Source organism: Cygnus olor, chromosome 3 (genome assembly GCF_009769625.2).
Source record: "Cygnus olor isolate bCygOlo1 chromosome 3, bCygOlo1.pri.v2, whole genome shotgun sequence".
NCBI lineage: Eukaryota > Metazoa > Chordata > Aves > Anseriformes > Anatidae > Cygnus > Cygnus olor.
In genome coordinates, this window is record NC_049171.1 from 40,188,562 (window position 1) to 40,239,861 (window position 51,300).

General features: G+C 38.6%; 1 long non-coding RNA gene across 1 annotated transcript; it reads right to left on the bottom strand.

Annotated features, from left to right (window-relative positions):
- Nucleotides 1-456: 456 nt before the first annotated feature.
- Nucleotides 457-25,592, bottom strand: LOC121067942. The gene is made up of 4 exons (XR_005818520.1): nucleotides 25,508-25,592; nucleotides 17,909-18,048; nucleotides 16,041-16,158; nucleotides 457-604 (listed from the first exon to the last, which is right to left on the bottom strand). It is a non-coding gene; the product is annotated as an uncharacterized LOC121067942 (long non-coding RNA).
- Nucleotides 25,593-51,300: the final 25,708 nt, after the last annotated feature.

Below are 51,300 nucleotides of genomic sequence, written 5' to 3' on the forward strand. Positions count from 1 at the left end.
AGATGACATACAAACTAAAACTACTCTGTATCTTTTCTTTTGGTTCTGTTTTGATGGGAAAAGGCTTTTCTTAGGCATTTGAACAAAAAGGAAATCAGTATGTCTATGTTCTGGCTCTCTATTCAATTATCTAATGCCATTCAAATATCCTGTAGTTGACAAAGACACATAAAGGCTTGTGTATCTTGAAGCTGTTCATACCAATTCTTCTGCATCGTGTCTTTAATCTGATCTAAGCAGGAGTTCTTTCTTCTCCCTCCAAGAAGAGCTACCAGCATGTACAGGTGGTACACAGCAACAGTAACTGTTGGCATTAACTCTGAGGATTCAAAAGACATAACTTTGCTGATGAGTAAACTCAAAGAGAAAGCTACAGTGGCTCCAGCTTGCCTGTGGACAGCACAGGCAATGGAATGAACCCCACTGATTCCTCTGAGATTTTTTTTTTCCGTTTTATTCCATAATTTGCAGCAAACACTTAAAAGTAGATTTTTTTTTAAACATATTTGTATCATTGATGATACGGAAATAGATTTCAGCAGATGTTTTACATCCTCTTCAATGATCTTCCACTAAATCTGTGACCCATTTTTATCCAGAAATCCTAGAAATGATAAAGATAAAAATGGTATAAAATTATTCCTTTACAAACAATCCCCTGGCAGTTAGAAGACCTCCTTCCTTCCTCCCCTCCCTTCTGTATTTCTCCCCCTCAACCATTGTAATGTAATTTTTTAAAATTAGATCATCTACAGGTCACCTACTTACATGTTGACTGTAGCAGTTTTTTGTTGTAGACATTCACTTACCTTTGTTATGCCTGGGCATTCAAGAGTTTTTTCTGGTTTTGCTTTTGTTGTTGGTCTTTCCCTCCCCTTTACTTTGTATAGTATTAATTACACTATTATTATTATTATTATTATTATTATTATTATTATTATTATTATTATTTTAAAGCATGCAAGAAAAATGACATTATGTTAGAGTGACTTTTCTCAATTAAATCAAAGGTATCAGATAAGATTAAGGAAAATGCTTGCAAAGCTCTGGTCCAATAGAATTAGCCTCTTCATGTTAAATAAGCTTTAAGAAAAAAAAATCCAAATGATCTCACTTGTAATATTTGTTGAATACAAACACAGATTATATTTGAACAAGCAAATAACAACATGATCCTGATTTTCCCCTAAATAAACAGAAAGAGATGATATTTTTTCATGCCTGTACCTATAAATATATGCTTATGGCTTATACAGAGTAAATAAATCAGTAGTTTAGGACTGAGCTTAATTCTGCTCTCATAATTTTTAATGCTGCAGTGAATTCAGTGAAATTTCAGTGAAATTGAGATTCACTGGCTGATGAGAAGAATTAGGCTTGTTGGTCTGATGAAATGAATTTGAATTGCAGGCATTTAACCAAGACAATTTCATTAGTGATTAAAAAGCATACGGAAAACTGAAATATGGAGCATAAGGGTCAATAACTCAAAGTTTTGGAATGGATTTATGGATGATGTTATTTCACAAACTTTAAAGGTATTTTAGTTCTTTTTCTTCCTTGTTTCCTGTGGCTCCTTACAGGCATTTTCATGTGTGATAGAGTAAATATTTGTTACTGTCTTTGGTGGGCAGATAATGATAAGTTAAAACTGACCATTTTTAAATGAAAAAAGTTAATTTTAACTTGCCTCATCCTATTAACCTGGTTCCCCATGAATACAAAATGGCTGAGGAAGGGAGTGGTGGTGTAGGAGAATAAATATAAAGCAGTGATGATAATACAGTCTAAACTCTGTGAAAGTGCAGAGCACCTCTGGCTCAATGAGAAGGAGCTCCTCTTAGGCACCTTCTGCTGCCAATAGAGAGGGACTTGTCCACAGCCAGAGTCTAATTTACCCACCCTGAATTGCCTTCTTTAAGCTTGCATTGAAGAAAACAAAAACAAAACAAAGCTACAACAACAACAACAACAACAATACACCAATAAAGGTTTTTTGTCCTCCAAAGTAAAATTATGGCTGTTGTCTGGAGCTGCAAAAGGATGCAGCCCTTCCTGCACATTCATGCTCAGCCTTTCAGAAAGCATGCACAACCTCTCTTTGCTATTGATTAATGCTGTCAGTGTTATTCTGTCTGCCTAAAGCACGGGTGTAGTAAAGAAGAGCCAAATGGTCTTTTGCATTTCATGCTTCTGTGGGACATCCCCACTGCCTCTACTGCACCATACTGCACCAGATGACTCTTCTGGGGTGTATCTGAAAGTGGAGGCAGTGAGGAAGCCACAGTGATTTGTCAAATTGGAGAGTAGACAAGCAAGTGAGTAGAAAAGGCATGGGTAATGGTGAACAAAGTATACTTTCTCATGTTTCTGACAAAGTGAGTTTCAGTATAATTATTCATATGAATACTTTGTTGGAATACTGCTGTTGCAAATTTTCTCTTGCATATTTTATTGGAGTAGTGACTTATAGGACTGAAAACTGGAAGCAGTCTTCAGTCTAACTGACAGGGCTGCAAGTTGGGCTGTTTTTCAGCAGAGGGGGGCAGAGAAGCAAAAGCAGAAGCATCTTCCTTTGTTACTTCAGAACAGCAGTAACATGTCCACCCAGATTTCCCCCATGCAGACCAAGGACTTTCAGTAAGTTGCAAAAACTCCTTCACACTATGTGAGGTGCATACCCATGGAGCTACTGTCATTGCTTAACCATCCCACATATCAGGGAAAAAACTGTTGCACATGGAGATATTTTCAATGATCTGTAGAAAGTCCATGCAGCTGATTCCATTTTGTACAGTGAAACTACAATCTCTACTTTTGCTTAGGGCCATTGATGGTCACTGTGTTGGGACAGACTGTGACCTTAAGGAAAGACACTACATTATGATTATAATTCCCTGCTAAAGATTTCTCCATGCTGTTATTCCAGACAGATGTTTGTCTAACCTACTCTTAAAGACCTCCAGTGGTGGAGAATCCCCAGACAATCTATTTCATTGCTTCATTATCATTACTGCAGGAAAATTTCCTAAATTGCATTTTTATCATAATTGCTTGTAGTTACAAGTAACTGATTTCCAGAATGCGAAATGTGTAAATAAAAAGGACTGTTCCCTTCATAAGTCCTCCATTATCACTTTCTGACAATTTTAAATGAAGCACTGACTGTATTTGAGGAAATGTTCATTCCAGAAAATGTTTAAACTAATGTTGTAGTTATCTCTGCTTAATTTCTTGCACAAGACAGGAAAAATTATATCACAGTTTCCAGTAATTCAATGCCGTATGCCACTCAAATAGTACAAAATGGGCAGATACTGGCTGTGAACATGATCACATAATTCATGGAGGAAAGCTTTCTGATGGTAAATATGTGAAAATCATTCATATGGGTATAAGCATTTGTAGAACCTCAGCCTGTCCTCTGTTTGGCATGATGTGGCAGAATTTCATCTTGCAATAAATTGAGTGCATTGCTTAGTTTAAGGTTGTTATAAAGCTACTGTTAAGAAAATGAGTCTTCTCACTCAATACTTCGGTAACTGTACCAAGGAAAGAAGAAAGAATACTGTGCACAGCTAAATATATACCTGAGTCCAAACTGGATATAGAATGCTATCATTCTAATTAAGCAGTGTTTGCACTTTGCATAAATGTAATTGTCTATAGGAGTAAGGCAATAGGAAATCAAGGCCACTAGAAATCTGTCTCTCTAGATGCATTATAATTCAATGAAGTCCAACTGTGAAAATTTCTGAATTTCCCTAGCCCTTAACAAAGAATTTGGGGGAGTAAGTTCTGTAGACATCTTCTAATTGTAAAGACTAACGGAGCCAGCATTGAATGGGGGTTGGTTAATTAAGTTAATGCTTAATTTACAGGTTATCAAACCAGTTGAAGAATTTATGCATCAGAAAGGCACAGTATGGTTATATATATATATGTATATATATATATTTCAAACTACAAATGAAGAAAGTTCATAGAAAGACTATATCCAGACTTTTTTTTTCTTTTATTCTTTTTTTTTTTTTTTTTTTCATATTTACAACAGTATAACAGTATTCACATAATACAAAAGTTCATATGGGCTATCATCTATGTTAAAAAGCTGACTCTAGGATCAGTGGGGCTGCTGGTGACTGTGAAGTACAAATAGATTCAGAAGTAAATGAGTAGATTCTGCTATCTTAATTTCTGATCTGTCTAGTTATTATTAAAGTAGAATGTGATTGGATCTCAAATATAGAATTAAAGGAAAATCAGCAGCACTGAATAAATCTCTAATGATCGCAAAAGTTTTTTCCTAGAAGTAATTTTGGAAGAGTAGAAGAATTTCAGGGTCAAGTCATGCAATCAAATGAACTTAATATTGCAGCAGAAACATAATCTTTGGGATATAATATAATATAATAATTATTGCAACACTTTACCAAGAAAATGAAAAAGAAAAAAAATATGTTGCATATGTAAAGATGCATACTGGACAGAATGTCTAAATGGCAAGCATTTTGTCCCTCAGGGACAAAAGGGAATAGAATCATCACTAATCCAATTGACTTTTTTCTTTCCTGTTCCAGAAATGACAGTTTTTGAAAATAATCTAAAAAGAGAATAAAAGCTATTTGCAAAAGAAAGCATGAGCAATTGGAAAGAGATAAAAAGAAAAGCATAATAAAACCAGAAATATGCTAAATCATACCACAATTTGTGCATTACCTTTGCAACACTACTTCATATAACAAAATTTCTGACAACAGTACAGGCCAATAATTAACCTTTTCTTCTTTATGACAGAGTAAGCACTGTAACCTCTGCAATATTACATGATTATTTCATGTAACATATTCAAGGTTGTTGAAAAGCATCTTACAATGAAGACTCTAAAATCCATAAAGTATATTGATCAGAATGAAAAGAAAAGTCTGTTTGCAATTCTTGCATGATCTTATTTCCCTTGTGCAAGGGGAGTCAAGGTGTAAAAGGAATGAAAACATCCTCTTTTCTTGGTTGGGAATTTCCCTTCTGGGTGATTCTCTAGGCTATATATAGCAACTTCAGCTAGCCCCATAGTACCTTATCATTCCTGATGCAATTTTGGGGAGTCACCATATACCTACATATGTTGATGTTATATGATGTAGCATGAATATTTGGGGAGAAATTTAGCATTTGCTGTTAGTTCACTACTTCTGCTTTAGCAATAGTTATGTATAAACCTGGAATTCTGATTTTATACTCAGATCGTTCCATCAACCATTTCCAATAGATTCAGAAGTATTATGTCACATCACTGTACAAAGTAAGGGAGTCTTACTGAATTCATAAAGGTAGTTGAAGAGATGCAAGGGAGATTGAGGTTAGGCATATTAACAGGATTCACCCACTATGGGTTTTTCAAGCTTAGCAGAAAGAAATTCTTGGCTTATGTAGAAACGTTGATAAGCATTTCTGGTAAGCTTGATCTTAGTGACTTCATAAAGGGCAGACAGTGTTTCAGTGAGTGATCTCTGAATGATCTTACGAAACCTGGACCCTCAATTCTGTGGTCTAACCACATGGAAAATACTATATCACATGGAACAAAGTCATACACCAAATCAACATGACAGATCTGTAGTTGTTCAAAGGAAGTTTTATATTTGATCTGGATTTAAGCTTATCTATAAATATGGAGGCACAAAGGCAAAGAAGACTGACAAAACCCCGAGTTAGAAGTAATCGCTTCTGATGCTCTTGATCACCTTCTGCATCAGAAACTCTTAATAAGTATTTGGTTGCACTACTGCAGCATACTGCCAAGGTGACCATCTGTCAGTTAGCTTCCAGGGAAGCTACAGAAATTCTCTAGTAAATGAGGATTATTATTATTATTATTATTATTTTAAATTAGGGAGGGGTTTCTTTATAAACATCTTTAACTTACCTGATGACTTTACAGGCTAAATTATTAATAGGATAAGAATTCTTAGCAATAATAATATCAATTCTCATCAGATATAAAACTCATGCAGGGATCGAATTATGAGGGTAAAAGCTATCATGGAAACTTGAATCAAATTTATTAGCAGATGTTCAGTGATGCAGAAGAATTATACATGAATAATAAAGTGCAATGCTAGCTGAGAGCTCTCAATTTCCTTCTTTTCCCAGGAAGTACCTTTTAATGGAGGTCTTTTCCCAAAAGCTTAACACTGCATTGAATTATAATTAAGCCATATTAAGAAAACATTCAAGTGACAATGATTTACAAATGATCAGATGAGTTGGGGCTTAGCTTAGGGCTTTACTGACTAGAATGATTTCTCTGTTTTGACCATATGTCTGTTAAGAAACTTGATTCAAATGCAAAAGCTATTATGGAGATTTTTGAGACAATTAAGGAAAAAGAAATTTAAGGTGTTTCCTGAAGTTTTCTCTTGCAAATAAATAAATACATTCATTATTTAGTTAACTAAAGCATTGTGTAATTATCAAGGATCAAGAAACAAAAAGTTCATAGCAAATGTAAGTATCTAAGAGTGTAATACTTTTTTATTGCCTGCCTGTCACAGTCAAGGACACCTTTTTTTTATGACCTATTTAACCAATCCAGCAGAAAAAAATAGTGGCATGAATTGTAATAGCTGAAAGCCACACACTTTCACCTTCATTAAAGATATTTCCATTGTCATGCCCCCCCCCTCAATGAAAGTGAACCATGGTTTCTTTTTGTCTCTGAGATAAAATGTACCTCCTCAAGACAATCTTTATTTCAAGTAGCAGCATGAGACTAAATCCCTCTGGTCAGGAAACTTAATTTATCACCCTCAAAAAGGGGTCCTAAAGAAGTACAGAGATGGATGGTGACATCTTAAAGGCTAATAGACTGAGGGCTAAAGATGTGAGTTAAGACTAATGGGTGCAAATGCAAAGATACGGTTTCTTTCTGCCTGAGATTTTATGTCTGTTACCACTGAGTTTCTATGAGACAGGACTCAAATATCTGAGGTATAAGGAAAGGTAAGAAACTATGGGCGACTAATTTAGTCACCTAACATTGTCATGTCAAGTTTAAAAGGCGAGTTTTTGGCAGGTTAGATTCACTCCTTTACCTCCAGTCTACCTCCTGGAAAGGTATTGAACTTGATACTTGAAGCAAAGGGAACATTCTGGTAAATCAGTATAATCATTTCTATGCACGGCTGTTTCCTGATCCTCCAGCCACACCCATGTCCATGTCTGGCACCATGCCTGGTGTCCTGGTGCAGTTTCACCAGCTACAGACAGGGTATTTACCCTTTTCCTTTTCTAGTGCATTGCATTCATTGTTTATGTGCTGAGTTCAAGCACAGGCTCTACAGTTTGACAAATAATTGTGAATTCATATGTATGCTGCATATGCTGACAATGTGTTTACAAAGATCCTGACACATTTGGGGACCTTTAATATCTAAGGTCTGATGATGCTTGACAGGGGGTTGCATTTCTAAAGTACCTCAATTGGATTCTAAACCAGCCTTATTTCTCTTAAATTTGCTTTATTCTAGGAACATCTTACAGCAAAATAGTCCTTATAATAATCTTTAATGTCTCACTGGTGATCTCTACCGCTAAAAGTGAATATCAAAATACCAGATCAAAGCAGCTAAATTATTCAGGCAAACTTATTACAGGAAGATTCATATTCTTTAAATTTGCCATCAAAAGTCATTTCGGGATATATAATTGCACATTTTGTTAGCTTTCTTCTTAAAGATGTACTCAAAATTCACTGTCTGTAAGAAACAGCTAAACTGGAAAAACTTAGAGTAAAAGAAAAAGAAAGCTAAAGAAACTCCATCTTTAATACCTCAGTTCTAATTTGTATAAATATGATAAGGATGTATGAAATGGATAAATGACATAAGATTGTGGCATACCCCTTATTTCTGGCTATATATAAGACTGAAGATATCTTTATGTTGCCACAGCTCGTCATATCACTTATGCAAACCCACTGTCTATTGAGAAGAGAATGTGTGCAGACACTCGACTCTCCCTTAGACAGAGTGCTGCCTCACGCTAGATTCATATCAGAATATTGGAAATCACTGTATTTCCAGTTAATTGGAAGAAAGCTTAGTCTTTTTAATATCTGAATTCAGAGAATTGTAGAAAAACAGTTCTAGCAAGGGCTTTAAATTGTCATGAAGTCCATCCTCCTGCCTTACGACTGGACCAATGCCTATAGAATTTGTCTGTGATAACTGTGTTAATTGTGATAATTCTCAAATATTAGTGCAGTTTTGTTTGGCTTTAATCAGAATGCACTAACTGGAATTCATGAATCCTTAGATGAGGAAAGACTGAATGATTTGGCAGTGTGTTAATCTCATATAAAACTTTGACCTTAAAAAATGTGATTTCCCTCACTGTGGTCACTTTTGATTCCACTTACTATTAGGTGTTATGCTAATATATAGTATACTAATTATAGTATACTAATATTTCAGTATTGTTTTATATTATTTTTTATGTTTATTGCTTTGTAGTTTTAATTATGCTATGTATATTTGGGAGGCTGTTTTCCTTCTACCTCGCATACTATAGATATGCTATACTGGGGTTTTGTTTGTTTGTCTATTTGTTGTTGATTGGCCTTTCAAAGTATACCTGGAATAAATACGCTTTAGTTTCAAATAAATATATGACATATCTTATTATTTGAATTTTCAGCAGGAAAGCAATAAAATTTACAGCTTGGGATTGATGGGCAACAAATCCAGCAACAGATAGATGAATGTATCAATTCCCTATTAAAAGCAAAACTAAAGCACATGGCTGAAGGTCAGAATATGAATAGTCAGCATGGATAAGAGGCAGAAGTGATCATATAGAAGGAAAGCAGTTCCATATTCACATTTGAGAGTTGTAGAATAATTTCTGGCTGTTTCTAGTTATGTTAAAATTGCCAGGTGAGGTTCAGCAGCAGATCTCATGTAGCAGAAGCTCTTCTAGTGCAACAATCAGTCTCAGAAAATAAAATAAAATGATTTTTGCTTTAGATAACTAAACAATGTCATCACAAAATGAACACTACTCCCTATATTAAGCATACATCTGGAAATGCTAGAAACAACTTTATGCAATCCAAAACTAGAAAATAAGTGGGTCTAACCAATCTGAATTTCTGCACAGCTGTTTGCAGTACTTGTGGTATTAGATTAGGGCAGCACATACTGCATGGTAAGTTAAGAGAACAGTCCTGTCTGCTTCCTTCATAAATGGGAAGCACTTATGGAATGTCAAATTCAATAATTTCAAGGAAAGTCAAGCAACAAAACCAATGTGGGAAGCTGGAATGGTAAGACATCTTTGAGCTTACTTCTTTGAAGCAAATTTTCATTAGACCTGTTTCCTTGCTGATTCTGCAGTAGCCAAGCAAAGTTACCTTACTACCAAATGTAGCGCTGGGAAGATTATTTAGATCTTTACAGTGGGATTCAACTCATATCTTTATCTCTTTATCTGTCTAGAAATTAGAAATGGGTCTTAGTTGCCCAGCTGGGCATCTAAGTGTCAGATAGAGTGTTCTGCCCAACCTCCCATTGTTCATCCAGAAGGATGCAATCTCTTATGTGTTCATGTGTTCTGGTGTTCTATGTTTCAGTTGTGTGCAGATTTCTGCAATACTGTAGGATTCACAAGTAGTCCTATGCCTTTTTTTTTTTTTTTTTAAGCCTCTAAATCCCATCCTTGCATCCCATCCTTGCATTCCACCCAAAGAAAAATATCAGAATTTGTAGTAAAAGGGAAGTTGGCACCTACAGAATCATTAAGCAGGTTAATCACTCTTTGATTATGCCAACGCCTCTGAATGACTGCACAAAGCAGACAATTTTTGTAAGGCTGATATAAAAAAAGATGAATTTCTGTCTTAGACACAAAGGTGTTAATGAAATAACATTTACAAATGGAGGTGCATGAGGCTGTCTTCATTGTCCTCAGAACACACAGGTCTCTGCATTGTCCTCTAAGTGGAGAGTCTCCAGAGGGATGTCATTTTATTCCTGTATGTAATTTAAGATTGTGAATGATGAAACTTGAATATTTCACACTAAACTAAAATAGAACTTTCTAAGTCATTCGCTGTCTATGAAGTGTGTTTCGTTTTTTCGTGAAAAAGAGCTGTGCATCTGAACTTCTCAAGCTGAGAAAAGAACATAATCAATGTCTTCATCTCCCTGGACAAATGTTTCAAATACTAAATATTGTATAATTCTCAATATTACATCAAGCGTAGTTACTGGCAGTTCAGTTTCTGTTTGATTTTTTTTGAAGCTATTCCTTGCGCGAGCGACCAGGAGCGCGGCGACCAGGGCCGGCAAACAGGGAGTGACGTGGGGGGAGTGACGCGGCAGTTAGCGAGGCAGTTAGCGCAGGCAGGGCGGGCAGGAAGGGCGGAGCGCTCACACCCGCCCATAGGGATAACTCCTCTAACGGCACTCTCCCGTCAGCTGGGCTGCAATGGTCTCCACCAGGCACGGTGCTTTCTCTAGGAAGTCAGTACACACCCAGACCGACTGCCCGTCCAAACATGCGGCAGTTCAGGTCTCCGGCTGCGGGGAGCGTCTGAGCCTCTTGCTGCCATCGGCGGGAGGCAGAGAGACTGCTTGCGTGAGGTGCGAGCAGGTGGACGACCTGGTCCGCATGGTGGTGGAACTCAAGGAGGAGGTGCAGAGGTTGAGGGATATCAGGGAGTGCGAGCGGGAGATAGACTGGTGGAGCAACTCCCTGCAGGACCGGAGGGAGAGGGACCAGGGTGAGACGCCCCAAAGGGGGGTGGACCCCCTGCCCTGTCGCCATCGGGCAGAGGGAGGGGACCTGCGAGTTGAGGAGGAATGGAGACAGGTCCCTTCTCGACCTCTCAGGAGATGCCCTCCCCTTCCGGCGCCGCCTTCCCAGGTGCCCTTGAACAATAGGTTTGAGGCCCTGGAGCTTGAGAGACCGGTGGGTGAGGACGAGGTAGGAAGCCTACCCAGGAGGATGCCTGAGGTGAGGAAGTTGACTCCACGCCTCAGGACTGCCTCCACCAAGAAAGAAAGAAGGGTGATTGTTGTGGGCGACTCCCTCCTCAGGGGAACGGAGGGCCCTATTTGTCGGCCTGACCCCACACATAGGGAAGTCTGCTGCCTCCCTGGGGCCAGGGTCAGAGACGTTACCAGGAAGCTTCCAAACCTGGTTCGCCCCTCTGACTATTACCCGCTTTTGATAGTCCAGGCTGGCAGTGATGATGTTGAAAAGAGAAGCCTCAAGGCTATCAAACAGGACTATAGGCGGCTGGGACGATTGGTGGAGGGAGCGGGAGTGCAGGTGGTGTTTTCGTCTATCCCTACGGGGGAAGGGAGAGGCACGGAGAGGACACGGAAAGCTCACGTGGTTAATAGGTGGCTCAGAGGCTGGTGCCAGCACAGAAATTTTGTTTTTTTTCACCATGGGGAGCTTTGCTCGGCACCCGGCCTGATGGCCCCAGACGGGTCCCTATCTCCAAGGGGAAAACAGATCCTAGGCCAGGAGCTGGCGGGGCTCATAGAGAGCGCTTTAAACTAGGTAAGAAGGGGGACGGGGCTCAAACAAGGCTTGTTGGAGCTGTGCTGGGGGAAACAATGGCTAGGCTGGGGAAGAAGGCGATGGCCCAGCTGAAGTGCATCTACACTAATGCACGCAGCATGGGTAACAAACAGGAGGAGCTGGAAGCCATCGTGCAGCAGGCAGGCTACGACTTGGTTGCCATCACGGAGACGTGGTGGGACCGCTCCCACGACTGGAGTGCTACAATGCCTGGCTATCGGCTCTTCAGGAGGGACAGGCAGCACAGAGGGGGTGGTGGCGTGGCTCTCTACATTAGAGAATCTTTTGATGTTGTGGAACTCCAGGCTGGGAATGATAAGGTTGATCCCTGTGGGTTAGGATCCGCGGGAAGGCCGGCAAGGCTAGCATCCTGGTCAGGGTCTGTTATAGACCGCCGAACCAGGATGAGGAGACGGATGAGGAGTTTTATAGGCAACTGACAGAAGTTGCAAAATCGTCAGTGCTTGTCCTCGTGGGGGACTTCAACTTCCCGGACATATCCTGGAAACACAACACGGCACAGAGAAAGCAGTCTAGGAGGTTTCTGGAGAGTGTGGGAGATAGCTTCCTGACGCAGCTGGTCAGTGAACCTACCAGGGGTGGTGCCCCACTAGACCTTCTCTTCACAAACAGAGAAGGACTGGTGGGAGATGTGGTGGTTGGAAGCTGTCTTGGGCAGAGTGACCACGAAATGGTAGAGTTCTCTATTCTTGGCGAGGCCAGGAAGGGGACCAGTAAAACTGCTGTATTGGACTTCTGGAGGGCTGACTTTGAGCTGCTCAGGACGCTGGTTGGCCGAGTCCCTTGGGAGGCGGTTCTGAAGGGCAGAGGAGTCCAGGAAGGCTGGGCGCTCCTCAAGAAGGAAATCTTAACGGCACAGGAGCGGTCCGTCCCCACGTGCCCAAAGACGAGCCGGCGTGGAAGAAGACTGGCCTGGCTCAACAGAGAGTTGCGGCTTGTGCTTAGCAGAAAAAAGAGGGTTTATAATCTTTGGAAAAAAGGGCAGGCCACTGAGGAGGACTACAAGGATGTTGCAAGGCTGTGCAGGGACAAAATTAGAAAGGCCAAAGCTCATCTGGAGCTCAACCTGGCTACTGCCGTTAAAGACAACAAAAAATCCTTTTACAAATATATCAATGCGAAATGGAGGACTAAGGAGAATCTCCATCCTTTACTGGATGCGAGGGGAAACCTAGTTACTAAGGATGAGGAAAAGGCTGAGGTGCTTAATGCCTTCTTTGCCTCAGTCTTTAGCGGCAATGCCGGTTGTTCTCTGGATACCCAGTGCCCTGAGCTGGTGGAGGGGGATGGGGAGCAGGATGTGGCCTTCACTATTCATGAGGAAATGGTTGGCGACCTGCTACGGAGCTTGGATGTGCGCAAGTCGATGGGGCCGGATGGGATGCACCCGAGGGTACTGAAAGAACTGGCGGAGGAGCTGGCTGAGCCGCTTTCCATCATTTATCAGCAGTCCTGGCTATCGGGGGAGGTCCCAGTTGACTGGCGGCTAGCCAATGTGACGCCCATCTATAAGAAGGGCCGGACAGCAGACCCGGGGAACTATAGGCCTGTCAGTTTGACCTCAGTGCCAGGAAAGCTCATGGAGCAGATTATCTTGAGGGTCATCACGCGGCACTTGCAGGGCAAGCAGGCGATCAGGCCCAGTCAGCATGGGTTTATGAAAGGCAGGTCCTGCTTGACGAACCTGATCTCCTTCTATGACAAAGTGACGCGCTTGGTGGATGAGGGAAAGGCTGTGGATGTGGTTTACCTTGACTTCAGTAAGGCTTTTGACACCGTTCCCCGCAACATTCTCCTCAAGAAACTGGCTGCTCGGGGCTTGGACTGGCGTACGCTTCGCTGGGTTAGAAACTGGCTGGATAGCCGGGCCCAAAGAGTTGTGGTGAATGGAGTCAAATCTGGTTGGAGGCTGGTCACAAGTGGTGTCCCCCAGGGCTCGGTACTGGGGCCGGTCCTCTTTAATATCTTTATCGATGATCTGGATGAGGGCATCCAGTGCACCCTCAGTAAGTTTGCAGATGACACCAAGCTAAGTGCGTGTGTCGATCTGCTCGAGGGAAGGAAGGCTCTGCAGGAGGATCTGGGTAGGCTGGACCGATGGGCTGAGGCCAACTGTATGAAGTTCAACAAGGCCAAGTGCCGGGTCCTGCATCTGGGGCACAACAACCCCGGGCAGCGCTACAGGCTGGGAGATGAGTGGTTAGAAAGCTGCCTGGCAGAGAAGGACCTGGGAATACTGGTTGATAGGTAGCTGAATATGAGCCAGCAGTGTGCTCAGGTGGCCAAGAAGGCCAACAGCATCCTGGCTTGTATAAGAAGCAGCGTGGCCAGCAGGTCTAGGGAGGTGATTGTCCCCCTGTACTCGGCTCTGGTGAGGCCGCACCTCGAGTACTGTGTTCAGTTTTGGGCCCCTCACTACAAGAAGGACATGGATGTGCTCGAGAGAGTCCAGAGAAGGGCAACGAAGCTGGTGTGGGGTCTGGAGAACAAGTCTTATGAGGAGCGGCTGAGGGAGCTGGGGTTGTTTAGCCTGGAGAAGAGGAGGCTCAGGGGCGACCTTGTCGCTCTCTACAGTTACCTTAAAGGAGGCTGTAGAGAGGTGGGGGTTGGTCTGTTCTCCCACGTGCCTGGTGACAGGATGAGGGGGAATGGGTGAAAGTTGCGACAGGGGAGTTTTAGGTTGGATGTTAGGAAGTACTTCTTTACCAAAAGTGTTATTAAGCATTGGAACGGGCTGCCCAGGGAGGTGGTTGAGTCACCATCCCTGGAGGTCTTTAAAAGACGTTTAGATGTAGAGCTTAGCGATTTGGTTTAGTGGAGTACTTAGTGTTAGGTCGGAGGTTGGACTCGATGATCTTGAGGTCTCTTCCAACCTAGAAATCTGTGTCTGTGTCTGTGTCTGCTTTTGTGAAAGGCCCAATCTGATAGTGTGTGACTAAAACGTATCAGCATACCAGTTTAAAGATGGGATTAAGCTTGACCGTTAGTCTTTGCTTCATCATTCCAATAGCAACCTGGAGACCTCTCTGTCAATTGCACTGAGTTTGGGTGATAGTGTTTTTATTTGCTAGGATTATTTGTTCTCAGGCTATTTTCTTGCTATGGCATCGGGGTATGGCTCCCTCCTTCCAGAGAACTAGTTTAACTCTCCTTTTCCTCCTTCCCTCTATATATAACAGAGTAGCAGAGGAAGAGAGAACAACATCCAATCTTACAAAAATTAAATCAGCATTACACCTCTCTCCAGGGAAAGCATCTGATTATTTCTGTGAGAGAGCAGAAAAATGAAAACCAGTGCAACACAACAAATAATTATCTGCAGAAAACAAGGAGAGCCTGTCCGAACCTCGAAAGGATTAAATTTGAGTTTGACCAGACAGACTTTAAGTCTTCTCCTCCACTTACTAATGTAAGTTTGTCACTTTACAATGTTATCTAAGGAAGATTTTGTCTAACTAACCTATGAAAGAACTAAGATATTTTCTGTTAGATAAACAATCAGCAGCTATTTATAGTAGTGATAGTGGAGATTTTTCAAAACCTTTTTCTTCACTTTTCTGAAGATTACAGTAAAACAACAAAGATCTGAAAAGAGCAGATCTTCCTCAGGTGTTTGTCACATCTGTCAGACTTTTACATGTGTTAGTTGCTCTAGGTTTCAGAGATGATACTGAATACCATTGTGCATGCAGCTAAAATAAGCTTATAGCCCTAGAATTCTCACAACAACCTTAAAGAATTTAGCACCTCCCAAGTTTGAAGCTTAGAGAGTGGTTCAGCTGACCTGACATCAGCAGTCTAAACACAAATGTCTAGTACCATTTCAGATGCCCAGTTTACATAGTACATCTGCACAGATTGGTGGACATGACCCAAGTACCAATGTACAATTTAACACGAGCCCACACTCTTTTCAGGTGGAAGCTGGAAGCTGGAAACTGGGGCTTATGTAACATGGGGGAACTCAAGGTGCCTGAAATGACATTAGAAACTTATGTTTATGTGGCTAAGTCCCATTATATAGTAAATAATTAATTTAACTTTAAGGTAAGTTGCATTGCTCCACTTTCTGCACTGACTCTTTTATCTCCTCTAATTATACACTGAGTTTAAACATCTTGCACTGCAGTTAGTAGCTGTCTTAATCTTTAGGTACATGCCTGAATCAAGCACTGAATCTGACTTCTAGACTTGGGTTAAACCTGGAGAAGTGAAGAAATCAATACCAGCAAAAGTAAAGTTCACCAGTATCTGATTGCTGTCCAAATTAAAATATTTATTCCAAAAGGAGTCGTGTAATCATAGCCATCCAAAAGATAAAAAGAATATATTGGTAGTTTAGCTTGTCTCTCTTCAACTAAATGAAATATACTTCTCTCCTCAACAATGTGGCAGATGCATAGATAAAAGACAGATGTTCTTGTTACCTTCTCTTCCAGACACCTCTTCTCAGGCATCTCACACACTGAAGAAATGCCGGGGACAAGCAACAGCCCAGCATAGCACTAAGGTCTCCATGAGGGAGATATTCATGTCCCTGTGCACCTGCAAGCAAGCCCGGGAGTTGGCAGAAATGAATTTTATAATGCTTCTGTTACGAGATAACCTTTGATAATCATCCTCCCAATTGCTTTTTCAGAATTAAATGCTGTAATTCCCTGGTTGACTTGAACACCCAAGCTGTACAGTCATCTAGACAAGGGAAGTGAGAAAGTACCAGCTTTAGTGGAAAGAGAAGAGAATGTCACAGAGGAAATGGGAAGAACTTGTTCTAATAAAGCTTAGCACCTGCACTCACAATGACATAGTACTGTGTGTTCAGCAGCTAGCACAGGTCTGCAGGATCCCTCTTTCAAGTACTTTTACACCACAACCTCTAGCTGGAGCAGACAATTCCCCTTAAGTTTGGCAATACTGGTAAACACAGGAGTGTGGAAAGAGGTTGGTTTTTGTTTGTTTTATTATTTCACCTTTTTTATGTTCCTATTGCTGTGAAAGCAAAATATATTGAAGTATAATTTCATATTACCATATTTCCATTTCTCACTCTCTCATTCAAACTGTTGAAATACTGCACACACTCAATTCACTCAGATTAAAACAATATATACATAAAATATAGTTTTGTCCTTTAATGCTCAGGTTCAGGTATTTTATCCAATCTAATTCCTCCAAATTGAGCTGCACATTCTATTCTGTCAGTTCTACAGGGATTGGATTGTAACTCGCACAATATGACCCTGAATGGAGAAAGAAAAGAGTCTGAATCTCCTTATGTTATGCTGAGAAACTTCTGAGACCAAACTGTGCAGGATGAGATGCCTGAATCCTTCCATAGCATTCCTTCTCTGTCGTCTTGAACTCTGGAACAGGAAGAGAGGTTCCCAAAGCAAGAAAGGGATTAAAAGGAGTCCTAGCATCATCTTACCTTTAAACAAAAATGTTGTGATATAATAGCACATCAGATTTTATTCTGCCTGAAAGCAACAATTATCTCTGTGGCTGAATGCAAAAAGAAAGGAAGTGTGGTACTGGCATTTGAAGGCCTAATGCTGTATCTTACAGCTCTTCCTAGCATTTGGACTTGTTCTAATTTTCAGATCTGAAGAATCTTTCACAATACAGTGCTGCTTCTACACAGTATTTAATATATATTTTTTTCATTTTAAAAGGAAAATGTGAAGTTTTTGGAATACATACAATCTACACGTTCAGGGAAAAATAAATCCAGTCTTTTCTTAGCTAGTACACTTCAAGAGCTCAGTCACAGAGTTTATGTGAGCTGCAGGTACTCACAACATCCAAAAACTGTTCAAAATCTCACTAGGCTGTGACTTAGGTGAACAAAGCATTTATTTGTATTGTCAGTGCGCAAAAATGTGAAGAAAACAGCATGTCAGTCCAAAAATTGCTAGAATTTCTTGTCTTGTTGCATCACAAATAAAATATTTATAGAAAGCTGATGTTTATTGTCAAAATCCAAAGTGAAAAATATTGGTACAGACATAATACGGACTGTACTGTAATTTATCTACAAAAAATGATGATAATGGTTACCTGTTCCTCCTGGTTTGTACAGCTTAGGAGGAGGGAGAGATGAAGATACACAGAGGGCAAAACACCATTCAATTCTGCTGATTTGTTTTCACTTACGGACTTCAGATATTAAATGCAAATATTTGCTGAAGCCTGCAGATGTATGCTTCCGATATGTTGTGTTCAGAAAATGAAGTTAAAAGAAGTCATATTACATACTTTCTGAAAAGTTGCTGTGCACAGTTGATTTTTCACTTACTTCTCAGATGTTGTTTTATCCCCTGAGCCCTCATCCTCCAGACCAAATATCCCTTAGATGGAACTGCTAGCGATTTGCTCATTCTGTTTTATTTCTGATGGACTCTGAGTTGGAGAATGTCATACCACCCCAGTGTGCTGCTGAGATACAAATTGGACATGCTTTGAGACTAAGGAAACATTTCTTCATTTCCTAATCTAAATGTACTCTGTGCCAACTAGTATCCATTCAAACTCATTTACCAGCAAATAAAAGACATAACCTATCTAATGAAACAAAAAAGATCAGGGAATTAAAAAAAAAAAAAAAGCATTAATAAGAAAACCCTTAAATCATGATACACTATAATTATAATTAATTAGTGAATAAATTTTGTTTTCTGGAAAATTTCTCAGAATATGCACTCCTAATGAATAAATTTTTTTCAGCATTCCAAACAATGTAATCAGACTGAAAACATCAGTGCATATAACAGTTGCCAAATTGTTGTTTGCTGTTTTTCTTTTCTCACTACAACACTAGACCAAACAGCTTTTGGAGGCATTATGACACATGTGAAAGAAATTTAAGATTAAGACCAATAGAAAAAAGAAGTATACCTCTGTGCATATTCACATGCATGCATCTCTTAATTCTTTAGTTTAAAAGAATTACTTCTCACAGCAGATAAGTATGGTTACTTTTAACCCATTCAATATTTATTCCTCTGTTATTCATGTATGATGGCATAAATTTAAGTTCTTATGTTTTAAATTGATCCACTAAGTAATTTAGTTTAAATATTAAATTTAATTCAATATTTAATTTTGTTTAATAAAAGTGGGCTCCCATAAATGTATGCATTTAACTGATATATATTGTGACTGTATAATTCTGAATAGATTAAATATTTAATAAAGAACACTTCCTTGAATTATTCAGTATGCAGACTAGATAACTGATATATTCTTTCAAAATAGTGAAAATACAAATGACTTGGTTGGATATTTCCAACCAAGAATACGTATAAAACACGTTGTTGGTTCATTTCCAGTCAAGCAAACCAATCTTTTCTTAATGGAACCGACCATTGAGAATTCATGAAGAAAACTCCCAGAGCTATTGTAACTCTAATATAGCTCAAAAAAAACCTAGGCTATTAGAATATGCAGAATTCTGTGGTGACAAAATGATTTTTAAAAAACTATAACAATATAATTTTCCTTTGTCTTCTGTGAACAGCTAAATGTTCAAAAGATTTGTAGTTAATGGTGGTTTAGTATTCTGGAACAGATTCAAAGAGTAAAATAGAATCATAGTTAAAATCTCAAATCAGAAGATATATTTCATGGTGAAGTTGCATCAGAAGGAGACTTCAGAAGATTGCATATAGTTTAAGTGAACTTCATCACTCATATAATTTCAGGTGTATATGTCATATAAACTTAAATAAAGGAGAGAATAGTTAGCTGATAGTTTTTGGTTTTATTTTTTCTAAGAATGTGAATTAACAATGATAAGCATATATGATTGTGCTGAAGGACTTTGTTGAATCAGTGAATGTACTTTAAAAATCATACATAATGGTCCCTCTCCTTTCTTATCAGTGGACAAGATCTGCTGCACTTCTGTCAGAAAATATCTTATCTGATTGCCAATGAAGACTGCTAAAGAAAACTTGTGATCTTATTTGCAGTATGACTGTACAAATGTTTGTGCCAGCAGAAATGACAAAGCATGAGGTTGATGCTTTGAGACAAGAAAGAATTGGGAGCAGTGCCCCTTCAGCAACAAAACTGTATCTTTATAAGACAGAGTCAAATTTTTACTCTGAAGAAAAGAGAAGTAGAAACTAACCAAGATGCTAAAGCTGATACAGAATACCCTTATTGCTTAAGAATAAACTTGGTTATCTTACCTACTGTGAATTTTTTACTCTTTGAAATTCATGCTTTCAGGTAAACATTATTTTATTCTTGTACAGTAGTAAAAACAATGCATTCCCTATCCATGGTGAACGAATGGGCAGTATTACAGGTAGCAGCTCCCAGCCCTCTGCTGTTCAAAGCCCTAGGGGGTAGCAAGTTTTGCCTCTCTACTGTTGTGTGCTCCCTTCTGTAAGCTGGCATCAGGGGGCACAGGGAAGGGTGATCTGTTCAGTGAACGCCAGCAAAACTGGTATTCAGTCAGTTAGGAGGGAGTAAGCCTGAAAACCTTTGATCCTCTGGGAGATTTTGAAGGTTTTGAAGATTAATTCCTCCTTTGGTTCAAAGGTATGGAAATGGACTCTGTGTTCTTTTTGTCTATAAAAACATGCTTTCTAAAGCAAAGTCAAGCTATTTCTATTATTGATAAAAATAGTAATAATGTTTTTCAGCACATACAAAACCAATTAAATCTGTGGAATTTCATGTGATGTACAGGTGGCAACTGTGAATATCTTTGTAACCTTAGTAACCAAATTGAGATAATAATTATGTATAAATGAGAAACAGCTATTGATGAAACTGTTCAACTTATTTTGTTCTCATTGGAACATATTTCTTCATACATTTTTGTAATAACAAAATGAGTTTAGGTAAGATTTTTGATGTCCTTAAGAGATTATTTTTGGCTTTAAAGTACTTGAGTTAGTAAATAAACTGATAGAAAGTTATAAATGGAACAATGGAAGAAGGAGATATTTTACTGCAACTATAAAATAGAAGAAAATTTTGCTATGAGAAAATAGAAAAAAATATGTTTTAAAAATATTTTTAAAATGGATTGCTAAATGGAAATGAAAAAAAATGTTTTGTTCTTGTCACTTTATTTGTTATGCAACGGGAAAAGAAATGTTAACCTCGTCAGATCAAACAGCCTTAAAGAAATGACATAAGGATTTTAGGAATCAGAAGTCAATATAATCCTGAAAACAAAATGCTTTGTTCATCTAAGACTCATTTTTCAGTCTATTGTTGCCAAGAAAATAGTATTTTTATAATAATGAACAAAATCAAACATGTTTCAATTATAGAAATCTCCATTAATGGTGGTAGAAACAATTTGGTAAATGCTTAGTAAATGACAAAGTGTTTTTTCAAAAGTCACTAATACTTCAGTTGGACTACCGTACTACTATTGGAGAGTGTCCAGAGGAGGGCTACTAAGACGGTGAAGGGCCTAGAGGGGAATATGTATGAGGAGCAGCGGAGGTTAATTGGTCTGTTCAGCCTGGAAAAGAGGAGGCTGAGGAAAGACCTCATCGCAGTCTACAGCTTCCTCACGAGGGGCAGTGGAGGGGCAAGTGCCGATCTATACTGTCTAGTGGCCAGTGACAGGACCTGAGGGAATGGGGTCAAGCTGCAACAGGGGAGGTTCAGACTGGATATCAGGAAGAGGTTCTTCACCAAGAGGGTTGTCATGCACTGGAATAGGCTCCCCAGGGATGTAGTCAGGGCACCAAACCTGTTGGAGTTTAAGAAGCGTTTGGACTGTGCTCTCAGTCATACGATCTGAATTTTTGTTTAGACCTGTTTGGTGCCAGGAGTTGGACTCGATGACTCTTGTGGGTCCCTTCCAACTTGGGATATTTTATGATTCAGATTCTATGATTCAGTTCCCAAGAAGATATAAAAATTAAGGTATAAAAATAAACAGTCTATCATATGAAATTTAAACAACAGATATTCTTGAAAAAATATGAATTAAACAAAAATGTAATGTGGCAGAATTAACTTTTAGAGTTTGATTTTATTTTTTTTTCTGTCATGATAATGAGGAATAAACAAGATATACATAGTCTAAAAAGTTTCATTATGGTTCGGGTTCTTCTTGAATTTAAAACAATGAGCATAGTGAAAGACTGGAAGTAATTTGATTAGCAAAAGGAAGAATGAATTTGAAATTGTTGCAAATTGGTCTAAAAAGCACAGACGCAGAGTAGGGCCCAGAATAGCATCAAGGTCAGACTTCCCCATTGTGATATGACAGAAGAAATGATTCTTACTGTAGCCTTTTCCATGTTGTGACGTGACTCAGAACCATAATCTCCACTATACAAATGTGGATTTTTATTTTTATTTTTTTCACAGTTCGCACTCAACATGAGCACAGTAAAGATACTTGCATAATCTCATGTCCCTCTCTAGCATGCCTAATCAAATATGTGGACATTCAGAAATCCCTACAATAGCCTCTGGGAATCTCTGTGTTTGCATCATGATGTGAAAAATACTGTCCTACCCCAGATTTTCAAATGCTTCTCAAGAAACCTGAAGGAACAGAAATGGATTTGAAAGGAGGAAGAAAGCACAGTACACTATGTGCTTATGTTATGTTAATTTAATTAGGTGAGTCATTTGTAGTTTCGTGCTTTCACTGAATTTTAAATTGCATCAGATCACAAACCTGCAGCTAAAGACTGGCAGTTATGGGTTTAAGTCAGGATTATCTAAAACAGATGAAAAATGGTATTGGGTAAAATTGTATACAAAGGTGCCTAAGTCAGATTTATACACTTGCATTGATTAGAATCTTCAGCCAGTGCCACTTAGTGCACGCTATCCATCGAAGTGAGGTCTAGTCACTGAGCGCAGAAGGCATGTCATATGAAGATTGAGGGGGAGTTAGCATTTCTTATCTGCTAATGTGACCTTTTATATCTCAGCCACCGAGAAAAATGGGAAAATGAAAACAAACAAACAACAAAAAAAACAACCCACAAGAAAACATTGAGAACAGATCCCTCTATTTAACAGCTCTTCTATTATTTTTTTAAGCATCTGTGGTTTTTGTATGATCCATGTTCCTGATTGCTGTGCATAAACATGCACACGCATACAAATTAAAAACATAAAGTAAAAAGGAAGGGCAAAAAGTCCATGGAGAAAAATATATCCATAATTTTGGATGAAATGCAAGTCAATGTATGAGTGTGTGCTGGCAGCTTGCTGAACCTGTCATTAGTGAAGATGATTTAGCTATTATATTAACTTCATGAGCCTTCTTTACACAAAGTCTGAAATAGGACAGCATATCAGCAATGTTAATATTCCATTAGTTTAAGTCTTTGCTAATGGATTAATACAATTTATGACAAAAGAAGCATTTAACTGTCCAGTTTTGTTTGCCTTAAATCTATATAAACTTGAAATACAGTCTCCTTGACAAATGAGGTTACTTGAAACTAAATGGAAAATCTTATTTGCCACCACAGTGGTGACATGAAGAATTGCAGCCTTTAGCTCAGGGCTACTAAGCTCTTAATAATGAGAGAAAGGTACTCCATCTTCACCTATAGCCACAATTACAATGAACAAAAATAGCTGCCAAGCTGTCTACAAAAAATATTCATGACAATGTGAAAAATATTGATTTTAAAAGCCAAGAAATGAAATATCTTCTAAAGTGCTTCATTCCATCCAACTATTATTTTCCAAAAGAAACTGAGGGGACCACAAAGTATTTCACAGAACTCCTACATTAAAAATAAATCCTCTCAGAAACAGAATAAACAAGCAATCCCAAACTCTCTGTAATTTAAAGCAGCTCTTGAGTGGTGACGTCACATGCAAGATGTGCACCCTGACCTGGAATGATGTTGAAAATTGTACCCTGGACCAATCGTCTTTTCTTCCCACCCTTTTCCTGCCCCCACCCCCCCAGAGAAATTGAGAGAAATGTCTCTAAGTATGTGAACCCCTGGCATGTGATGGCACAGCCTATTGCTCTGAGCTTCTCAGTGTGTCATACACTGGCATGGCATGCTGATTCTGAGCCATTATAGTCATTGCATGTTGGATTTGCAATGTGCTTCTGAGCCATTATATATGTCAGATGAGATGGCAAAGCTCACTACTCTGAGTCTTCATGCATTTCTCCTGATTAGAACATTTCTTTCTGTCCTTCCTGCATTAGCTCAGCATGTCTCTTTGGCACACAAACACAGGAAAGAATGGCTTAATTTTAAACAGAATACTGCTTTTATCGCAAAGTGAGAAAAATAATAGGGAAACATCATATCTAATCTCAAATGTCACAAATCCTTTTTGTTACCTGACTGTACTTCTCAAGTTTAACTTTGATAGTAGTTAGAATTTTGAAAGGCATCTAGGTACCTCATTTCCACTGGAATTACCAGAAGATAATAAATATCTTTAACAATCTAAGTCTATGTAGTTTCTGAGACTAAGCCTTCATTTTGAAAAGACACTTAGCAGCCAAATGTTAAAAGCATTTAAGTTGGGAGTGTAAGGATGTAGACAGGTACCCTAATGAGATTTTCAAAGTGACTAACTCCCACTGAAATCAATCTAGCCTAAGTCCTTTTGGCTTTCAGTAGGATTAATGATCCTCTGTTAGTAAAATTCCTTTGGAAATGGGATTTTGGTAGTTTCAGAAATCTTACACAGTGCTTCCTAAAATACAGTGCTATTATTTTAATGTGCAGTTTTTAGTTATATTGATATTTATCATTATTTTATGTTTTCTTGCCTATGTTAGCCAGAAATACACTTTCAATCATCTCCAAATTGTTTATATGTTTGAGTCAAATTAAGCCTGGACTCAGTCATCAAGAAACCAATAGTCCTGCATGTAGCTTAGCCCATAGCTCACCATTCTGAAAAGTTCACATCCTTATCCTACAGAAAATATCTGAGTACATGGGTTGGAATTTCGTCACATCCTAGCAAACAAGCTAGAGGATCAATAATGGATTCTTTTACTATCAGATACTTGGCACATAGTAGAACAAGAGATAAGGAAAAAAAACAACCAACCAACGAAAAAAAACGAACAAAAAAAAACAACAACAAAAAATAAAAACCCACAACATTTTGTAAGTCAGTATCCTCTGACAATTAAAATATTCTCTTATGATGTAAGAGAGTCAAGCTGAAGCCTGCACCTTTCTCTCTCTTTATTTTTTCTTCCAGATTGGAGTAAGATTTACTAGAGGGAACAGAGGCTGGGGCTGTCAAAATATTCTCTCTTAAATGTGCTGATGACTCTCCTTCATCTTCCTGGAAAACACATTTATTTCATATTTTCTAAGCTATAGTCTATAGCTACTTTGAGGGCATGGGAGTGGGATTCATGTCACAAGACTTGAGATTCATCCTATATTACTTGATCATATGGATTAATATTTACACACATACACGTGTACATACAAGTACATGTGTACATATATGTTCAAGATAGGTCAGTTAAATCATAACTCAATTAGTTCATTGTAAACTAGCAAGGTGATGGAAGCTCTGCTTAAAAGCTAGTGTTATAGTCTCTTTCTTCATCATGTAACTTTAATTACATTAAGGACATTGATGTCAGAGCAGTATTTTTGTTTCATTTGTTCCAGGTAACACTCCGAAAATGCTTAATAAGAGGTATATTATGTACTAAAGATAAGTCATGAACAAGGTTTGTATAGAAGAAATACCTAGCACATAAGTGTCATACAGGCTGTGCACGCTTGCTAGAGAGTGGATTTTATTCTTGTTGAATATTGCCAGACAGCCTTTAAAATATTGCTATTGTAGTCTAATGATTTTTTTATATTAACTCTGTTGCCATCTGAATATGCATCAGGGAAAAGCTACAGGCAGATGCTTTAGAGACAATAGGAAGTTAATAGACCTTATCTTTAGTTGGTGTCAGATGCTGTAACTCCACTGAAATCAATACATTCCTACTGGTTTGTACCAACTGTGGATCTAACGCAAGGCCTCATCCTTGAGGAATGTCATGCATGATGCTGTGTCAGGAACTGCACTGCTGGAAGCAGTAAACCTCACCCTGTGTTTTATGTTTTGTTTTGTTTTGTTTTTTTATTCAGGATGCCAGATACACAGTTTTCACCCTATGTCATCTTTTAAAGTCACCAAGATATGTGGCATGACATTAGTAAGGGTTTCAGAATTGGCTTTTGAGATTATATACTTTGTGGTTGGACCCAAATCCCATTCCTGCTCAATGAGTCAATGAACACTTACAGCATAGCAGTTTTGCCATTTTAACTTCAGTTTTAAAAGTCTTTGTGTTTTATTGGCTTTTTAAAATTTATTTTATTTTATTTTATTTTATTAAAGCTCCGGATCTTGTGATTACTCATCAGTCTCAATCTCTATTTAAAACCAGAATGTTTTAATTTGTCATTTAGTCCCTAAAGATTTGAGTCCGTAAAAGCAAGTAAAAAAATCATTAAAAAAAAACCCTTCATGATTTTAAACTTGAGCTCAGGAGCTGGGAAGCTTGATTCATGATTTTGTAATTATTTGGGACTATTATTTTCATTCAGATCAATCCACTGATATGACAAATAGCACATTGCATATAGCTGCATCAGGAGGATGCAGAAGGTATTGCCTTTCAGCTGTACAGGCACTATGCAAAGGGATTCCTGGTGTGTGTGAGTGTGTGGAATCTTTTACTTTTTAGGAAAGTTGGAGGGTTTATTCACACCTCTCACCTAGCAGTTGTGTCTGCCATCTCAGTAATATGTAGGAAAATAATACCATTTTGATGAATATTCATGCCTGATGAATAGTTTTAACATTTCCACAGCTGGACTCTGGCTGAGCAATCACAGCAGCAGTCAGAAAGTAATATATGTGAAATGAAGCTATTTTCAGCCTATATTTTTAAAATGAATTTGCCAGTTGAATGCTGATAGCTATGGATCAAATACAGTAGCCTGCAGAAAATAGGCTCATACTGCATGAGCAAGCACATGTAGATATGAGATTATTTTGCACACAGTGATTCCATTTATATAAACAACACTATTCTTGTCAATAACATTAAGTAACACCTGTAAACAACATCATCAGACTGTTGTAAACAAGAGTTTATATGTCAATGAAGCATCATTGTCTAAAGGCAGGAAAATTGATATGATTTATCTGTCTACATTTTTTCTTTTAATAGATGAGTTATCTTAACTGAATCAATCGTTTTCCACTTGTTGCGTTGCATTAGAAAAAAAACATAAGCTGGTTTTCTCCTCTCCTGTCTCTCTCTCTCTTTGTCTCTTTCTCTATCTCTCTCTCTCTCTCTCTCTCTCTCTCTCTCTCTTAGAAAGGAACAGCTACTTGAATTCATGATAGAAATAAATGTATTAACCAGTCAATGGAAAAGGGCTTATCTGAAATTACTCATACTAATAGCAAAGCTTCCAGGTGATAGTCAGAAATAAAAATATCAAATTAAAAGGACAGAAGAGAGATGGACAAGAATAAAGGAAAGATTTACTTGGGATAATCTTATTTTAGTGGTGTTTTCATTCATAATTAAGACAAAGTTCCTTCCATACTCTGTACTTTCTCCTCTGCTTCTTCAGATGGGAAAGGCTATGGTGGCAGAAAAGCCAGGACAGAGTTCACCACAGGTAGTTGGTGTAGCGAGTGTCATTAATTGCAGATTAAAGCTTAAACAAATTAATTTGACTGAAATTAACTTTAAGACATAGTGAAAAAAATAAAAATATTTCAATGGTACCAATCTTCCTTTTCTTCTATGTACCAAAATTTGCTTAAGAATATCTTCTGATTTTTTTTGTGTTCAAATACAGATAATATTCCATTATTAATGATATGTTGCTCTCCTCATTGTGGGATTTGTCCTTCTCTAGGCTATTCTGTTTTCAATAACCAATCACTTTAATGAAGTTTTAGAGCTGGGGTAATAATTTTCCTGGTGAGCTGTACCTCAGGGTGAACAGTCTTCAGAACATTTCATAAAAAAAAAAAAAGGGGGGGGCGGGGGAAGATGTTTCCTGGGTTGTGAAGGAGGAAGGTAAAAGAGATATTTGTTTACCCACATGGGAGACTTTTAATTTAAAAGGCATCATGCTACAGAGCATGGACAAAGGATATAGTCTCCACAAAAAACAGTCCATATTTTTTTTCACAATGTTTGAGGAACTCCATTTCCCAGAAAAACAAAATTGCTTTGGCAGACCTTCACTTCTTCATTCTTACTTTTAATTTTGATATTGTGTAAACAACTGCTAGTGCTGGAGAAGTAGAGGTCCAGATTTATATATAGAAAATGGCATGCAAATGTTAAGTGGGCAGAAATTCCTTTCAAAATGGAGACCATAAGTTTATAATCTCTTTGGAGGCAGAAAAGCCAAATTTTTGGTTAGCACTTTTAAAACAAAATTTCTATCAAATATTATAATAAGCAAACAGATAATAAAGATGTTACGTGAGGACAGACAGTTCTTGTGACAACATGAATGATTTGATGAGGAGCAAGAATTAGAACTTCAGAAAGGAAAGGTAGGTTTCTTCTTTACATTGGAAAAAAAGTAATCAAAACAAAAATGATTATATCTACTAGATTCATAAAAACAGAAAAGTTTTTGTTTCTGACTTAAGTACCCTCCCTGCACCTCCCAAGTTAACAAAACAAACACAAAACAATAATAATAAATAAATAAATAAAACAGTAAAAATATTGAATTTCAAGTCGATTCTGCTTTTATGAATAAGGCCAAAAGTGCACAAGTGAAAAACTCAGTGGGCAGAGATGCAGGAGAATGATATAGGTTTGAATGATGCCCAAATATCCCAATAGCCTTACCTAATTAACTCAAACGATGGAGGGTTTTAAGCCCTTACAGTGAAATAATAAAAGAGAAAAAGCTTTTATCATGCTGTGTCCATGCCTGTCAAATTATGTTCTACTGTAAAGCAGGCTTGCAGCTTGTCTTTGCTGTGTACATTGCTCAGGACGGGAGTATTCACACAAAATCCCTCCTGTGCAATTTGCAGATTGGTTCTTTCTTTAGAGGGAAAAATAATAATAATAATAATACAAAATATTCCAATTGCAGAATGTTACTGATGGAAATTAAATATAAGAAAATCTCTATTTTCTGAAACAGAGGCACAACCCTGTATGGTTTTCTAAGCAGATTGCCATATTTCCTCTTTGTTGTCTTTCTCCTAATGTAACATGTACTTCATTTTAAGCACTCAGCTTATTCTTTTCCTGAAATTGCATTTGATGTCAGTTATAAAACATGGGGCAGGAGCAAGGTACAAGATACAGGAGTAAGATACCAATAGCTTATATCTCTTTGAAGTCCTGTTCTTTAGGTCACACTGTTTCCGATATGCTTTCAACTGCTTAATGAACTGGTTTGGTGAGCTGGTACATGCTGTAAGCCTTTGAGAGTAAATCAAACAAAACAAATTTTACTTCTGAAGGAAAAAATGATATCCTGAATTTAACTCTGAGGTCTGTACTATGGATAGCCTTAAAAATAATCTTTCCATTTTCTTTTTGTTGATGATATTGTTACCATTTTAGCCAGAAGGATTTAATTGAAGAATAAGCTATCAAGCTGTAGGGAGATGAAGAATGAAGGTCACATCCTTTCTATTTTATCTCTATATTACTCTAAGCCTCAAACTAGCTTTTGGGATAATGCCTATTTCTGTGAAAAAAAAAAGTATTTCATTTGCTGCCCTTATAATGAGAAGCGTTCAAGAGCATGCAAGCATACAGAAACTACATCATGTGAGAAGAAGCCAGCTTAATGCTGTCTTTAGGCTCACTGCAGACACCAGAAGCTATACTTCAGTACAGCTATTCAAAGAGATCCTTTCCTATGGAAGTCTTAAGAGATTATTAAGTGCCTAATGTATAGCTTGGGTGAGAAACAAACAGGCCAGGTTAGGGTACAAAGGATGTAGGGTGCTAAGTGAGGCAAATATGACTGCATTTCTCAGAAAGCAGGACTGCATTTGGGAAAGAAGAAAATACATTGAGAAGGAAGAAGATTCAATCAAAAAGGAAGAACAGTTCAAGAAGTGAAAATATAAAAATAAACAAATCTCAGTATGGGTGAACTCTAAAGTGTTAACACAGTAGATGTCTATAGGAACTTCTTTGGAGAGTAGGAAAAGGTCACATGTTTCATAGTGTTAAAAGCTGCAATGAGCTTCATTTGTTATTCCAGGATGTGTAACTACACTGCAGAATAATTTCTGACTTCCACATTATGAACTAACATTATGGTCACACTGCTTAATGAAAGTAAGTTTATAAATAGGTTTGGCAGTATGTTAACAAGCTCTGCATACAGACAAACACAACAGATGCCAAGAGTTATGAAATGCCTGTACTGGCTACTTCTTTTAGTAAATGAAAAACACTGTCTAGGTCTGTTTAAAGCCTCTAGATAAAGACAAACAAACAGAAAGCATCTGTAACCTCTATTTTGCATGTACCTCTTATGACTGTTGCTTGGACCGTCCATTTCTGTCAGACTGATGAAAAAAATGGCTATTGCAGCTGTTCTATGGTGGCTGGGCTCTCCGCTGGTCAAGAATGCTGAAATTTAGCATAGTGCCAGACAAGACTTGTCAAAAGTTGCCTGTTGTGGACATTTCCTTAAATGTGTAAAGTGTCAGTGACAGTCTGAAATTGGCAGGTTTCAGAGTTTATTTCCATGCTTGTGTTACATAAACCCATTGCAATGCTCCTTCCCATACTGGTAACTGATTATGGTTAATCCAATAATAAAAACACAGATTTTGTCATAAGAGGATAATTCTCAAGTCATAAACAGAAGAATTTCCATTAAAAAGTGAGATTCATAGCCATACAGAGTTTTTCACTTGACAGTACTGGTCATATACATCTGAAATTGCAGGACTGCAAACTGCAAAAAATGCATGACCTTATCATAGTATCATAGAATCATAGAATATCCCAAGTTGGAAGGGACCCACAAGGATCATCGAGTCCAACTCCTGGCACCAAACAGGTCTATAAAAAAACAGAATTCAGACCATATGTCTGAGAGCACAGTCCAAACGCTTCTTAACGAGGAGCGGCTGAGGGAGGCTGAGGGGCGACCTTATCGCTCTCTATAGGTACCTTAAAGGAGGCTGTAGAGAGGTAGGGGTTGGTCTATTCTCCCATGTGCCTGGTGACAGGATGAGGGGGAATGGGCTAAAGTTGCGCCAGGGGAGGTTTAGGTTGGATATTAGGAGGAACTTCTTTACTGAAAGGGTTGTTAGGCATTGGAATGGGCTGCCCAGGGAAGTGGTTGAGTCACCATCCCTGGAGGTCTTTAAGAGACGTTTAGATGTTGAGCTTAGTGATATGGTTTAGTGAAGGACTTGTTAGTATTAGGTCAGAGGTTGGACTAGGTGATCTTGGAGGTCTCTTCCAACCTATATGATTCTGTGATTCTGTGATTCTGTGATTAAACTCCGACAGGCTTGGTGCCCTGACTACATCCCTGGGGAGCCTGTTCCAGTGCACGACAACCCTCTCAGTGAAGAACCTCTTCCTGATATCCAGCCTGAACCTCCCCTGTCGCAGCTTGACCCCATTCCCACAGGTCATATCGCTGGTCACTAAAGAGAATAGATCAGCGCCTGCCCCTCCACTGCCCCTCGTGAGGAAGCTGTAGACTGCGATGAGGTCTTTCCTCAGCCTCCTCTTTTCCAGGCTGAACAGACCAATTAACCTCCGCTGCTCCTCATACATATTCCCCTCCAGGCCCTTCACCGTCTTAGTAGCCCTCCTCTGGACACTCTCCAATAGTTTCACGTCCTTTTTGTACTGTGGTGCCCAGAACTTCACACAGTACTCAAGGTGAGGCCGTACCCTTGCAGAGTATATTCATAATTTGATAGAATTTCAGGACAGAAAACGTCAGCTAGTCTGATCTTCTGAAGATAATAGGTCATTATATTTTTTCAAGATATTCCTATAATAAACCCCCAAATTTTAGTTTGACTGGTGTGTGTCACTCCTCAGATAGAAAACAGCTGAGAGAGAAGGTCTATAATTAAATAGTACTTTTGTAGCAATTTGGGCAAGTAAGAAATGCCTAAATGATCTCAGCCACCAATCATACATCATTTTCACAAAATTTGATGGATTTTTAGTAGACACATTAACTAGTCAGATTTCCTTGGACACAGACTATTTTTTTGTTAGTCTGCTTGTATATTTGTGTCTAACACATTGGGTATGTGTTGTCAGAAGAATACATCCTATTCTTTAGTGAGATCATGCATCTGGTAAATGATGCCTGTTAATAACCAGTCCTTACATTTATTAACTTAGAAGTCCTACATGCAGTGACTTCACAGATCTACTTATAGTAATAATAAAGACTGCAGAAAAAAATTTTTTGGAACCACAAATTAGGAGTTTAGTCTTATTCATTTCGGATGGAGCTCTTACTGAATAATATCTTAGGACTTGAGAAAAATGTTTCCATAATGACTTAAATCTGTGGTAGAAAAATTTGGACCTAGCACATCAGGTGAAGGATCAATGTGTTATGTGGAATATATGTGGTTAAGAGAAAGGATGGCTGCTGAAGATTTCAAGTTCTCTCCCCATCTACATCAAAAAAGATATATACTAAACATGCACACATGTTTTTCTCACAATACTCAGGTGATTTTAATTAATTATTTGTATTATATTGGTGCCTAGAAGACCTAGCAAAAATCAAAGTTTCATTGTTACTTGCTGTATGAAACAGCTGGAGACAGTCCCTAACCTGCAAGCCCCTAGTCTAAATAGGAAAGTCAAAGGAGGAACAACATGAGCCACCAAGTCTGGAAGGGCTAAATGGACAGGCTGTCAGCAGTAGACCCACACCTAGTCTTTGGAAGATCTTGCTCCTGGATGAGCATGATGGCCATATGTCTTATTTGTACTTAGGTAAGGCTTTTCAAGCACTCCTAATATCAATTCACCCTCTACCTGCTTTTAGAAATAGTAGGCCTAAAAACAAAATAATAACTAAAAAAAAAAAAAAAAGGGCAAAACAAATACAAGAGTATATCATTTGTCATGCTATGTTTTTCATTGTCACACTGGCAGATGTGCTGTATCCATTAACCTTTTTGCAAAGAGCAGAAGGTAAGCTAGTTAACATTTGACAGCTTTACAGAGTCTATTGACTTCTAATGAAAAACTGACCACTACAAGATATTTTCTTTATATCTGCCTACTTCATACAGTTTGTCACTGAGGCAGTCCTTGAAGTCCTCATGTTTTACTCTCCCAGTTTCCCATATTACTTTAGCAAACAGAAACAGACAGTATTGTCATGATTTATTTACTACATGAGCTTTAATTTGTCTGCTCCAGGTTCATTCCATTCGGAAGACAACTTTCAGGCTGTTAGCTGATAGCATATGCTTTACAAAACACATGAATTTTGTTGCTTGGTCCTATCCAGTAGCTGACCGGGCCTCTGTCAGACTGTTGGATACAACAAACACTGTTTGCATGGAAAGGTTAATGGGTACAACATGTCCTTCTTGCACCTTGGAGAGAATCCAGCAGGTTCCCAAAATTACAGGAAGATTAAAAACAGTGATGATATCATCAAATGCCTGCGTGAGGATGCAGGTGCTCTAATGATAAGTTTGTGGCTGAATCTCAAAGTGGAAAGGGTTGAGAGCAATTCCCACTCCACGGTGTAATCAATCATTGGACAACCATATAATTAATAAACTGGATATATCACATAGTAATTTTCATTTTCAGAAAGCTTAACTATATTTTCAACATAGCTCAGCAGTCCTAGCGTCTACTTGATATAGCTGCAATAAATAAAAATGAAAATGAAAATGAAAATAAAAAATAAAAATAAAAATAAAAATAAAAATAAAATCATTAAGACTCCCAAGAATACAAGAATATATATATGATTTAGGTAGCTGTAACTGCTTTACTCTTAGTTTCAGGCACATGTATCGATCTACTTGTTTCATACTGCTATGCTAATTACTATAGGTCCAAAGAATAAAAATGTTGAGAAGTTCATAGCTGGTGGATAAGTTGATAAGCCACTGTCCATCATATTTGAGAACCTGTGGCAATCCAGTGAAGTTCCCACTGACTGAAAGAGGGGAAACATAGCCCCATTTTCAAATAGGAAAAAAAAAAAAGACCCAGGGAATTACAGGTCAGTCAGTCTCACCTTTGTGCCTGGCAAGAGCATGGAGCAGATCCTCCTTGAAACTAAGCTAAGGCACATGGAAAATAAGGAGGTGCTTGGTGACAGCCAGCATGGCTTCACTAAGGACAGATCATGCCTGAAAAACCTGGTGGCCTTCTACAATGGAGTTGCAGCTTTGGTGAATAGGGGAAGAGCAACTGGTGTAATCTACCTGAAATTGTGCAAAGCATTTGACACTGTCACGCATGACACCCTTGTCTTTAAATTGGAAAGACAAAGATGGGATGGATGGACCACTCAGTGGGTAAGGAATTGGCTGGATGATTGCGCATGTGTACTTGTGGTCAACAGCTCAATGTCCAAAGGGAGATCAGTAATGAGTGGTGTTCCTCAGGGGTCTGTATTGGGACTGGTGCAGTTTACCATCTTTGTCAGAGACATTGACTGTGGGATCGAGTGCACCCTCAGCCAGTTTGCCAATGACACCAAGCTGTGTGATGTAGTTGACACACTGGAGGGAAGGGACGCCATCCAGAGGGACCTGGACAGGCCTGAGAGGTGGGCCTGTGCAAACCTCATGAGGTTCAACAAGACCAAGTGCAAGGTCCTGCATCTGGGCCAGGGCAATCCCAAGCACAAATACAGGCTGAGTGGAGAATGGATTGAGAGCAGCCCCAAGGAGAAGGCCCTGGCGGTATTGGTTGATGAGAAGCTTGACATGAGCAGGCAATGTGCACTTGCAGCCCAGAAAGCCAACCAAGCCTTCCAACCCAAACCATTCTATGATTCTATGAAGTAGATAAATTTTACTTTATGATACTTCATAGACTGAATTCTGCAAAGTAAAACCTAACATGTCCCAAAGTATCTAAGATGAACACAAAAAGTATATGTACGGCAAGTTGAAAGACAGAGATTTTGTACATTCTACAAAAGCTTTCCTGAAGGTCCCTAAAAACTTATGTTATGGCTAATCTGTTTTGAAACACATGACTAGAGTCTTTTTAAGAGTAGGACTAGTAAGAATACAGAAATAAATAAATAACTAAATAAAGCAGCAGGTGATAGATGCAAGTAGTAAGGACAGGCTTAATGGGATCTTTGATCTGAAGGTCAGGGGAAGATGATATGCTACATAATATGACCGCTTGATTGCGTATAAAAATCTTTACTGAACAAAATTTTAAAAGAGCTGGTATCTATGTGGCCTCAGGAGAAAGCTCTTCAGAAAACACATACTCAGTTTGCTTATTTTGATTTTTTTGGTTTTCTTTGTTTGTTTAGTGAGCTTGCTTTTTTGTATCTGTGTATTGGGTTTACGTGGCAAGGTTTTGGTAGTGGGGGGCTGCAGGGGTGGCCTCTGTCAAAAGAGTTCAGCAGCTGTCCCAAGTCAGATAAGAGCCAGTTTTAGGCAGCTCCAATAGGGACCCGGCACTGGCCAGTGCCAAGCCAGTGAGCAACGCTGTTTGGGCCTTTGGGAGAGCAGATTGAAGAAAAGGGAAAAAAAACTGCTGCGTGACAGCAGCTGGGAGAGAGAGAAGTGAGAAACAGCCCTGCAGACCCCAAGGTCAGAGAAGAAGGAGGGGGAGAGGTGCTCCAGACACCAGAGCAGAAGTCCCCTGCGGCCTGTGGAGAGGCCCCTGGTGGAGCAGGCTGACCCCTTGCAGCCCATGGGTCCCACATGGAGCAGATCTCCACACTGCAGCCCGTGGAGGAGCCCCCAGTGGAGCAGGTGGATGTGGCCTGGAGGAGGCTGTGGCCCATGGAGAGCCCCCGCAGGAGCAGGCCCCGGGCCGGAGCTGCAGCCCGTGGAGAGGAGCCCACACAGGAGCAGGGGGTCTGGGAGGAGCTGCTGCCCATGTGGGACCCATGCTGGATCAGTGTGCTCCTGCCTGATGGACCCCGTGGTATGGACCCATGTGGGAGCAGTTCTTGAAGAGCTGCTTCCTGTGGGAAGTGCATGCAGGATGTAGCAGTATTATACACGCTGTCCTGTGCTCCTAACCAGGGTCTGATTTACTGATATCATTGAAGGAACCATCTTTGGTGCTAAATCTGCACGTTGATGTATTTATTCAACTACAGATTTTTACTCTGAGTGTCAATAAGACTTCTATTTAACATCAAATGTAATAACAAGGCAGACTCTTGAGATATTTACCTTGTTGGAGGGAGTCAGATGATTGGTGTGTTTAATGTAAGTTGCTGAAGACTTGAATGCTTGATCTCAGTGCTTCTGTGGTTTGCATTTGTGTGCACTTTTTAGATGGCACATAACCTAGCTGCAGTTCTTACAACTACACACATATCAGCATGACAATCTCAAGCATGACAAAGTCACGACACTATGAAAGACAGCATGGAGTGCCATTAGAAATAGAAAAGCTTATTGCAATTAATCTGGATTCCCTAACATCTTACGTGTGGCAAACTTGGGTCCTTTATTTTTTCCAAATCTTCCTTTCTCTAATCTATCTTTTTATTTGACTTTAATTACTATCATATACATTAAATTGCATGTTATTCTATTTCTAAAGTTTATTCGCATGGTATTTTCCATATTATCTTATACTACACCATAAGCTTAGATTTAGTTGAAAGAGTCAAATCTCAGTGACAGATCTGCAGCAGTAGTTGCTGATACCACCTGCTCACCTCTCTTGGTCCTTGGGTAGCTCTTTTCCATCCAAACAGACCCAGATATATGAACTAGTTACTTATTCTTCCCTTGGCTACCTCTGAGCTGGGCAGCCGCCAGTAAAAAATACTAGTTTGTCTTTTCAGCAGTGTGATAGATGACAGATGCATCTTTGATCTCTACTCAGTTCTGTAACCCAGACTGCAGTTCAGGATTTAAAATGTCTACAGATCCAAGTGGAGCACAAAAAGAAAGGTTATGACGTACAAATATGCTTTACTGAGGTAGTAGCTAGGGCAAAGGGAACAGCTCTTTGGCAACGAAAACTTTCCTATATGCTAGTTTTATATAGCGGAATAGACTCCCCAAAGAACCAAGCAGCCATTGAAGATCTCCTAATTTGTTGCACAATCAAGGTATGTTTCTTTGGTCATTATTCTTCTGATATTATATCTTAGACATGTTTTTGGGAAAAATAAGAACCAAAACAAAAACAAAGCAATCCAAGCCTCTAAAGCACAGCTGAAAGAGGAAACTACTGCAGAGCAGACCAACAGATGATAACCATTGTTTAATGAGCTATTAGGGAACAATACATATAACTATGATATAAAAAAAAGTGGAATGAAACAGCATACAGTTTCAGAGCTTGTTCCTTGAGAAGTATGGATCCTAAAGAAAACAAAAACAAACAAGCAACAACAACATCAAAAAAAAATCAAAACAAACATCTAATATTCCAGAGACTGGTTTTCCACTCATTTCTTTTTGAGGTTTCACATAATTTATGTGTGTTGAGCAGGGCAAATCCCTTTACACGTGGGTAATTCACTGTATTTAATGTACACAAACCCATAATTTAAAATTATTCACAAAATTGCTATGAAGCATCGAATATAGCAAAGATTAATGCTTCTTGATTTTTGACTTCTCATTTGACACAAAAAATTACAGATTCACAAACATTCAGCAATGGTGTAGAAAACCTTCAGTTCTAAAGCTGCCTTTTTCTTTCTTTCTTTCTTTCTTTCTTTCTTTCTTTCTTTCTTTCTTTCTTTCTTTCTTTCTTTCTTTCTCTTTTTCTCTTTCTTTTTCTCTTTCTTTTTCTCTTTCTTTCTCTTTTCTTTCTCTTTTCTTTCTTTCTTTCTTTCTTTCTTTTTCTCTTTCTTTCTCTTTTCTTTCTTTCTTTTCTTTCTTTTTTTCTTTCTCTTTCTTTCTTTCTTTCTTTCTTTCTTTTCTTTCTTTCTCTTTCTTTCTTTCTTTCTTTCTTTCTTTCTTTCTTCTTTCTTTTTCTTTCTTTCTATCTTTCTTTCTTCCTTTCTTTTCTTTCTTTCTTTCTTTCTTTCTTTCTTTCTTTCTTTCTTGGTTCTTTTTCTTTCTATCTTTCTTTCTTCCTTTCTTTCTATCTTTCTTTCTTCCTTTCTTTCTTTCTTTCTTTCTTTCTTTCTTTCTTTCTTTCTTTCTTTCCTTCTTTTCTTCTTTCTTTCTTTCTTTCTTTCTTTCTTTCTTTCTTTCTTTCTTTCTTTCTTTCTTTTCTTTCTTTTTCTTTCTTTCTTTCTTTCTTTCTTTCTTTCTTTCTTTCTTTCTTTCTTTCTCTTTCTTTCTTTTCTTTCTTTCTTTCTTTCTTTCTTTCTTTCTTTCTTTCTTTCTTTCTTTCTTTCTTTCTTTCTTTCTTTTCTTTCTTTTTTCTTTCTTTCTTTCTTTCTTTCTTTCTTTCTTTCTTTCTTTCTTTCTTTCTTTCTTTCTTTCTTTTTCTTTCTTTTTTCTTCCTTCCTTTCTTTTCCTTCCTTCCTTCCTTCCTTCCTTCCTTCCTTCCTTCCTTCCTTCCTTCCTTCTTTCTTTTCATATATTTTCTTACACTCTTCACAAAAATGCTGTATAAATCTATTGTTTTGCTACCAGATTTTTTGTAACAGCTTTAAAATATCTTCTTATTCAAATGAGCTTAATAAATATGCAAAAATAACAAGAGTAAAGAGAAAATAGTTTGTGCTACAAGACATACAAAATGAACCTGTGATATGCAACTTTTTATAATTTTGGTGGATATATGGGTATTTTGAAACTTTCTCAGACATTACTTGGAATCAAATGGTCAAATCTGAAATTCTTAATCCTTGTTCAGGAAGCAAAACACCCCCTATTGGAGAAAACCACTCTGTCAATGAGAATACAACAATCTCTGTTGTTGAAAAATTGAAAGGAATGTCTCTCCATTTGTAGTATCTGTTTTTAAGTACAAGTTCATTATGGTACTGGTGTCTGAGTCCTGTGAAAGGACAGACATCACATGCAATGTTTTAGAGAGCTGATGGAACACTTTTGACCAAACTTCTATGATGTGGTGGAAACAGATTTTAATATACACTGAAGAAACAACTCTGCAAGATTTTCAAGGCACAATTTCTGAAATAAAAGTGTGGCCTGTTTCTCCCCCTGTCATAAATGGCTACACCTCTACATCCACAAGTTCTTTTCTTTCTTTTCCTTATCTTGACAAAGATTAAAAAAAAAAAAAAAGAAAAAAAGAGGGAGAGAGAGAGAGAAGGAGAGTGTCTGTTTCTTTAAGGGTATCTAGTTAAGGACCTTTTCCAAAGCCACAAGAGATAAGAAGAAAGGGAGGAAGTGAGGGGTTCTAAACCTGATTAGTAGTACTAACTGATAAGGAAAGAAACAGAATGTGTGAATGTTGATTCAAGCAAGGTTGTCTGAGTGAGGGACTGGGATAATAAGAAGTAGACGAAAAAATAAGCAAAATGCTGAGATGTGGACCTGACAAAGTGAAAATGGAGACAATGACAAGAAACAAGCCTCCCGGTCACACTGGTTGATGGGCTATCAACATACACGTGCCACTTTCAGGAAGATCAACCTGGATTTTGCAGTTGACAAGATTGTTAACCAGAGGAAGAGAAGAGTTGCCTGGACTGTGAGGGTGCAGAAACTGCAGAGCTCTGCAAACCCATGAGGGTGTGCAGGGGAAGAGGGAGCAGGAGGAACAAAGAGGGGTTAGGTAGAAAAAGGTGTAAAAGGGCCAGTTGCATGTAAAATGGGGCTGATCGGTATGCTTGTCTGGCCAAGTCTGTGCCGGACCACCACAACCTGTCCTATCTTCTTCTGTTGTCTCATAAAATCTTTTCTGAACTATCCCTCTATGTATTCATGGTCTTTCTCCTGTGTGTATGAGTGCTGAAGGACTATGCCAGCCACTGGCAAGATGTGTGTGCATGATTGAAGGTTGGTGCCAGCTCTGGAGTCAGGTTGTGGATTGAGCACCCCAGCCTGTGGTGCCAGCTGCTGGACTGAGTGTGGGGTCTCAGCACCAGTCACTGGTGGGACCTGTGTGTGTGTGAGTGAAACTGGTCCCAGCTACTTGAGTCAGCCATGGACTGTGGTGTCAGCTACTGACATGAGTGGGGGTCCTAATATCATTAGTGTCAGGGCCATAGCTCTCTGGTTCTGAAAGGGTCCTACAGACTTTGCGCCCAGAGTGCCAGGTAATGGGAGACTGGTGTGAGTGGATTGGGTGGTTGCTGCTGGAGTCATATTGGGGTATAGGTATCCCCAACCTGTGGTGCCAGATACAGGAGCAAGTGGGATCCTGGCATCAGCTACAGGAATGAGTGGGGGACTCCCACCTCCAGGCACTGGAACAGGAATGGTGTGCATTACCAAACCAGCTGCTGGGGGAGAATTGGTGAGAGTGAGGCAAGAGTGGGGCTCCACACTGGCATCTGGACTGGGGCCATAGGTCACAGTCTGCATGCCTGTTGCTGGCTGCTGTGAAGGGGTATCTGTATCTTCCCCAACCTGGTGTGTGGAGGATGTGCATGTGTATTTGCTAGCAAACTTTAAGCTGGACTAGCCAGTGAGTAGCAGGGGTCTTGGGTCCAGACCAGGGTATCAGGTGGGCAGGGGGTCTGTGCTGATACGCCCAATGGGACTTGCAAATGCAATATGCCATATGAGGGACGAGTGTGTGAGTGCTGCGTGTGTGCAGCAAGCGTCAAACTGGGCCAGCTGGTGAGTAGGTGACCTGTGAAATGGGTAAGAGGGCTCAGGACCTGTGCAGGAGTGCTGGATGGACAGAGGTGCCATAACAGTGCTTGAGGGATCTGTGAATGTGCATGTGCTTGTGAACCTAGAGAGTGCTCTGAATGTGTCTCTACCAGCTGGAGAAGAGGAAGGGTACCCAGCGTCTGTTTTTAAAATGTGAGTCCTGTGTGTAAGTGCTGTTGAAGGCAGTTGTTGTCTGGTGCAGCCAGTGTGACCAGTTGCGTCAGTGTCCTGTCTCTGTGTGCATTTGTGTGTCTTTATACATGCTCAGCTTTGCTACTGTTTGAACCTGAAAAAGGGAAAGCTGCAGCCATGCCCCCCAGCCTGGGCAGAGACCCTGGGTCCCAGGCACTGGGCTAGGCAACAGAAGTTTACCTCACTTAACAAAACCAATGTCTCATTTTGCAAATTTTGGTTTCTTCTCTGTTCAACTTGGTCAACTGAACATGACTGATAAAGGAATATTATTTATCACTTAAACTGAAACTCATGACGTGTATTTACTTTTGCTGTTTCTATAGATCGTAAAACAACAACCTGATACAGGCTTTAAAAAGGCATTTGAGCCAGCATCCCTCTTGCCCTTATATCTTTTTAAATGTGTAATTTCTAGTGTGAAAATCAGCAAATTTAAAGCCATATGTGCTATCATTATGTGTTTTACAGACTTTCATGTGCAAGTAGTTTTAGAGTTGTGATGGTGGCTGGGTCTTGTTCGACTTGTTCTTTGGGGGGGGGGGGAGGGATGAGGAGAAGATATTAATAGCAGCTAGAGTGAACTCTATTTTAAAGTCCTAAATATCAAGACACAATGTTTATAAATTTAATTTAGCCATACTATATATGCTGCCTTATTTTTTTTTTTTCATTCTGTTGCAGGTATCCTTATGAAACACTTGGCTAGAATCACAAAAGGATGCAATGATAGCCAGGTTGAGCACCACTACATCCAAGGTTTTTGTACTCACCTGCAAGGGCTCAGGCAAGCACTCCAGTTCCGTATGTGGTGGATGAAGAGGGCAGAGTGAAAACCTAGAAGGTGCAGTCCATTTACACAGCAAGCATCTAAGCTCACCAAAGGGAAGTAGTAAGTGAACATGACACTCAGTCCATATCCTATCAGGTATCTACCCGTGGCTCATAGCAGTCTCACTGAGAAAAGAAAGAGTTCACAGCCCAGAATATTTCATTAAGTATCTGATCCAGACAAGGTAGGTTTAAATTTTTCCTCAGGCTGAAGGGATTCAGCTCCTGAGTGAGACACTGAAGCAAGCCCTACCTGCTAGACAAAGAACCAGGAGGAAATGGAAATCTTCTGCACAGATGACTGAAGCTGAGTATGTCAAATTGATTGTAAAAATCATGATGACAATGAAAGAGTAGACAAAACAGAGAAAAAGATCTCCAAGATGAAGAACTTTGTATGTGTTTTTATTTAAGGGTCACTTGAGGGATGCTGCTTCTTGTTGCCGACCTTAAAACTTAACACTGAATGGAGAACAGGATGCCAGGAGCATCAGAGGTTCAGGAAGATAATATCCCTGGGGCTGATGGTCATATGTCATTTCCCCCACTTGCATTGCTTGTTTTTGGTATTTTTCGTAATCAAGGCTTGAAAGAAATGTTGTCTGTCATAAACTGAACCCTAGGGAAGTTTCATCTGTCTATTATTATGCACCTATTCAACAGAAGCAGCATGAGGCAAGTTACCTATTTTCATCCTGAATTTTCAGTAGTCTTGGCAGTTTAACCTTGCATGAATATTTTAAAATGCACGTTGAACTGCTCCTTGGAAATTCTACTGGCCGTGGCATGAGCTTCAGTATTACAACTGCTTTGTTGTAATTAGGAAATAGATATCAAAATCCTAGGACAGGAACACCTGAGGTAGCATATTAAATATTTATTCAGAGTAGCACATTAAGCACAATAATTTAGACAGTGAGTTATTCTAATTAGGTGTCCACAATAACCAGCTTTTCAAATCTAAGCATTAAGCACTTCATGTGGTACAATGAATGTATTTATGAGGAAAATAGAGGGACTTTTTTTTCAGTGAAATATTGAGAAAATTAATTATCCCCTGTTGCAGTTGGCAAACTGAATAGTCTGATATAAAAAGTCTGATATAGCTGAGATCAAGGCACAGCAGCTTGCCAATTCAGGATAGTAAACCTTGTTCATCATCTGCCATGGCATGTTACTTTTTTTCAGTTTATGCTCTATGCACTTGGTAAGTATCAGCCATCAGAATTTCTATTCCTTTTTTCTATCAAATCACTTGACTTTCTAGATCCACAAAAGTTAGTTCTACCTCATATAATATTACTCATGACAGAAAATACATTTTTTTCTTTTCCTTTTTTTTTTTTTTTTCCTTATTGAGTTACTTAAGGTTCTTATTACCTATTGTAGATTTACAAGGACCTCCCTGTGCCTTCAGAAGATCACAGAATCACAGAATCACAGAATGACCAAGGTTGGAAGGGACCTCTGAAGATCATCTAGTCCAACCTCCCTGCCAAGCAGGATCACCTAGAGCACATTGTGCAGGATGGCATCCAGGCAGCGTTTGAATATCTCCAGAGAAGGAGACTCCACAGTCTCGCTGGGCAACTTGTTCCAGTGCTCTGTCACCCTCACAGTAGAGAAGTGCCCTCTCATATAAAGCCAGAACCTCCTGTGCTTCAGTTTGTACCTGTTGCCTCTCCTCCTGTTGCTGGGCACAACTGAAAAGAGACCGGCTCCATCCTCTCGACATCTTGCCCTCAGATATTTATACACATTAATGAGGTCTCCCCTGTGTCTTCCATTTTCCAGACTAAACAGGCCCAGCTCTCTCAGCCTGTCCTTGTATGACAGGTGCTCCAGTCCTCTCATCATCTCCCTAACCGCTTTTTGGACTCGCTCCAGTAGCTTCATGTCTCTCTTGTACTGGGGAGCCCAGAACTGGACACAATACTCCAGGTATGGCCTCACCAGGGCTGAGTAGAGGGGAAGGATCACCTCCCTTGACCTGTTGGCAACACTCTTCCTAATGCAGCCCAGGATACCATTGGACACCTTGGCCACAAGGGCACATTGCTGACTCGTGGTCAGCCTGCTACCCACCAGGACTCCCAGGTCCCTCTCTGCAGAGCTGCTGTCCAGCAGGTCAGCCCGCCCCCAGCCTGTGGAGGTGCTTGGGGTTATTCCTCTCTAGGTGCAGGACCCTGCACTTGCCTTAGCTGAACTTCTTGAGGTTCCTCTTGGCCCAACCCTCCAGCCTGTCGAGGTCCCTCCGAATGGCAGCACAGCCCTCTGGGGCATCAGCCACTCCTCCCAGCTTTGTGTCACCAGCAAACTTGCTGAGGGTGCACGCTGTTCCATCATCCAGGTCCTCGATGATTAAGTTAACAAGACTGAACCCAGTACTGAGCCCTGGGGGACACTGCTATCGACAGGCCTCCCACTAGATTCCGCACCACTGAGCACAACCCTCTGAGCTCTGCATCCAGCCAACTGCCAATCCACCTTACTGTCCAGTCATCTAGGCTGCACTTTCTGAGCTTGTCTATGAGGATGTTATGGAAGACAGTGTCAAAAGCCTTGCTGAAGTCAAGAGGACAACATAAAGAGGAAGTTTTAAGCAGAACTCAAATCCAGTGATAAAAAGTCTGTCAGATCATTTTCATGGCATCTCCATATACTTACTGGTCGGTGCAGCTACTTCTTCAAGTCTTTAACTATCTATGCCTTTCAAATTGTAAATCTTTATTGGCAAGGGACAATTGGCTATTTTTCAGGCCTATTTTGGGGGGAGGGTTCAGAAACTCCCAAGAACATTTTGCATCTCAATCCAGGTAAGCTCAATTTAAAAGATGAATTAATCTTTATCAGTATTCAAATTAATTCTACTGCCCTTTTCTGGTCAACAACCATAGAAGGGAACAAATTTTCCTGAAGTTCAGAAATTTTCAAAAAAACAAACAAACAAAAAAAAACATATCTTCTGAAGTCCTCATCATGATATATAAGTTTTGCAAGAAGTTCCTGCCCCCCACCTCCTCCAGTGAACACACAAATTAGAGTCTCAGTTGTGGATTGTGTCCTGACAAGAAATTATATTTCAAAATGGTTTCATTAATGACACAAGCACAGCACTAGGCATGACAGAAGTGTGCACTTCCTACATACATTTTAGTAAAAAGCAATATGGCAAGCCCTGAAGGCCGTGGCTTTTACTGCCAACAAACTAAGAAAAGCCCTATCATGGTATGTGGTCTCATTATGGTATAACATGTATTTTGCACCTCTGGTGTAATCAAGAGTTTGCTTTTACTTGTGGAAAATCTTGCTGTGCTTTTAAAACTAAAACTGCTGTACACAATGTCCACACAGTATTTTTACAATAATTCCATTTCTTATTTAGAAAAATAAAATAAGAAAAGTATAAATTGCAATTTTTCCTTTTATCTTCCCCATTACTGCACAATCTAGTTTTACTTTATTATGACATACTAGAATATATACTTTTGTGTATTCCATGATAGTTTTCTTGTGCATGCATATTTGACGAATTAAATAAATAATTGCAGAAATGATTTTTTTAAAAAAAATAAAAATTTATAATAAATAATTTCAGAAATGATCAATTTTAAATGAAGAAATGAAATCACATGCAACATTGGAGTATTTTTTATTGCAGAGAAACATTTTTTTTTCTATTCCATTTTAAAGTCTCACCCTCCTTTCCCAGAAACATGAGTCCTTGTGCCAGCATCCAAAGGAGGAAAAGCAATAACCTACTGTGACAGGGACATTCTGTCATTCAACACTATGTATCTGCATTAATCTGGTTTTAATTTGCTTATTGTTCATTTTGAACATTAGGAACTAAAAGTTTCCATTTTTCTTTTAAGGAATTCCAAATATGGTCAAAAGTCAAATGGAAAAAGTAACATGGAATGTAGGTCATGGAAAATTTTAAATGGAAAATTCATGTCATCTGTGAAAGCAAAATATCTCATAGAACCACTCTATAAACACACTGATTATTTTGTTCTTCATTTGCTTCCTCAGTCCTTCTTTATCCTTAAATTAGCTTTATCCTTAATTTAGTTAGACGCTAAAAATTTCATTGGAAACTTAAGGAGCAGACTTTGCTGTGTGAGGAAGTTTCTGAATAAGACATCAAGTTTCTAGCCATCAGAGGATAATTTATTGATACTTGTCAAAAGGAAGTATCAGTCTAACAGAAATCAAGACAAAAGGAATGCCTGATGAATTTCCTTTGAAGTGCCTTTTATAAAAGTCCTTGGTAATACATATTGATGAACTCCAAATTGTCTTGCCTGAAGGGAAAAGAAAGTAGACTGCTTTACACTGTCTTATAAATATTCATCAAAAGAACAAGACTTATGTTTCCAGGCGTGAGGTGAATGATTACGGTTGTATGATTGCCTTGGAATCTGGATAATTAGTAAAACAGCCTTTGACAGTGGGAGAATTTTAAACTTGGTATCATGCCATCAGTCCTTTTGGATTTAAAGACAGTGCCTGCTATTCTGAAAGGAAGCAAATTTAGGACTTGATGGGTAGCTATAATTAAGCTCACCATTAGTTTCATCTACTATTTGTTTGCCTGTTTGTTTAGCCAAAAATTAAAGGCAAAGTTGTATAGCATGTCTCTGTTCTGACTGTAATGAAACCACATCATCTGCACTGTGGATGTGTTACTGGAATATACTAGTGGAAAGGGCTCTTTAATTAAGACATAAAAAAAAAAGAAAAAAAAAGGCTGGTGTGGTTGATGTCTCAGTAGACAGAAATCTGCAGACTGTTGCTTGGCTCATCTCAGTCTTGATTGTTTCACAACAGAATTGAAAGTCAACAATTTACCTTTCATGCTTACTTAGTGCATGTGATAAGGATATGAATTGCATGGGAAAGAATCACTGTGAATCGTTTGGGGAGAAAAAAAAATGTGTCTGTGCTCACTGATCTGTGAATTCTCATCCGTTGCTCAAATTGTCTGTAGTTTTGTATTGACCCTTGTAACAGGCTGCTAGCCTTCTACTAGCAAAGACCAACAAAAAACCATTCTCAGGAAACATTATTCTTTACAGTGTTTAGCACTTAAATGCAATTAGGCAAATATAATATCCTCTTTGAAGAGAAATAGTTGCTCAGTTTAAGTAACTGAAACTAATTATCTCTGTTGAATGAATGACACATTCTATGAGTATTTGAGTGGTGTGTTATTTCTCAAACTGAAGAGGGTAAATAGATTGTATTTCTGGGTGGAGAGCAGTAGAAGAATCTTAAAGGAGATTTATACTAATTTATAACCATACTTAAATACAGAGTCCTGTGCAGCAAGCGAAAATGTGGTGGCAGTCAGCCCAGAGCAAAGAAACTCAGCTTGTAAATAGTGTTTTCCAAGAAACAACTTATTATGGAATAAATGGTGTAACTGCTTAAAGTGCTGCGTTTGAAAAAGATGTTATTACCATGAAAGTTGACTTGATCAGAAACATTTAGAACGGTTTAAAGGAACCTTGTAACGCTGAGTTGGGTCGAATACCTAGATGATGGTGATGACAGTGATATATTTGTACAGAGAACAAGATGATTATTTGTTATTGTCTTTGTGGGTAGATTACGAAATCTCTTCTTTTATCTTGTCCTGTTCTACTTAATGTGTTGTGTGATCCATGTTACTCATCTCATGAAAAATAGTTTGATAACTGGGCCTGCTCAAAATTTATATTGAGAACATTGAGAACTCTGCCATATAGAAGCTCAAGAATTCATCTTACAATGAAACAAAACATAGCAATCTTGTAATTGTGGAGAAACATTAAGCAAATGATTTTTTTTTTCCTTGTTCTCAAGTCTTAAGAAAGTCAGAATCAGAAGATTTTCAGGTATTTAAATATTTGTCATGGCTGGAGATTTCTGTAAATGATAAGATGGCATTATTTTTGTAACAGTTTTCATTTCTCTGCCAGGGGACAGTTTTCCACTTACATAGTAAATATTGGCTGCAACAACATGTGCAGAGCAGAAACCAAACCAAACCAAACCAAAACAAAGCAAATGAGCAACAACAACCAACCAATCAAACACCAGTTAAGTAACTTTAAAACCTTGCATTACCTGCAGCGTTTACCTGAATCTCTGTAATGTCAACCACTGAATTACTGTGTTCTAAGAAAGTGAAGAAAAGCTACACAGTGGTATTACAGATGCTGTAAATGACATGAAAGGTCTACTTATTTATACATGAAAAGCTTGATGTCAAAGCATACAAAATACAGTCATCAGCAGCAGAGACCAGAGAGACACCTGTGTCTGTAGTTAATCAAATGGCTTACTATAACTTTAAGGTAATATGAAAAAAGCAAGGTGCTGAACAGAAATATTCTGACTGTCAAAAATTGTTCACTGAAACACTGAAGTGTCTACTTCACATGTAGAAATCTCTTTGTGAGATTTCTTGCTAAGAGGACAGGTATTCAAATTATCTTTCCTCACTAATAGTACCAGGCAACCAATTACTTTTAAAACTACGTGTCACCAGCCAAGTTTCTCTGCTCTCTCTCCTACAGTTGATTATTTCCAGACAAGGACTTATGTTTAATAGTCAACAGTTGCTAACAGTTACTACGTAGTGATTTCCTCAGGGACCTTGGCTTGCACTGCATGAAATGCATTGATCTGAGGAGATAACCATGTAAGTTTGAATGACCGTGTTCATTTCTGATACTATACTGTATGTTTTTAAAAAGTCAAGTCAACTCTTTGTTATACTGCATTTGTGCTATGTTCTAGCTATTATTTGTGACTTTACTAAAGTATTTCCATTACATAGTACTTCCTATGTATGAATATCAGTGACTCTGCAATGATCACACCAAGTGTGAGCAGAGGGGTGATGGAGCCATGGAGTGCCTTGCTTTGAGTGGTCCAATACTTCTTACCGCTTTCTTATCTTACTGAAACAGTTTCAGGTTCAGAGCTGGTTCAGTGGAGTCTCTGAATCAGCTCTGACACTGATAGGTCACAGATTTCCACTGGGCAGAATTACACCTGCACTATCTGGTTTTCCCATAGAATTTAAAGAATTTTATCATCTTTTGATACCACGCTCTCTCCACCTTCTCTAAAGGTGGAAAGGTCTATAAGACAGCTGATTTCTGCCACACTGACTTACATAAGGAGCGGACTCAATTCTTTCCTGAATTTACTTCCTTTTTTCAACCATAAATAACTTTTCTGTGTCTCAGACCATTTTATAATGCTTTGAGAAAAATACAGGAAGAAAGATTGCATACTATTTTCAGGAAAACAATTTAGAAGGCAAATGTTTGTCAGATCCAGCGTGAAATTTATTGTAAATATCAACAATTCCTGTTAGAACAGCTCCATGATTAAACCTGTACTGTCTTTATCTCAAACTACATTTGAATCACTAAGACATGGAGAATTGCATTTTTATTTTTATTTTTTCCTATGACTTCTTCTCTTTCCCTTGCTGGAGAAATATTCTATGGTCAAATATTCATTGGAATAAGGAATAAGACTAATCATCTATATATTAGAAAAATGAAATCTCAAACATTTTGTAACACAGGTGAAAATATCTCTAGTCTAAATTTCCTTTTATAAATGAAATAATGTTAAATGAAAATAGAATTTCTAACTATCCACTGCAACCAAGCTAGTTAAACAATCTAAACTCTTAATATAATGCCAGTGAACATACTGGGGATAAAGAAATGGCAGAACATGTATACAGATTTTTGGGTTTATGTATTAAAAGGACAAAGAGCTAATTAAGCAAAGATTATTTATGCCGGGAGGAGTCAAAACAGGTAGAGATAATGATAAATATATATATATATATATACATATTTTTAAAGAAAATTTATGCCTGTTTAGAATTTGTTGGCAGGCCTGAAGCAATTCCCAAACCTGTTGCTCACCTATGACATATGTAACTTGTGACCTGGGTGTTCTTTTCCCCTCCTCCCAAACCTGCCTGGCTAATTTAGATAAGTTGTAAACAAATATATAAATATATATATATATAATGTATGTATATTATATAATATATATATTTTTTTTTTCGGAAGAAAAAAAGTAAAGGCTTGGTGACCCTTTAAATAGGATGTTTTAGATGTTCACTAGATACAAAAGAGGACTTTCTCTGAGGACTGAGAAGTGACAAATATAACTCCGTTATTAGAAAAAAAGAGTCAAAAAGAGTCTTAAGAGATAAACCAAGAAAGTGTAGGCCAAACTGTAGCAAAAATATCTTGACAGAAGTAAGTAAGAGAACATCTACTAAAGTATAGTTCATTAAAAGTGGCCAGAATAGTTTCAGTCAAGGAAGGTCATGGTTAAATAACCTGATAGAATTCTTTGCAGATAGCTCTGACATGACAAATAAATGAAATTTAGTAGGTATAATACAGCTGGATTTTCAAGAAGTATTTGGTAAGGTAGAGATTACATCAGAGATTACTAACTGTGTAAAGAGTCATAGATAAGACAGGGTGCTAGACAGACATTTGGATAAAGAGCAAGAGACACAAATGTAGTCATGCATAGAAATATATTAAACTGGAAAAAAAATAATGAGCAGAGGACACAGTGGTCAGTTTTCAGACTACAGTTAATTATGCAGTACATATTATTGGAAAGAGGATATTGAAAACAAGATATCGAAGGTCTGATCCGAAGACCGTTCAAGTCAATGGTTTTGGATCAGGAGTCAAGCTTGAATACTTGTCTGCCCTTCTGTAGCTCTACTCACAGTTTGGAAAGAACAAGTCAGAGTAAGAAGTTTTGCAGTTATTTAAATATTTGGACCAAACAATGATATGTGCTTACAACAAAATGTACAAAGAAAAAATAATATTAATACCAAAAAAACCCTGTAGTTTGAAGTTCAATAAAGTCTGAAGTAGTCTCAATTCCCAGTGCAAATAAGTGTTCATTATGCTTAGTTTCACTTCAGCTGTATTTCCACAATGGGACAAGTGTGATAAATACAAAAACTACCCAAAATATGTAACATGAAAAGCACCTGAGATTTTTTCCCAAACTGAAACTATTATCCTATGATGTTCACCCCCAAACAAAGTATCATTGTATCAGGTAAATTTCAAATCAAAAGTAATTATGCAGCTAAAGTCTAGACCATTTACTGAATTATGACTGATTTGTAAAGATTTAGTCCAGAATTTAGGAAAAAAAGGGGACTTTCAACTCACCAATACATTTCTGTTTGTCTTTAAAAAGGAAAACTTTTGCAGGTGTGTTAGAATGCTATTGCAGTAATGAAAATATAATCTGACACTGCTGTTTATATGCTACTCTGTTGATGAGAATGTGTGATGCCACTAAAACCAGTCACATACCAAAAGCTATATGTTGTCTTCTGTGGTTCACATTACTTACCAGGTCAGAGTATTTTTCTGTTTACTTCTGCCATCTTTAGTGAAAGGACTATGACATTTTGTCAGGACTATGTCCGTCTTGAGTACCAGATTGCAGAAAGAGAGGATTCAGAAACAGGTCAACAGAAGTAATTTTTTGATACAGAAGAAATCCAGGGTTGAAACAGTGGATTTTTAAGAAATGGAAAGGTTTCTGTTATTTTTTTAGGCTTATATAACAGCCATCAAGAACATTGCTGTGATAGGGAAAGAAGGTTTATGTGAGCCAACAGTAGCACTGCTGAAATTGAAGTAATTCCCTCAGAAAAGAGATGTTTGAATGGTGTAAAACAGT